This window comes from Thunnus thynnus, chromosome 12 (genome assembly GCF_963924715.1).
Source record: "Thunnus thynnus chromosome 12, fThuThy2.1, whole genome shotgun sequence".
In the NCBI taxonomy this organism is placed as follows: domain Eukaryota; kingdom Metazoa; phylum Chordata; class Actinopteri; order Scombriformes; family Scombridae; genus Thunnus; species Thunnus thynnus.
In genome coordinates, this window is record NC_089528.1 from 19,858,984 (window position 1) to 19,926,799 (window position 67,816).

The following is a 67,816-nucleotide window of genomic DNA, read 5'->3' on the forward strand; positions in this document are numbered from 1 at the left end:
GACTCTACACAGCGAATAAAGACTGGTCATTGTCATAACCAGGACAGCCACATGACAGCGCCGATGTCTGATGCATGACTGTCGTCCTGTCGCCCTACATCCTCACCCGAACTAATGATGACCTTTGATTCCCCAAAGTTGTCAGAGAATGAGAGAGAAAACGCAAACGCCCCCAATTAATTTAGGGTGAAGAGGACTGGAACGTGTGAGCACGTCATGCTGCTGGAGTGAATGGTGAGGGGCTCCAGGAAAGACAAAGCTCAGTGTAATTAGGATTCGGGAGGCCCTTTGTCAAAGATAATTAAAGCTGACAGCCGCTGCGGAGTAGAGAGGGAGAGAGCAGAAAACCCCTTCAAACTGCTTCACTTTAACACTCTCTCTACATGGTCTTTCAATCTCTCTGCCTTACACACACACACACACACATACACACACACATAACCTGCAGTAGGCCTACCATCCATCATCCCAACTTGCTTTGAAACTGCAGACTAGGCAATAAAATTAATGACAGATTAATAGAGACAAAGTAGTTGATAAACTATGTACAGTCATTTGAGCCTGAAATCAAGCTGTACAACATCATTATTAGAGGTGGCAATTTCAGTAGATACAGCTGGCCTTGTCACAGATATACATGTGATCTGGGGAGCGACCTCACTCTGAAATCATATTACTTCGCTAATTATCAGGAGTTCAGCCTCTCTACAAGTTGATACTGTGGCCTCAAGTGGCAATTACAGGACGTCACATTGAATTTCCTTCATTTTCCAAGATTCTCTTCATTCATTTGCTTTAAAGGTGCAGTGTGCAGAATTTAGTGGCATCTAGTGGAACAGACTTGGCAGAATAAATGGAATATAATATATAATATTCATAAGTGTGTTTTAATTCATCTGTAATCACCTGAAACCAAGAATCATTGGGTCTTCGTTACCTCAGAATGACCCCTTTATATCTACATAGGGAACAGGTCCTCTTCCACGGAGCCCGCCATGTTGCACCAACATGTTTCTACAGTAGCCCAGAATGGACAAACCAAACACTGGCTCTAGAGAGGGCCTTTTGCATTTTCAACATGTTTCGCAGTAGGTTCTCCTTCATGCTTGACAGAGGGGTGAGGGGAAGGGGTATTCAGTTGGTTGCAATTTGCAGCCTCACTGCTAGATGCCACTAATCCTACACACTGGTCCTTTAAAGCTGCACTAATCAATACTTTTTATATTAACAATAGATTAAATGACTATATGTAAGGTGAAGGGGGTTGCTTGTAGTGACAAAGATAATTACCACAAATATCTGTAGTTCCCCTGGGCTGTACAGAGTTGTATAACCCGGTGAACTTGGTTGAACTTTTGGCTTTCTGGCCTGCAAACCAGAATTCACCAATGCTGGTCACAAAACCAAACACACTGTTAGCATAATACTTGCCCAGTGCTAAATTGCAAACAAACAAAATTAGCTGGCGAACATGGTTGAGCATTTAGCTGTGAAAAAAGCTAGATATTTCCCTCAGAAATTGGTAGAGAGCAAAACCAATCTAAAAGGAGAGTGGATGTTGAACCTAGATTCACCAGTTGGCCAAAAACATGACTCAAATGAATGCTAATGTTGCTCTGTGGGTGTGTAAATACAATTGTTTGCTAATTTGCCACAACTACTTCATAAGGTAATGTCAATGCAGAGTTTTATGCTGCCACAAAGTGGACAAACAAATTAATTATTGCATATTTTACGACATTTTTATTAGGCTAACAGGAAATGAAATAGGTCAAGCATGCGACAAACATGTGAAACATTAACTACTGGCTACAGGTGTTGTATGTTATTTACTTTTGTGATAAAACCATTGAATGTTTTCTCTGTGACAAGCTAAAAAGTAGTGTAACACTAGCACAAGTAGAGAAAAGTCACTGAAGTGACCTAGTGATATCTATCAAAACTTTGCTAACACTAGCTAACATTAGCCACCATAAACTGCTAGGCATATCAGACCAAATAAGACTGTAAAACCCCTGAGTGTACTGAATTGACCAATGGTGTGTTTTATTGCTTTCTTTTAAACATTACATAGTCTCAGTGTTTGCTACCTTTGATAAGTAATATTTTAAGAGTGAACATTGTCCTTCATGCTTAGTGTATAAACACACAGATTGAAACTGACTAACCACTGCAAGTCAATGTTTGACTTGGAATGAAAACTGAAGCAAAAAATGGTCAAAATATCCAATATAAACTAAATTTCTTTTCAAATATCCCTCCAAAAAAGAAAATAAGATTAATAATAAGAATACTTTACTACATTTATGACATTTGGTCTCATAACACCTTCACTCAACAGGCTCAGAGGAAGCATGCGGTATAAAGACCCACAGTGCCCTAACAGTCTTCCATAAATGTTCACAATCAAAGGAAAATTACCTATTTATCTTACTGTAAACTCTACAGACATATGAAAACTCAAAATAATAAGACATAATCTTTAGAATCACATTTATTTTGGTTTTACAAAACCATTTCTGAATCATACAAATGGGACTTTTCGGCATATTTTCCCTGTCAAGTAGGTAGGAATGGAATATTTCAACTATTTTATCACCATTTCAAGCAGCATTACCTTTTCTCCAGTTGAAGCCTATTTTTTTTTTTAGTTTGGCATACACACAGATGAGCTACCTCTCATTCTTAAAAATACACAGCTACAGTATAGAGTACATACATCCTTCAAAGCTGAAACAAGAAGATGAAGTCTTTGTCATAGCAAACTGACACATCTCTCAATTCATTTCTTCATCTCCAGTTTTGTTTTGTTTTCCAACACCAGTGACTTATATACAGTCCGTAAATGCCCAAATGAGAAAGTTGAGAAAAGGCTAAAGTGTGTCATCACAGAGACCACCAGAGCCGACCAGAGCCGAGTAGTGAAGGCACTTATTAGGTACAGATAAATTCTGATTTAGAGTTCTTTTTTTTTGGTGGTTGGTGGGATAACAGATGTGGAAATTTAGGAATATTGCTGAGTGAATTTCTGATGGAACTCCTTCACTTTGTTCAGCAGGATCTTCAGCTTGTCTGTCGGTGGCAAGATGGTCATTCTGGGTGTGTAGGGGAACAAAAGAAAGACAAAAATTAACTCTTATTTTTATGGACTTTGACGAATCACCTAAGAATCATTAAAAGGGGTAATTTAATAACTAGAGAGAGTGTGCCAGGAGAAAATGTGTTAAAAAAAGACGATCTCTCTCTTCCTTGAACCTCAGCACAAACTTTTTTCAAGCAGCCAGTTGAAAACACTTACAATTAATGCTCAAATTTAAATGTATTTTTCAAACAAAGGAGTAAATATAAAAGGAAGTTTTGGCCAAATTAGTTTGCTACCATTTTAATACTCAAGTTATCATTTAATATTTTCCAAGCAAATGTGACAAAAATTTGATGGCTTCAGCTTCTTAAATGTCAAAAAAAAAGCAAAGCAAATGGTTCTTTCCCTGTCTAACATTATAGTAAATTTAATATCTTTGGATTGTGGACTGTTGGTTTTCACTATTTTCTTTAGTTTCATAAAACAAACGATTAATTAATTGAGAAGATAATCGGCAGAATAATGAATAATCTAAAAAAATATTTAGTTGCAGTCCTGGAAGTGTTCAGTACCTGAAGTGGTAGCTTCCATCCCTCTGGCCAAAGCCGCTTCCAGGTACGAGGCAGATGCCAGTCTCCTCCAGCATCTTCATGCAGTAAAACATATCTGGTTGCTGACCTTTTTCCTATCAGAGAAGAAAATAAACATTACAATGTTGAAGCTTGATATTCTGGTAATATGGGACAATTTCAAGTATATTTGGAATTCAGCTGCTTCAGAATTTAGGACTGCACAACATCTCCGTTTAAAGTGCTAATGGTAATGTGTTGCTGAAGAAGCTCTGTCTTTTGACTGAGTGTGTGTATTGTGGTGTTTTTGCACAGCCCAAGACAAAGTAACACTGTGACTGTGTAATCACAATGGCAAGCAGAGTCACTGGGATTGATCAGGTGTCGTTAGGTCAGCTTTACTCTGACCTTATCCTCTGTAAGGCTAATCAGATTCTCTGTGGCTCGGCTCATCTACCCTCCCTGAAATTCCAACTGAGCAGTCAACCTTGGGACAGAATTGAAACACAAGCTATTGGAAATCATTTGTTCCCTTTAGCAAACAAGGTGGTGGATGCACAGTGCACTGAATCTGGATAAAGAGTTATTCAATCCAGTTTGGTGTAGTGTATTAGATGTTTCCATGAGTATTTAATTTATAACATGAGAGTTTGGGGGGAATAAGGGCTGTTAAGGCCATGAAAAGAAATAAAAGAGAAATAATCAGAGGACATAATGATTTGTGTGAGAGTCTTAAGAAAAACATCTTGTATACCTACATCATGTATTATTTTCCTCTCTTTTTTCTCTTGATCAATGTAATTTCCTTGAAAGGACAATACACTGAAACTTGAATCATTACAAAACATTTACAGGAATAGGTTAAGGACTGACCGTGGCCTCTTTGATGGCCTTTTCAGGGATGGTTATGCGAGGGAAGGAGTACATGGCGCCCTGCACAGGATTGCAGCTGATGCCAGGAACCGTATTTAGAACCTGCTCTGTAAGTGTGGCCTTCTCTGCTAAGGCACTTAGAGTGGCTGTGCGCTCCTGGATATGAGAGAGGAAGAGAAGAAAATACAGAATAGAGAGGGGCAGAGAAAAAAAAAAGTGAAGCAAAGAGAGATGTTACAAGAATCAGTAAATACTGGAAACATTTGTGACGCCAGCGATCTCAGGTGCTTTGACCATGACAGAGTAATTTGTCTCATGTTAGCAATTCCTTGTTTTGTCAAACTCAAGGAGGTCTGGAGAATAAACACTGAGATTTTTAGAAGTCTTGAGGTAAAGGTTTGAAAATGACCACTTCTGGAAATAGGAACTCTACTTAGTGTTGTGTTTCAATACAATTAAGTTGTCTCCTGCCTGATTTTATTAATTGGAAATGAAACAATGGCCCTCTTTGTTTCTGGCCTTTTCTAACAGGGTTTTCTGCTTGAATTTTTCCAGACTTCTGTGAGCGACATGAGGTGGATGAATGGCTGATTATATGAATTACATGGGGTAAACAAAGACTCTTTTTACACACAAGACAATGTCACACCTACAAGAGGTCATGATTCACTACTCATGAATGAAAAATGCTTTCAGTTTCAGACATTTATACACAATGAAGACAACAACAATACATTTTTCAAAAGTCTGAATTGTCAAAAAGCAAAACAGCTTCACGGTTTATACAATATGTTTCAAGACAAGGAAAGATAGTGACATATTAATTGAAATCATTTTCATCTGTTTAAAATAAGTTTTAAACTCAAATTAGCAAATTATAACATAAAACAAATTGCTAGCTAAAATCCGTTATCCACAGCAATTAACTATACACATATTGTAAGAGAAATTGTGATGATGTGGGTGTCAGTGTATTGAAAACATATGACAGGAGATCATGTTGCAATACATTACTGTATTGATTACTTGTCCCATCCTGCTGTGAATAATGAGGGTAGGAGAATGTGAACTGTGTACCTTGATGAAGTTGTTGTACGAGGGCTCGCCAGGCTGCGGAGGGTTGACCACCAGATCCATCAGAGCCTGTCCAGGAACAGGCGGACACAGGCGGACTGACACCAGCTTGGTCAGCTGGGCCTTCACCTCATCATCCATGTTGATAATCTCCATGTAGCCTCCACGGAAGCCGCACCTGAGACGGCAACGAAAATATTGACAGATGTTTTCTTTAGTGTTTGAGTTGAGATTTGCAAATCAAAAGCTTTGCCAATGAAGAGATCATTATAGAAAGCTACTTGAAAGATGAATTCTTCTTACAATGACTTATAAACAACTATGAAGAACTGATTTCCAACAACATTTTATCAAGATGTAACAGACTTATAAGATGACTCACTCTCCCATGTAACACTTTGAGGTGGAGTGGAAGGATGCCAGTTCCACTGTATCCGAGTACTCTGGCCCCATCTCAAACAGCACCTTCTTAAAAGAGTGGAACTGGCAACCTTCAGCATACACATTATCCTGGTACACCTGAAGAAAGATAGGGACAGAATCACAGATATAATTGGGGTACCGAATACAATAAAGCAGGTAGATGTTAAAAGAGATGCTGGGACATTACCTCATCAGCCATGAGGAAGAGACGTTCCTTTGCTGCAAATCGGATTACATCCTCGATGCACTGTCTGCTCTGAACCTGACCTGTGGAGGAGAAGGAGGCTCATTATGGGCAAAAGGTTTCAAATGGTTATGTCGTTTTGCTGCCATCTAGTGACTATTCTCTGAGCAGTGCATGAAATTTTTGGTTACACAACTACAACAAAGGGGAAGACAAAATAATGTATAGTCCTCATGCAGAAAGGATTTAATACCAAGTAACTTAATTTCATGGTATCTTGGTCAAAGTGCCTACTCCCCTTTAAAATATGCAAGTCTTGGGATAAACACAGAGTTCCAAAGAGGCCAAATCATCTGGGACAAAAATAACAAAAACAAGTTTCAAGGTTCACACCCACATTTTTTTCTGGGGATTTTCAACAACATCTTGCCGTCTTCCTCAGCAAATGGAGTTTGTTCAGTTGTCACGGAAAAAGTTCACATTGTTAGGTTGTGAGCTGTCTCCAACACCCCAGACAATTGAACAAACCTGACCACTGAGGAAAACCACGTGATGCAGCTGAAAACTACTGTTTTTAAGGTCAAGAATGAACTTTGAGACTCAAATGCTAAATTATTTGATACATCAATGGGAACAGTATCAAAAATCATTACAACATATTCCAAATATAAATTGGAATGACAAGAAGTCACATGCCCAAATGAACCATCAGGAAAATGAAGGATTCATATATGAAATATTGTAAACAGACCTAAAACCTAATTTGAGACCTTCAACCTTTTGGTCACATAAAAATGAAAATCCTTTTTTACACTCTTTTTGTCTATTCCCTATAAGTAACACTACTTGATTATCTAGAGTGCTGAAGGAAACTAATCTTTATTAAAAGGCAATTATTACTGTTGTAAAACATCACAGCAGTGTTAATTTTGACCAAGGGTGATTTACCGGTGGGGTTTCCAGGGTTGATGATGCACAGGGCTCGGGGGTTGCAGTGGCGTCGGGCCTCATCCAGAGCACGCTGCAGCTCGCTGATGTCCAGACTCCAGCACTTTTCCTCATTAAGGTAATAGTTGATCTGCACAGCACCCAGTTCAGCCAGCGCAGCCGAGTACAGGGGATACTGAGGTATGGAGATCATGACGCCGGAACGGGTTGCACCCTCGCCACACACCAGCAGCTTCAGCATGGTCTAAGAAGGCAGAGGGGAGGTCAAAAAAAGATATTTGAGATGAGAACAGTGACTTGAGAAAACAAGTGAATTCAGCAGTGTTACTAGCATGTATGGGATGACATTTTAGACTCATATATATAGAGTAGTTTTGCCCACACGCCAATTTATCTACATAGAAACATGAGTAAAAAATAGGAAAAGGAAATAGGTGCACCTTTCCTGCACTGAATTTCAGTCTGGTGCTCTGCCTTGCTACTTTGGCCTGAAGGCTTCATCAGAGCATACAGTGAGTTCTTTTTTAATTGCAACACTTTTCTTATCTTGAACACTGGTACATCTTGTTTTTTGCTCTCAAATGCATATTTGTTTTCCTTCTGGTTGCTGCTTGTATGATGAGTTCTTTAACAAGACTGACAGTCTACAGCAACGCTAGAGGCTCTGTGAGGCTGTATTAGACACAGTGGTGCTTTGAGCTAAATGCTAAAAATAGCATACCAACATAATCACAATGACAATGCTACCATTGTGGTGTTCAGCGGGTGTAATGTTTACCATATTCACTGAACACAAAGCACAGCTGAGTGTGATGGAAATGTCAGTTTTGTTGTTCATGCACCAAACTAGTGGACAAATTAAAAATTTGAACTGATGGTGGCCCTTGGTGAAAAGTTAGGGGATCACTAGAGTTAATATAATTTCATCCTGAGGAGGACATGAATATCTGTACAAAATTTCATGGAAATACATCGAATAGTTGTTGAGACATTTAGCTAAAAGCCACAAATGTGAACATTATGGTGACGCTGGAGGAAAAGTAAGGGAATCACCAAAGTCATTAGGATTCATCCCCTGGGCACTATGGATGTCTGTACAATATTTTCACGGCAAGACATCCAAGAGGTGTAGAGATATTTCCGTCTCAGCCAAACCGGTGGGTCAACAGACTGACATTGCCATCCCTGGAGCCATACTGCTAACATGGCTAAAAAGGGAGGTCACTGATGTCACAAATGCTCTGATGAAGGCGTCAGTTGAAAATACACCTGTTTTGTCAGTTCAATGTTGTAAAGAAATTTAGTTCAAACTGATCAAGACATACAACTGCAGTGTTTTGTGATTAGATTTTCTTTTGGGGAAAACAAACATAACTGACTAAAGGTACAACAGAGTCACAAAGTCAAAATCTGAGGTGTTTTGTACCACAATGCCATCGCTGGCCCCTGTTGTGAGGTAAATGTTGTCTGGGTCACAGGGCACACCTCCATCCCTTCGCTCAACGTAGCGGGCCACATCCTGACGCACAGAGTCTATGCCCTGACTGGCACTGTAGGCACCTGAGGGAGATTCATATTGAGACAATAGAAGTTGCTATGACAACTTGAGGCTTTAACACAGCAAAGCAACACCAGGAGTGTATAAAGAGACTAAAGGTGGTAATAAGCGCCTGCAGTTACATAAAGCTTATTGTGCTTGCACAGAAAACCAACACACCCATACTGTTCCCTCCACAGGACTGCAGAATGCGACGTGCTCTACTTTTAGCATCCTCTGGGAATGTGCTGTCATTCAGCAGCTCAGGGTAGGAGCAGAGGGCCAAGACCTTGAAACAAAGAGAGGTGTGAGTATAACGAATAGATGGGAGATGATGCAAAATCCTGCTCGGATTCTGGAGTAAGACTCAAAAAACTGATCAACACTGATTTATTTAAGGAGGAAGAAATCAGATTAATAGACACAGAAGTCAAAGGGGAAGTGATATATTTAGATGAGAGGTTGGGGGAAGGGTTTAGGAACAGACCTGTCTGAAGAAAGTGATTGGCTGCTGGCCCATAGCATGGGCGTCCCCAATATTGGCCTTTATGACCTCAGCAAAGGGCTTCTTCATTCCCTGCAGGGCATAAACACAACATAAAGGGGTGGTTATAGATCTAAAAAAAAAAGGAAATGAGTGTTAACAAAAGACACATTGCAAGAGCTGTTACATAATTGTGTGTTATGTTCCTATACCTTCAGCAAATAAATGGGGAAATGAAATAAAAAAAACATGATCACCAAAGAGAATGGGGTTGGCTGAGAACTGATACCACCCCACACTGCACCTAAACAACCTTGACACCGCAACTTCACACAGGCTTAAACACATACATAACTTTTCCATGAATATTTAAGTCACAAGAGGTTGAAAGCTCAGCAGCTGCACGGTGCACCGCGGGTTCAGTTGTTTATTCAAAACTGCTTGCAGGGATGGATTATATTGGCTGTTGGTTGTACTGAACTGACTTTCCTGCTGTGGGAACATGTATAGAAGTGGTGGAAATAGAAATATTCACCAGGCTACAATGCTCAGTCCACTACTTCCTATACTGTCCATCAAGTAGCTTGTGGCCTGTCCCAACTGTTCTGGATGAAAATTTGGACTAATAGGACTAAATGCTTCAAACAACGTGTCAGATGGACGGGTTTATCCACAGATTAAAATATCTTAGTAAATGTTTTATGAGGACGGAAATTCATTCAACACATTTATCAAAATTCATACATACAATGTGTTTTGGCAAGAAACAGAATTCTGATTGTTTATCAAAACAACTCCAAAGGGCACCTTTAATTTAGAGGTTTCTAATAAATAAGATCTTCTAGGTAACAACATGAACTCCAGAAGTGACTAAATTCTGTTTCAGCATTATTCAGGAAAGCCATGCAAGCTATCAGCTGTTCCCTCTATCAGCTACATTATTGTTTTTTTCTCTGTCACACACACTGCTGCTCACATTATAAAGTGCAGTACATTTCTTTACTGAAAGAAATGAGTGTTTAAAATTGTTTATTAGGGAGGTTACAATGCAGCACTGCACCAGACGCAGAAACCATTAGGTATTTGAAACGGCCTCGATGTATGTGCAGATAATATGTGCAAACATGGGAACAAAGTTTCAACCTATGCAAACTACCTTATCACAGTGATACCATTAACCCTCTGACACATAAACACTAAGACATACATTACACAGCAGCGTTTAACCTCGCCAGTGTACACGTGTAAGATCTGGCTTGAGGACAGCAAAGCAGCAATAAACTGAATGTCTAAAAATAATTAGGAGAATTTATTACCAAAATAAAAGGTATACTGTGTGTATATAGATATATATATATATAAACATATACTGTACATATATATATATATAATATACTACTATATTAATATACGTATATTACTGGTTTCCAGGCCAATAATATAAAGTTTGTGAAAGATAATCTCTTGCACAGCTGAGACCACAGAGGACAAAAAGGCACAAAGACACGTGCACAAAGACAAGCACGAGCACATACACGCTGTTAACACCAGATGTTTGGAACAGCGTGACATTGCAGAGACGCCACAAATGGAGTGTCACACCATCACCCTGTGGAAACCAAAACAGTGCAGAGAAGCCGCAAATGGAGCCTCACACCATCACCCTGCGGAATTCAACTGAGCCCGTTGTTTGATTTGTCCAATCCCACTCAGATTTTAGGAAACTGGAGTCTCCTGCTCTCTCATTGGTCACAGAGTAGAGGCGTCTCTCAGTCTGGGCCAATAAAAATACACAGGGCAAATAACACCCCTAGGTCAATGGGACCATCACGCCCATTTGTGATGGGACCTTTTAGAAACAAACTGACCTCTGCTCCTGAGAACCAAATCAAAGAGTCTGTGGTTTTTGTCCTTCGTCGCTGATAAAACAGTCCAGCAAATAATGCTGAAGTCCCAGCAGAACTTCTTTTCTTCTGCCAAGACTTTACAAAGGAAATATTTCATTAATGGTGTAATACACCAAACGCCCATGTAAAGCTGTATAAAGTATTAGGCTCAGATAATAAACTAAGATAAGAGAGTTCACTTTGCATAATTTGACTGCGTGTTACTCAAGTTTCATTGGTTTCTTAATTTCAGTTGTGCTCTGTTTACTTCTCAGATCAATGCATGTGAGATGCAAACTCATGGGAAACATTTCTGGAGGTTTGCATATTGCCTTTCTTTCTGGCAGAATACGTTTAAAGACTTTGACAAAAAAACTGCTTTGTATGTCTGTCCCCATAGCGACTGTTCGGGTTTTAGAAAACATTTCAAAAAGGTCCCCATTCACTATCAGCGAGCTGCTCATTAGGACAAAACAAAGACCACAATGTAATAACTGCATGTGCAGCTTTTATCTGTGCACTTGCTAACTGGTGCAGTAAGTTGGCTCAAAGTGTGTCTTGTTTCTATTCCCTGTTGCCTTCAACAACTAACACATCTTTAGTATTAGGGGGAAAAATGAGAACAAGGAAATAATTGTACCGTAAATGAAAAGCAAAGAGTTCAGTTCACAAAAACAAGGTGTGTAGGAAACAGGAGTAGGGGGATCACAGTGTGTATTCATGGTGTTTAATTCACTGAAAAAAGCAAGAATACCTCTGTGACCTGTTTCCCAAAGTAATCAAACACCATCCAAACCTTAAACCAAAGTTGGAAAAGGGAGTGCTAGTAAAATGAAGGGGAGTGTGTTTTGATAGTGCTCAGAGCAACAGTTGAAAGTCTTCAGAAGCACAGTTATGTTTTTCTAAAAACTATTGAGTAAGCTGGGAGGACTGCATTTGATTACTTGGGGTACATTTCTGCCTTCTGGCAGGCAGTTGTACTATTGAAAAGACTGGCAGTGGTACAGTATGCAGTTAGTGAACAAAGAAATCACAGCACTTCCCCTGTCCTGGATAGAACTGTTAATGAAGAGTTCATTAGTGATTGTATACGGTATGAAAATGCTCCCATCCCTCAATATCTTGCCTGAGCTGCAATTCCATCTGCTTTTTGAACATCTGGATATAGTTTCGATAACGCCTGATCAAACTATTGTACAGCTGAGAAGAAATTAAATATCCCTTGGAGTGAGGGGATCAGCTGCAGATAAGCATCGGTCAGAGCAAACAGAAGAGAAAATCTTTGGTTCCAGTGAGCCATCTGGTTAAAAGGTCACCACTTCATTATAGTCATTACAATCCCTGCTGGTCCATGTTGCTGTACCTTTCACCTGTGCAAGAACCTGTTCACATACTCATCCCTTCCTGAGCAAAGCACTCAAGAGAGGACAGTTTTCACACCAGACTGCACTCTGCACACTAACAGCTGGTTGCCACATCACCATAAAAAGTGTAAAAGGACGGGATGAACAGTGCTTTTAAGAAGCTAGAAACGAACAAATGGTCTGTATTCATAGTGCCAATAAGATAAAAAGGACATATAACATTGTGGATTAAAAACAAAAGAAATTTCTAGTATGGATTAAAAGTTAATATCTATTAAATAATATCTATTATTATATAATAGATATTCCTACTGATTACTAGACTTTTGAGACACTCATTAACTACAAAGATGCTTGTCTAAGCTGTTAAAATTAAATGGTGCAGTGGCGGTGAGATCAGCCAAGCTGGATATTTCTGACGGTGGGAACTGTCGGAGGTAAAGTGAGGTAACAGATATGTACATGACAAGTAGGTCACACGGTGAGACACATAAACAGGACAGAGAAAAACAAACTGTCTCTGGTTTAAACTGTGGACTTTCACCTTCCTCTTAGGATCTCTATAAGCAACTGTGGTTAAGAAGCAGACGGGGGGTGGGGGAGGTGAAACAGCAGAAAAAAAACGATGAGTGGCTTAAAAAACAGGAGTTAGAGATTAACATTGCAGAACAGAAACCAGTCGATGAAATTTGATGGTATGACACATTATCAGGATCATACCGGTCTACAAATTATCTGATAATTATCAGCCTCAGGAATTACTAATTAACTGATGGACTTTGTGTTATCACTTTCCAGGCTTCTTCCCTGCCCTGTTGGGATAATGTTTAGATGGTAATAATAAGTACATAACCAGGAAGCCAAAAACACAAGCATTTATCATACATGCACCTTGTCATAAAAAATTTCAAGACCAATTAAAATTTTAAGTTGCCAGAGAGTCAAATATATTATAGCAAGTTTGGACAGATATAAGTACCAATTCCCCAGTCTTTTATTTAAAACAGAACAGAAAAACAGAAAACTGCTGTTAAGTTTCATCTTGTTAGAGTACTAAATTGTAGTTTAGTCATTTTTTTTATTTAAAATTTGCTGAGTAAACTGAAAAATACAAAAAGTACAGCTTTTTTTCTGTCCATAGTCGCAGAGTCCCTGAAAAGAGAGAATGTGAACTACACAAAAATCATTTTTAAATGCGCAGATGAGAAGTGTGTCTATCACAGAGCAGATACACATTCCACAGAGGACAGAGAGATGGCACATAGTTTGTGATCAAATGGCCTGCGGTACAAACCTCTGAGAGCTCCCTCTCCAGCTCCACAGCCCGCTGCACGATGGGCCCCCGTACGGCATACTCCACCTTCTTCACCGTGGGGTTCATGGTGTCAATGGTCAACACCTTGGCCCGGGATGCCACTCCATTCTCGGACATTTTCTCTTTGGGGAGCCCACGTCGCGTTGCGCTCAGACTCGACAAGGCTCTGCCGGGAGAGGAGGAGGACAGAGGGGGAGAGGTCAGTGAGCGGACCCTGGGACCACCGGCCCGCTGCGCTCCACTGCTAACGGCTAACATCTCGTTTCGCCCTCGGCTTAAAAGCCGAATGTTTCTGGATGATAACAACTGCATCCGTGTGGCTGACATGTTACGCGGCCCTTTTTTTGGGGGAAGTTTAAAAGCCTCTGCGGTGCTCGGCGACCTGCACCAACGCCGGTTGCTTCACTCGAGAAGAGTGGAAGCTGAAAGTTGTGCAAGAGCAGCCACCGCACTCCTAAAAATGACTAAGCGATCGGACCTTTGGACTTTTCACAGGTGATAGTGCTCATGGGGCCTCGACAAAATAGATATAAAATCCCGGGATGCTTCCTAGGACCCTGAATGCATCCACACACACACATACACACACGCACACTGACTAAGCTTTTCACTCTGAAGTTTTGGGGTATGCACTCTGCACACATGGCAACACTACAGCCAGCCCCCTTTGTGTGGCTTCGTGTCCATCATTTATCCCACCCCCTCTCCTCCGTTACCCTACGCACCGTCAGGCTGTCAGTCAGGCTCGGCTCTCCGGTTACTGAGCCTACGGCGTTGCACTACAGACTCAGATGGATACAACCAGCGAACCAGGTGCGGCTTCCAACTTTGTCCCGATCTCACTGCACTGCCCCCTCACTTTACTCCTGCAGCACCAGTGAGTGCAGTTTTGGGAGGAGACTTTGGAAGCTACTTTTTGTGAACGAAATAATTATGAATGCTCCTCCTATTTGGACTTGGGTCCACTTAAGTTTCCTCCAGCTTCAGAGGAGGGGACAGGGAGGTTTAATGCAAATTACCTTGCAAAAAATGTGTGTTGACTGGTGCCATCAGAATAATTTGAAAGATACTATATCATACACAAAAATCTGCAGAGTGGTTTTGCTGAAAAATCATGATTACTGAAATATTCTTAAAGGCATATATAGTATTTCTATTGCTCTGGTGGTGGGGTCAGACTGGGGGAACAAGGTCAGGCCTACTGACACACTTCCCAGGTTATACTGGGATCGTACTGTGAGGAAATTTCAGCATACAAACTGTTCCCTGACTGACTTTCCTTGCATGGAGAGCAAAGTATCTGGTGATAAACTGTGATAATCTACTTACTGGCATGTCAATAGTCCTCAATGTGACTTTCAGTAAAACTTTGTGACTACACACTGAAATCTGAGAGAGCAAATACCTTTCTAGAGATTACCACTGCAATTATCATGACTTGAAGTATTCATTCAATAATGGCGTGTGTGTGTGTGTCAACAACTCTGCCAAGGACGGTCCCAAGCCCGTCTGAAAAGGAAGGAGGGCTGGACGAGTGGCCAGCAACCTCTCCCCGTAAAAAAAAGAACCCCTTGCTATAGAAATACGAACAACAGACTCAAGAGAAACTACGGACTTTCAGCTGGAGGACGTATGACACTGAGTAGTGAAAGTCAGATTCATTTGGAAGCTACTAGGCTAATGTAATTAAAACAGGCTGACCACAAAACACCTGGTGCCGTGACCTGGAGGCAGACATGAAGAGAACTGGCCATATATGGGGACAGCTGGAGAAATTGGCCCAGGACCGGGATGCCTGGAGAGCCTTTGTTGGCAGCCTGTGCCCAAAGTGGGGCTACAGGCTTTAAGTCAAAAATAATTTTGTCAATAGTCACTGCTGCATTAAATGATACGGAATACAGATAGTTGTGTTAATTCACAGAATGGTGAGGTGGTTTCTTGCACATTTGTAGGCAACCTCACATTCACTAATCAGGCTTGTGCTGCTGGGTTTTTCATTGCCTGAAACATGAACATATGAGATATAAGTAACCTACTGTATTGCAACTATTGTGTCCACTGTCTGTGTCGCACAGCAAGAAAATGAACAAGCATAATAAAACATATAACTTCTCATTACCAACTGTATTTATTTAATATTAAAATCTGTGGCAAGAAAAATGTGAAAAGTCTCTCAATTATAGAAAGACCTACAGAAAGTATGGAACTATAATTAGGATTGAAACTAAAGCAAAGTGTTTTTATATTTTTTGAAGGCACATGATTCAAAATGTCATAACAGTGAACAGCAGGCACATCTTCATCCCAGTGTAACATTTTCACATGACTATTTAGTACATTTTTTAGATTCAGTGCAATCTAGGTTGCCAGTGAAGTTAGACACAATTGTGCAACAGTGACTATCTTTCAAGCTCAAAGCAGTTTCACTTTTCATATTTTCATCAGCATTAAATTCTTGAACAGCAGTTTACTGAAATGCCTGATCAGACCATTAATAGTGGCATAATTTTCTGTTGTACACGTCTTCTCAGTAGTCTATAAGTCACTGTTTTTACAGAGATCGGACGGATGGAAGCTAATATTTCTGCTCCATGATCACTTTGTCAGCAATAACTGTGTGGTTGCAGTTATCAATAAAGATAGAATCAAAATGCCAGTGGTGAATACACATTACAGGTGACTGTAATTACATTACAGGGTACTATCATATTAAGTAAATAATTAAAGCACAGTGGCTGCAGTGATATCAGAGAGAGTCTGTGTAGCCACTGTACGCAGTGCGAACGTCGGCACTGACAGCGGGATGAGCAGGAAAAGCTGGTGTTGTGGTGTCTGCAGTCCGTAGCTTTTACACTCTTCTGTAACTAAATAGCATTGTAGTGGCTGGTGGGAGAATCCAAGGACAAAGTCCTCTGTGTTGCCTCTCTGAACCCTCTCCTCTGGGGACACACACAATGTCTCCTCCTGGCTGAAGTAGCGTGTAGTGCTGAAGATGTAGAAGAGCTTCAGTAGTTCCCAGCAGCGAGCCTTGGAGGGCAAAGGAGCGTCACCAAGCGGGTGAATAGTGGAAGTCCGCACACAGGACACTGAACGTCGTGTTTCACGGTTGATGAGGAGAAGTGCCAGCACATCAGGACGCAGGGATACAGATCCAGGTAAGCAGCGTTCTCCGACAGCCAAGCAGTCTCTCAAGGTCTCCACCAGAGGTGACCAGAAACGGCCCACCAGCCCACTCTCGGCTCTGTGCAGGGAAGGGCTTGGGCCGCACAGCACACACACATCTGCCCCTGGTAGCAGCTGGAAGCGGAGCAGGCGGTGAGCCACAGTGGGGCTGCCCTGAGGAAGGAAAACTGGGTAGTCGCAGGAAGCTGATCCAGAGGCTGAGAGGGACCGCATCAAAGCAGAGAGCAGCACAACTTCCTGCGGTGCCAGTCGCCACCACTTTTCAGTGGCCGCCGCTATCCGCCCGTGGACGATGAGGCAACCGAACTCGCTGTCTGCAGCTTGTGCGAAGCCCTCCACAGCCTCTTGAAGAAGAGCGGGGTTTGGAGGCAGCAGGGTGTCAGCACAGTGTGTCAGGTTACCCAGGATGCCCTCTTGCCTATCCTCCAACAGCTGATCAATGAGGCTGAAGCAGGAGCGCAAATCCCTCTTCAGCCGCTCCACATTCCTCACATTGGCCAACTCGTCCTGACCCAGCACCAGCACCATGCAGTTCCACACATTCTCCAACAGACGCTGTAAACGGATCTCCTCCTCTTTGCTGCTGCTGCTGCCTGCACCACCTTGTCCACTTCCTCCACTCACAGCAATGAGCATCACACTGTCTTGGAAAACTCTCCACACCACTTTCCCGCCGCCTTCAGTCTCACAGCAGGACAACACCACTCCCTGACCACCTCCAAACATGTGGACGCCGTTCAGGGAGCCGATGACCGAGAATGGGAGCTGTTTGGAGGCACCCCTTGTGAAAAGAGGGACCCCACTGCTGGCTGTGAGGCAAAGGAGTTGTAATGACCCATCCTGGAGCATCATCATGGGTTCGAGCTGGGTTCACTGTTGTACACACAGTCAACAGACTCACTCCTCAGCCGCGGCAGATTATTGAACCACTTCAGTTTTCATGGGGTTGATTATACAATGACAATCATTACATCGACAAACTGAACTCGAAAACTCAAGCTAACCAGCCAACTACTGTGACACAAACCAACGGGTTTACTTGTTTTTGCTAACGTTAACGGTATCTAACATGCTAATTTAAGGAAGCAAGTTACCGTCGTTTCCACAGCAACGCCGTCCCATGATTCATGCTTCAAACTGCAGGGGAGGAGAACGGTTTCATTCGGCTGGTCGAGCAGCAGTTCCGCGTTACGAGTCACTATTACGACCGCTGATAGAGCAGGATAAGCGGACAGACCTGGGTTCAGTCCCTGGATTTCATGGATGTGTCCATCATCAGCGTTGTTCACCGGTTTTTTGTTTTTTTTTCTTTGTTCTGATCGCCTTTTGCTCACTTCTCGCGAGAGTCGAACCAATCGATTTCGGCTGATGACGTCAGCGGGCGGCGCTGCGATATCGAGTGCTCAGTGTATTACAACACAATTATTTGATTACTAGTGTTTTATCATTATGTATGATTAGGTGCCTTATCTGAACTGCCAGTTACAAATGCCTTACTACACCACCAAACCTGTGATTAATATGTAAAGTAAAGGACAGCTTTCATAATTTCTTGTCATAAAACAACAGTCAGGTGCCCAAATGAACATTGAAATAGGTTTTTCTTGCCATAATCAGTCCTCTTGTTCATACTGGCCATTAGAAGATCCCTTTATAATGCACTTACAATGTAAGTGATGGGACCAAAATGGTCACAAGTTTCCTTCTGTGCAGGAATACATTAAAACATTTATCTAAAGCTAAGCTTCAGTCATCCACATCTGTCAAATCAAATAGATATATTTCAGCGTTAGTCTTTTTAGTGCCAAAGTCTCTTTTTGTTACTATACCTGTGTCTATATAGTTTATGTACACTCAAATTTATGTCTACATTGGTACTTATACTATTTATATTCTGCTTTTTTGCAGTTTTTATCATTTCAATATGCAAGCACATAGTACAGCCCCACTACACAGAAATGTAAATTACTGTCCCTTCTTACATTGTTTGTGATTGTTTTAATGTTCATGTTTATTGCTTTTTCTGTTGACATCTGGATGACATTGAATTCCTTACTTGCTACTTGGCAAAGAAATTATTTTGATTCTGATTCTTCCACCACAAAGCAACAGGGAAGCACTGTCGGAGGAAACAAAGAGGGAATTTGATGCTTTCCTTCTCTCGCTTCTCATTCACTCACGTCTTACTGCAGATGCCGTCCCATGAACAAAAATACAGCAAACTGTATCATCTTCTTTACCTTTTACCAGACCAGGAACCTAGAGTTAAGCAAAGAAGTCTTTCTGCTGCAATGAACACAAAACAAAGGAAATACTGTGTCTTTTAAGCTGTTTAAATGTTTCTATTTCATGATCTAAATATCAGCTGCTTCTGTTATCATCTTTGACTGCATGAAAATGCTTCTGACAGAGCTCCATCAGCTGGTTTTCACAAGCAGTTATATCTATCATGTCACTCTGTCAAATCGATGAGTTGCAGGAAACAGAAGGCCAATCAATAAAACATTTGAGTAATAAAGAATGTTTTTATTCATTAAATACAAAAAAGTCCAGAACAGTGATGACTAAAATAGAACAATAGAAAAGGCACAATAATTTACTTGAAAATCACACTGTGCCATGAAAAATAAAACTGTCTCCTTTCTTCTACTGTGGCTGAAAATAGATGGTCATCTTCCTGACATGATTCCAATGTGTTCTACACCCAAAGAGATCCCGTGGCAGTATAATGGCTTGGCATGAGGAGCAGTGTTGAGGTCAACTTTTCCCTGTAGCATCAAAATGAAGGCCTGCAGAGACAGAGATAGAAAATGGATTAGTACTGCCTGTGTTTCATTTTCACTGTACTGAGTCAAATGTATTTAACAGTCATACCAAGGCACCCTTGTGAAAACTTAGGTCTCAATTAAAATGCTACTCTTCAGACATTTCTGTAAAGCTTTTCAAAAAGGAAAAAAAAAAAAAATCACACCAATTAATTGTTCTGAATGTGTGTGTGTGTCTGAGTGGGTGGCGGACTCACCAATGAATGCAGTGGTTTCACAAGAAGGAGCAGACCTTCTGCGGCCTGAAAGGGTTGGTGCTGGAGGACACACCGGTGAGCAGAGGGTCTTGCAAGGCGTTTTGCATGCAGAACTGTTGAAGGTCTGCAGCTGCCTGGGAGACCTGGAGACAAAAGACCAGAAACTTAATCCATGACATGGGCGCCGAAGGGGCCTCTCAAACAGACATCCTAAAAAAATGTTTCCCTCAGTTACAACATGGAACAAGACCCATGAGAGAACATACGTGATCGTGATCTCTGGTGCTTCTGAATTGCAATGTGTTGCAGAAACTACTGTCATTATTGATAGGGATATTCTGGGCTATACATTTATTTTTCGAGTCAGTATGTTGTCAAAGATGTCTTTGCGTTAAAATGTTAGCATCTGTTGAAGATATGGAGAAAGGAAACAAATGTATATAAACAATGGGTATGTTAATTACCCACATCAGAAATGGGCCTGTGCCCTCTGGAAATGAATATGATTCACTGGGTTACATTTTCACAAGTTTTATTACTTTTAGGAGGTTACATTGGGTTACAAACCCGGTCATCTTTACTAAACGGCTACGTAGAGGTCTCTTCTTAATCTTTTCTTTCCCAGATGTTGAGTAATTAATCTCTAGAGTACCGTTATACCAGACTTGTTTAATACTTCCCCTTCTTTCCAAGCAACGCCCTGATATTGGTTTGCCTGTTGACTAGCGGCTAACACTGGCACAGCTAGCGCTGCTAGCAGACCAGGCTAACGGTCGAGATGAACCCCCGTTATTTAGTAGAAAAAACAATGAACCCATAAATTACCTTGACTCTGTTTATGCTCGCTTCGAAGCGGAGCTGCTGTACGACTTTTTTCATCGCTATAATATTGGAGGCACCCGACATTCTCGATGTGTATTTCTGAAAGATGAACGCTGGGCGGTGCGTGGGATCTTCGGCTCGATGTTGAGACAAAAGCAAAGATGATGACATCCGGATTCCGGAAGTGTTACGCCGTATTTGGTGACCCGTCAGATTCTGTGATCTGCAGTGATAGAAGTACTTAGATCGTTTACTCAAGTAAAAGTATCAATACCACAATGTAAAAATACTTCATTACTAGAAATAAATTGAATTTCAAATCCAACTTAAGAGTATTTAAGAAAAAGTACTAATTTCCTGCAAAATTAGTACTTTTACCTTAATACTTTAAGTAAACTTAGCTGGTAATACTTCAACACTTCTACTTCAGTAGCTTTTTAAATGCAGGATATTTACTTGTAATGAAGTATTTTTACATTGTGGTTTACTTAAGTAAAGGATCTGAGTACTTCTCCCCCACTGCAGGTCACATAATCTGATGGGTCACCAAATACGGCGTAACACCGGTATTCACACTGCAGCTCCTACTTCAGTACACTAGCGGGCGCCACGTAAAAGAGTAAAGAAAACGTTTCATTAAAAATATCTTTATTGTACTCTTACACCAGCAGAGAAGATAAGATTATTGTCAATCTAAGTAGTATATTCAACATGCTCCCAGTAAAATTATACTCATAATTTATATATCTAAGTTATGTAAACATTAGAGTTAATTTAAAATAAAACTTGAACCTTCAATATATAATCAACATGTAGAAATAATTTCAAAGTCCAATATATTGAAATCACTTCTTGGTACCCTCCTCTGACTGAATATAGCTTAATATCTCAAATGTCAGTGTTGATTTGTTTGCACAGAAAAGTAATGAACAATGGCAAAATCATTAAAGTGCTCTTTGTACGATCAGCTTTGGTGAATGATCTGTGTATGTCCATAGCAAAGCAACACAGCAATGTTGTTGCAAAAAAATGAAATGTTCATCAGTGCTGTTGGAAGTCAGTCATGGATTGATGCTGAAGTCGATCACGTAGTGGGGAAAAAAAAAAAAGGCACTGGAGGTTCTTCAAGTGAGGCTGTTCTCATCTTCACCCAAAGAGAAGATACTCAAGTCTCCACATCGAACTCTGTTTTTGGACTTGACCCGATTATCTCCGTCTTCAATGGTGCTAGACTCCTGCCAGCGTCCTCTATTTGAGTGTCTGGAGGAACTGAAGTAGGGGAAAAAAAAAAAAAAAAAAAGGATTAATGCATCTGACAATAATACACCCAAAACTGAATACTTAACACTAAAAATACTAAATACAAACAATAGTAATTACATAACTGAATATACCTGCTGTCTGGTATGAGGCGGAGTGTCCGGTAAAGTTCGGTTGTGGATGGCACAGCAGCACTTTGTGTGGGTTTAGGAGTGGAGAACGTAGCGTAAGTTGATGATTTGGCCAGCTGAGCTTTTGTGGAAGACATCCTCATCTCTGGCTCACTTCCTGAAATGCAAAGGAATAATCAAATTATTGGATCAAAGTTTATGATAATATAAGAATTATTAACATCCGATATTAATAAATAAATGAATTAAATATTTTTTCCTGTTTTTAATAGCTTGTATTCTTTATTCCTTAGGTTTTCATTCAACTATGCCATCTGATTTGGTGCAGTTTTTCATAAAAACCTTCTATTTTCCCCAAGCACCATGTATAAAATGAAAAAAGACTTGGAACATGGTCAGCCGCCTTAAAAAGTAATGTGTACTACAGAGTATGCACATTGTGAATGATCTGTTAATGATGACACTGACTTACTGATTGATAAGGCACTTTGACCATCAGATGAGGAACATCTCGTACGGTCTGTGAAAGGAGTCATGTTCAAAAACTGATTTTTTAGCCAAGAGGCACGGTCCTCCTCGAAGGCCTTTTTCTGTGGAGTACAAGAAAAAAAAGATTAAAAAGAAATGCAGTGCAATTACAACTCTCACAATAAAAGTTGAATAAAAATATGGCACAATATCAGAAGATACGAGTACCTCTCGCCCCAGGCGAATAGCAGCTTCTGTGAAGTTGTTTCTCTCCCTCTCAAAGTTTCTCTTTTGTTCCTCAAAGAGTTTCCATTCCTCTTTGAGTCGCTCTTTCTCCTCCAGAGTGTAGCAGTCATTAAGAAGAGCTGCAGTCTCATCATCAAATGATGTGTTAAGTTGTTGCTGCACAGACAGAAACAAACACACTTTGATTATATTTCAGTCATTAATACAAATAGATATTTAGAGTGTCAGACTAACACTCAATAATGTACAACAGACAGGAGTCATTTATCTACACTGTTATTACATATCTTAATTTGCACTTGTGAGAAGTATCCCAGTGTTTCCCCTGTATGATTTTAACAGCTGTGCCACTGCTAACCGATGAACGCCACCGCTGAAATTTCACATTGTACATAATAATCATGACAAATGCAAACCATGTGCACTCTCTCCACTTCAAGCAGCTGACTGGAGCTAGTGGTGAGCGAATGAGAATTGTTGTTATTGCTGCAGCCTTTCCTCTCTGCCCTCATTTGACTGAGGGCGAGGCTCAGCTCCTTCACACACACACACACACACACACACACAGCGGACAGCAGCAGAGAGGCCGCCGTGGACACAGTAAACCAGGTTAAGTGAAAGATAATGTTTTACTCAATTTGACAACTACGCTCGTTAATGTATGTGCAGTAAAACCTTCATGTGTATATTTTAAATCAAACCACCTGTTCAACAAGCATAATCATGTAGAAAAGCAATATTTTCCACTGCTTTGCCCGCAGTCCTTCATCCACCGCTGGCATGTTTTACATGACCACAGCATGCTGGTTAAGTTAATAGCAAATTACGAACTATCTAAAAAGGAAAGCTGTCTGTATGTAGCCTAACTGTTAAACTTAGTTTGCCACATATCTTAAAATTTGGCAAATTCTTGTAAACTTAGCTACTGGCTGAGATCCCAAACCAGCACAGAGGACAGGATGAATGACTGACGGTGACTGATTTCATATGTTCTTCATTCTTTCTAAACTTCAATTAGTATTTTCATGTCAGAAATATTATTTATTTTATTCACATGCTATTTTTGTTTCCAGTTAGATATTACCTAGTTTGTATAGTGACTTTGCTGTTGTAAACATTACTGTTGCTGCTCTGGAAACAATATTTAGTTATATTTAAAATATAAATTGATTCTAATCCTAAATAAAAAAAGGTCCAAAATGATGTGAAAATCCATAGTTTTTAGTCAAGTAACATCAAATATTCTTGGGGGAGAACCCTCAAACTCCTTGACTGTGTTGAGGCATTTAATTCTTTTACATTTATTATAACCAGAGCTATCTGGGCCATAAGAGTCCTTCTGGTGTCTAAAGCTCATATAAATTATCACACACATGGCTCGATGAACATGAATAAACCTATCTGCAACAATTCTAAAGTAATTTAGAAAGTACTAAGGTAAGTTATTTCACTGCTGGTGTGTGCGCAAATACAGGTCCTGGCAATGTGGGCCCTGTGTGCATATAACAGCACCACTGCTGGAAAAAAAATCCTAGGGGACATACTGTATCCTCTTGGGATTTGGTGCTGAATAGATCTACTGACCATTTTATGTCTTATGAACTGGCAGACAGGACTGACCTGGAGGAGCTGCTGCTGTGCATGAATGAACTCTTTGCACTGCTGCACTTCACGCCTCATCCTCTCCATCTCATCCTCATGGGTCTCCCTTGGTATCAGCTCTTTATTGGACTCCAGCTGACTGTGCACTTGAGATGCTTGGCAAACAAAAACATCACAGTTGATCATCTCAATAGCCTTTCAGGCATGTTGTATATCTGTAAATGCAACCTCACATGATGTTCGTCTAAAAAAAAATCCAAATGGCATGTCATATTTCAATGACTTGAGCTCTAAAACTGTAGAGAACTGCAGTCACTTTTTCAGCATTTTAGCATATGTGACAGTGCTATGTGTACCTTGGCTGTCTAATTTCTCCATGTGGTTTCTCAGCTTCCTCCACTGCTGGCGGATGCTGTTGGTGAGCTGCTCCCTGGCATGCTCACATGATTGGTCCAGCGTTTCCCTGCTAGAGTCACCCGCCTTCTCTTCTCCATCTGAATCAGCCTGAGCAAAACAGAACGAAGACATACACTTCTTTAGTCCAGCATCCTGGACATTACTCAATAGTCCTTCGTCCATTATCAAAGCTCAACTTCTCAAACCCATTTACCTGGTTGGTGTATTAGTATTAATATTATTATTATTATTACTACTACACATACCTGCTCTTGACTGTCATCAGCAGTGGCTCCTCTGTTGGAGGGTTGTCGTGGACTCAGGATATGTATCATCTCCCTTTTCATCTGCTGGAGGACTTTCTTAAGCTCAGCGTTCTCCAGCATCAGGGACCTATGACTCGCCTCATAGTCGCTGAGCAAGGACTTGTACATCTCACCCTCGTGGCTATAGAGAGCAGTGTACAAATAGAGTTAACCTGACTGATATTACAGTCTAAAAATATGGTCTACACATGACAAGATATATTTAAATCATACCTGGCTGTCGCTTTTGCAGTCTTCCAGTGGCTCCGTCTTCCATCTGAGCGTCCCAGGCAATTCAGCACATCAATAGCTAGTTGGGGGAAAAACAGGGAACAAAAAATGATGTTCTGAAATTTCCAGGTAAAAGCAAAAAAAAGCTTAACACAAGGTATTCATCCCAAATCTTACAGATATGTATGTATGTATTTATGCTGGAGACTTGCTTACCTAGTTTTTTATCCTTTCTGTCAACCAGCAGTTGGCCGAGGCGTTCCTTGAGCTTTGCAGATTCTCTTTCTTTCCTCTTAGCGTCATGAGTGTACTGGGAGGCACGGCTGGCAATGATACTCTGGAGCTTCTGAACCTGTTGAGGATGATTAAATCATGAGTTCATGCAAATACACATTAACATTTTGTGAAACTCAAAACGTGAGTGCTGCTGATTGTAACATAAAAAGGTAGTCTACCTCGTCTTTTTCTGTTTTCAGGCAGCTTTGCAAAGTCTTAATTTTGAGTTGTAGCTGCCTCTCTGTCTCATGTAGACCTGATTTCTCCCTTATGGACAGTTCCAACTGATCCTGGGAGGAAAAAAAACACAGTGCACAGTGAGATGGCAATCTTTTGTACAAGCAATCAATTCAGGGTTAAGAGTGGATTCTTCAGTAAAACCCAATCTTAAAGGACCAGTGTGTAGGATTTAGTGGCATCTAGCAGTGAGGTTGCAGATTGCAACCAACCTATGTACTGTAGATATAAAGGGCTCATTCTAAGGTAACGAAAACACAACGATTCTTAGTTTCAGGTGATTATAAACGAATGAAAACATAATTATGATTATTATATTCCATTTCTGCCAACAGAGCCCCCTAAATCCTACACACTGGTCCTTTAAAACATGTACGTACTCCACTCCACTCCTCTGCACATATCATTATGGCAAACATAACCTTGACTTCTTCCTTTGTAGGTTTAGATAGAAGAGGCATGTTTGGCCTAACAAGCAAAGACAACTTAGGAGATACAAGACGACCGTTGTGCTATTCAGAATGATAGGACATAGTAAGACTCTTGGTATGCAGGGCTACGAAAGCTTGTTTTGTCTCTGTAGTCTAGTAGTCATATACTTTTCTTTTCGGAAGAATGAGCATGGAGGAAATTTGCCGCTTGGTCAGAAGTCTATTACTGCAGCTTTACTCTAGCAAACATAAAGATTATTATGGTTTGAGGGTAAACAGAGTGGGAATGAAACTGGATTATGACAGAAGCAACCTGAGAGACCCCCCCTTGTCATACATGCCTTGAGTCTGGAATTGTTCATCTGAATGTGTTCCAAGGTGCTGGACTTCTTTAGCTGTTCTTTCTCAAGCTCCTCTAAAGTGCCCATGGTACGCCTGTGAATCTGCAACAGCTCATACATGGCATTCAGAGCTGGCACTGTGTTCAGGGCGGCTCCCCCTGGTGAGCTGGCCTCGATACTTGTGGAGGAGAGGCCCAGGGAGGCGAGTTCCTGTGAAAGAAAGAGGATTTATGTCACTGTTGTGGTGTTGTATTGAATTATCTCTATAGAAAGTAAAAAAGGTCAAGAACAAAATAATACACAGCCATAATGAGCATTTAAAAACGGGACAGATTTTTACAATCAAATATAATGTAAAGGCTGTGACTAGACAAATGCATTTTATTTTATACTAAACTAAACCAGAGCATTTTAGTACCTGATTGATGTATGAGATGCACTGAGGAATATTATCCTCTGTGCAAAAGGCACTTATCACATTGTAGGAGCTCTTGGAAAGGGGCAAAGAAGAGAGCATTGACACAAGGTTGTTCTGTCTCGAGGGGGACATTGTCACATGTGATATGCTGGAGATATCATAGTTTCCTAAAAACAGAAGACACAGAGAGAAGCAAATCATGGCAACTGCAGGCACGTTACATCTACTATACTTTCTCCCTCTCTCCCGAAGGTTGAACTAGGCTGCGGTGCTAAAATGGGAACACGAATATGGGTCACCTCTAGCAGGCCTTTCTATATTTGAAATATTCTGCCAGATATGCCACATTAGTAGAGAAACTTACCCATAGATGTCTCTATTGGCACTGTTGTCCACCACTCTCCCATATCACCGTCACATCAGGACACGAGGTCATGAGTTATCAACCGAGGGGGTGGATTAGCAGCCAGGCAGTGGATCAGAGGCTCCCGCTGGAACAGAGCCCTGTGACGGAGCATCAAGCCATGAGATAGACCAGCAATAGATAATCTGGGCCAAAGCTTCACCCGCACAGGATTAACTGCAGATGTGTGCCACTGCCAGTCAGGGTGAGATTGGGGTTTAAAAGGGCCTTCCCACTGGCTACTGGCAACTAAATTGCAGGGTAGTAAGATGATCTCAGCCACAAGCCAGAGATTTACAAAAATAAAAACGAGGGAGTCATCACATTACAGAGGGGCTAAATCTGAGAGAGCACATGTATTTTTGACTTTTGTGCCTTTGGGGAAATATTATGATCTTGACATGTTCTGGTGAAACAAGCTGAACCAGTTATCTCCACCTGCCACTCCCTCTTATTTACTATGTAAAACTTGTGTTCAGGCCAAGAGTGTAGAGCACATTATGGTGATCAACGAAGGGGAAAACATTGATGTCATGTCCAGCAATGCAACCATAAAGCCTTGAATGAACCACAACTACTAACAGAAGGCCTGTTCACTCTCTCCATTGAAAGTTCTTATCTAGTTAACCAGAAAACATGCTCTACTTTTATCTTCCACCAACTTGTCTCAACCGCAATAAACAAACCTGACTGAGGATGAGATAAAGCTAAAGTCAGCTATGCTTCGGCTTTATATTGTTGAGGGCGCTGACCTTCAAGTAAAATTATATCAAACAATACTAACTAGGTTAGATACACTACTGTTAGTGGCAACTTAGTTAGCTTACCTAGACTTACTGTTACGTTAACTAACGTTCGCTAACGTCGGCTAGCTTGCTAAACCTTTTAATTTCAGTGGTCACAGCCGTGTTTTCATCGTAAGACTATGGTGAAATAATTTACCACTTTAAGCGTCAAGTAGGTTAAACTAGACAGGTTAATTTAAGTCTCACATTCCTTGTTATAAAATTAATCTGGTGTTAACTAAGATATTTGAATTTAACGTGTTAAACTGACGCTAACTGCCGTTACGCTTGTAACGTTTCATACTCTGCGTGTTTAGATAACAGCTATGCTAAGTTTCTCACACACACACACTCACGCTTACCTGTAACTCCAACGGCGTGAAATGGGTCAACAAAAACGGGTCGTCAAAAGTAAGAAAATGCTCCTTCACGGAAAACGCCAACTGCCGACCCGTGCTGAGTTCAGCCGTCACCTTGTAAGCAGCAGATACGGGCACAAAGTCTCACCTATTTTAAAGTCAACGCATTCAATCAGACGACAGAAGGTAAGCAGGCTGCGGCGGCAGTGGCTGATTGTGTTTTTTTGAAGTCTATTCCTCAGCAAGCGTCAAATCAAACGTCATTGTTATTGGAGGCAGGGTTGTTAGGCAACCAGTATCTGATCCGCACATTGGATGTAAGCATGCGCAGTAGACGATTATGCAAATAAGAAAAGCTGTCAGGTGTCATAAAGCACTGCAATGGCATCCCAGTGGCAGCATGAGAAAAAGTCACCTGTAAAGCATAATGCTGCAAGCTCATACCTGAGGATTTTGTCTTAGAACACATGTTATTATTATTATTGTTATATATATTTCACATATACGATCTGCATGTTTTTCCTAATTTATGACTTTCTATATGAATATGAATGTATATGAATATATATATATATGAATGTCCCACTCATACTTTTCAGCAGTCACCTACAAGTAAAAGTCCTGCATTCAAAATCTTACTTACTTGTTAGCAAAATGTACTTAAAGTATCAAAAGAAAATGTACTCATTATGTAAAATGGGCGAATTTAGTTACACATTAATCATACTTGAACTGTATTTCTGTATCATCTTTTTAAAGGGAATTTTTATATATACAGTATATCTTTATCATTTCTGTTGTTGTTGCACTGCTGTGGGCTTGGAGGAAGAGCATTTCATTGATTTGTGTATGCAAATACATACGAAAATGACAATAAACTAAATCTTGAATCTTGAATATGTATTATTTGAATATTAAAACTGATTAATTGATGTGTACATGTTTTACGTATAAAATATTGATCTGAAAAGTAACTGATAACTACAGCTGTGACATAAATGCAGTGGAGTAAAAAGTACAATATTTCCCTCTGAAATGTGATGGAGTAGAAGTATAAACTATAGCACAAAATAGAAATACTCAAGTAAAGAACAATTACCTCAAAATTGTACTTGAGTGCAGCACTTGAATAAATCGACTTAGTTACATTCCACCACTGCTTTGAAGAGACTTTGATACACTTTATGATACATTTTCTTTTTTTCTTTTTTTTTTTTTTTTTTACTTTTGTCAGTGAAAATACTGTATGCGAGCCGAGTAAAAGACAGCATAATGGGTGGTCAGAATCAACCTTATTGTCCAAGTAGTTTAATACATATGTACAAGGCATTTTACTCCAGTTGTCAGTAACTTTCAGTTATCCAAAGAAGGAAAATCATTTGGTCACAGGTACAAAAAAAAACACACAGAGACTCAGTACAAAAATACACAAAGCAAAACAACAGACACACAGCATATACTGTAGTTTATATGTCCATACAGTGTCATACAGTGCTGAGAAAATGTATACTGCAACCAATTACCATTGATCGTACTGTAATTCAGTAGCTATTTCATATGAATGTACATTATATTATATTATATTATATTATATTATATATTATAAATCTACTCTCACTTACATAGTTTTTAAAAACAGTATTACACTCAACTGCATGTAGAAAGACAAGAACAGCCCACAATTATGCTGTTATGGTGCAGTCAGGATGACTTTTTTTAAAAAGCTACATAAATTAAAATGATCTGAATCTTGATATGTACACTTTTATAGCAACAAGTAGAGTTGTTTCACTTATGGATTCCCTTCGTCAGACTCTGTACTTTGTAGTCCAAGTTTAGATCTTTTTCCCTTCATGTGGTAATCTCTTTCTTGCAAAGGAAATTTGTGCACCACTTTTAAATGCATCACTGAAATGAGCAGGAATTGGTTGGTAGTGCATATTTATATTGAAATTATTACCATCAGGTTATTACATCGGCTCTGTCATGTTAACCGTTTAACTAACTGGTCCCCATGAGCAGTCTACAACAGAGAAGGTTTTGCATTTTGCATCTTTAGTTTTCAGCAAGTCAAGTAAACATCAAGTAACAGTACTTGAGTAATTATCACCCATTAACATAATCAAATGCTCCATGCAGACAGTCAGGAGTCTGTTTGGCTTTATTCAGCCTCATAATGCCTCTTTGCCAACACTTTGCAAAAGGTAGAACTTGAACTACATCTTCTCACTGCATCCAGGGAAGCAGCAAGAAGAGAGGCAACAAGAAGCTGGTTCCTCATCAGTCAGGTATCTTCCAGACTCAGGCTCATCCCTGCACTCTGCTATGAAGGCCTGAAGCTGGGACACCGGTGCTTTGTCTTGCTGGTGATGCTGGAAAAGTGTAGCACAATTAAACTTGCAGAAATAAATAACACAGACTCCTCAATTATCTGTGACCTATGAAACATCTCTTTACAGCAAAATCTAAGAATATTTCTCAGGAGGTGACTCAGTCTGACCTTGATGGTCTCGTAGGTGTCGGTAATGAGAGCGATGAACAGGCTGAGCACCATGTAGATGAAGAGAGAGATGAAGGAGTAGAGGTAGAGTCTGCTGAATAGCCACACCATGTAACCCTTGTATCTTATCTTCAGAAAGGTGCCGTACATGTCGTCCCCATTGATGAGCGAGAAGAGGCACTCTGTCACCTTGTCAAGTGTTCGGAACTGGAAAAAGAAAAGTTTGGATAATGAAGTTTTGATATTTCAGTGTCAGCAAATTGAAACATTGAAACAGCAATAATGTAATATGCAATGACTACAAAGATATGGATGTTCAGTGTGATTACAAACTTTGTCATGGTAAGGCCCAAGCACAATCCAACCACAGAAACAATACCCGAGGTAGATCATAGCCGCACAGCAGCAGAATCGGATCACATTTGGGAGTGCTGCCCTTAAGGTTAATATCAAGATCTGGAAGAAAATATGAGGTTCAGTTCCTCCACATATACATTTGCTGATCTTGACAGGTTGACTGATGCATCATGCAAAAAACTAAACAAAAAGGCAGCTTCATGGATGTTCTTACATTGTATTTCTTGAAGAAACCAAGGTATCGAATCACTCCGACCCAGACTAGCATCGTGGCTGTTCCCAGCAAAATACTGCAGACATCATAGTTTGTCAGGTACTGCAAGATAAAAGTACATCTCAATAAACACTTTACTAACTTTTCAAGCATCCTTATTTATGAGACCTGATCTTTTAACCATCAATCATGTAAAAGACTGTGAATAATATGCAAAAATATAGCCAATAATGCTCAATGAAAATTGAACCTTTGTTTGTATTCCAATTTTGAGTGCTGACCCAGCGATGGTCAGTGTGTCACTGACAATGATGAGGAAATACCACCCGTTCACAAACTCCATGCGGTCTGACCAGGTCACAATTTTATTATAGTAGGCATGAAAGAATATGTTGAACTCCTGCATGAGAGAAATACACACATTGTAAAACTCATAAGAAATAAATTAAATCAACTGCAGAGTGTCAGATTAGTAGAGAAAATGACACTTATTATGCTATTAATTTGATGCATAACCATGTATGAACCATGCATGTTCACCTAATGATAATAATCCATTTACTTGCTATTCCTCTTTACTTACAAACTGTAGTTGGATGCCATTGATGACAGATCGCGTGCAGAGGATGAGAGAGGTGAAGCAGGCGAGGATGACCACAGAATCAAGCAACAAGAGCAGGTAGTCGTTCTTCCCGGCTAGAAATCAAAAAATCAGGTTTTTGTTATTGCTCCATTAGATCATACAGGTGTCAGAGTTCACAGGATAATGTCAATGTGCCCCCTGTTGGTGCTTGAAGCAATGACAGATGTTAGTATTTTTTATAATACATGAGTGGTTGGTATGCACAAGTTCAGGTTCAGGTTTAGGAGTTCAGGTAAAAACTTACAGGTTCCTTCCACATTCCAGTCTCTGCACTCATAAATTACAACATCATTTTCAATATCCACTTTAATCTTTCCACTGTCCGCACGGTTGTCAAACATTATCTGTATAAAAACAAGGAAAGTTTTTGTGAGTGAGTGGCAGCTGACATTATTTATTAGCATGAAAAACTGCATGTTTTCATCAGCTAATATATTCTAAAAGCTGAAATGAGGGTGTGGCAGTTTTCAGACCATTATATGGAAGACATAACAGTCTGGTAGCTCATGGTGCCTCACAGTCTGCAGATTGATGGTTTTCAGAGTAAGGTAGATGTTCACTGATAGCAGCCTGGACACAGACACAAACATATATTAGCAGGCGGTAGGTACTCTTATCACCTAGCAGGAAACCAGTATTTTCAGTTTAGTCACCTTTTGAAATCTAATGAGAAGTTCACGCGTGTCGCCAAACCACTGTTGCGTAAGGACAGCTCAGGGTATATGGAAATGCAATCTGTGAGGAGGAAATGACAAGGCACAACGTTCACGAGCAGCTAGATTTCATATAGCTCAACCTTTGACTACACTGTGCTGCTGTGGACAGCATGAGCTTCCTCTTTTCATGGAGTCACAAGTAAATCCAATGTGATTATTTTCCATTTGTGACATGAATCAGTTTCTATAAATACCAAACAGCAGCTGTAGCTATTTAGAGCAATCTATCCATTAATACTTGATTAAATGAGTGTGAAGAATTGAATGTCTTTATATAGCAATAATGTGCTTGTACCTCTATCAATATGTGGATCTATGTCAAAGGTCTCATTGCCAGGATCGATGCTGCTGTTTCTGTAAAACTCTTGACAGACAGACAGAGGAGTGTACTCGCCATCAACCTTCTCATATGCAAGATTACCTACTGTCAGATTTTGGAGATTGATGTACTGGAAAAAATAAAATATGTAGAGAGGAATAAGACAGATTTTTACATGCATAATTAGAAAATGTGCTATTAAACTGTTGCCATTAATCAAAATGTTCGGTACCCTGTTGATAATGTAGTAGATGTGATCATAAACATCTGTTTTTGTGTACAGTGCGTAGCTTCCCAGCGGCTGATCTTTGTATCCTTTGAGAAACAGATGTCTAAATGTCATCAGATTTTCATCTTTGAAGGTGACCATCATTTCGTTGCTCAGTCCAAATGAGACTAACTTAGAGGGGGGGAAAAAAACATACATATGAAACAATTAGATGTTTATCCTCCGTACACTTTCATGTTTGATGACAAGAACAACCAAAGCATTCTGGACATTCTACCTGGGCTGTGATGATTACAATTTTTAATATTTGTAGCATCAGTTTCCATGGTTTGCGACCCCTGGCCTTGTATTTCTCACAGGGGCTCATGAAGAAGTACTTTAGCCTCCGTCTAAAATCCTCCACCACCTTCATCTGAGAGCTCCATCTGCAGTGGCCGTTGAGCCTCCTCTCCTCCGACCTAACAGCCAACAGAGGCTCCGGGTCCTCCATTATACTGACTGGCAGAACAGAATTGAACTTTGTTTTATTTTTGATGATTGTTTTGTTAATGTTTTCCCTTCATATTTGATTTATTAAATGTTCAATATTCATTACAAAAGTGCTGGAGAGAGAAGACAGTTTCAATCATTCCAGTCATTCTGATGTTTATCAAACTGGTTCCCCTGCTTGAGCTCATTGCTGTCATTCTCTCAACTCTCTTTAAGATATTACTCTGCAGTGCATACTAATTGTACTAAAATAAGCTGTAATGCTGTAGAAAATCACTAAAGTGTGTTTTTCAGCATCAGTAAGTGAATTTTAGTAGCTTAGCTTAGGTTAGTGTAGCAGAACTGCGAAAAAAAACAGCAAACATGAAAGACAGAAAGTATACAGACTTCAACTACTCATGGAACAAATTACTTATCGTATACTGTTCATTTTGAAATCTTTGCAAGAAAATCACCACAGCAAACAGTAATGAACAGAGGTTATATTGCAGATGTTATTATTATTGTAAAATTATTTGATATTTTTTACAGTACACCATTGCTGAGTATGTTACAGAGAGGCAAAGTACCAAATCTGGGGGAAAAAAAGCGACATATATATAAAATAATAACAAGTGAATTACCTGCTAACACCTGCTGTGCACCAGTGCGCTGCGGTGAGAGAACAACTACTCTGCACTCACGGCTTCTCAACTATCTATGAAGACCAGGCGGTGCAGTCACTACGCCAACCTTCACCACAATGACTGTCATTCCTCTGTGTCATTTTGAGCTTTTCCAGTTTTTCCAAAAACAAAAATAGAGCTCCCAGTTACAGCGTATCTATAGAGGCAGAGGCACTGATACTGTATGTACAGTCTGCCATCTGTCAGTAATTTCATTCTGAATTAGATTTAGTCAATTCATTTTGTATTGCAGAGACTCACATTTACAGTACATATTTTACAGACAGTATCACTAGAAAGCAAATATATCAAAAGGTTGTGGGATTCCTTGATGGTACCTTAAAAAAATCTCCTCACTACGCAGATTAAATTAGCTAAGAAATTTAACTTTTTTTTTCAAGAGCATGTCAAATCCCATTAAGAAAACCTCAACAACCACACAATCACTAATGAGGAAAAATATTTTTGAACAGATGATTGTACATGGCTCGTAGATTAAGTATTAAGCAGGACATAGTTTGCACTTCACAATATGTTTTGTGATTTAAGACTTCTGTAGTGATGAAAATGGATAACAAAGTATTGTTGACTTAATACGATGCCGCTCTGGCCAAAGGCAGCGTCTTAAAAGATCAAATTGGCTCAATTAACACATAAAGAGTGTGCTCAAGTAGTCATTCCAGTATATAAATCTCACTGCACCTAAACTGTAGCTGCCGTGTTTCCACATCATACAGTTAATCAGGAAATCACACCTTTGAGAAAGAATGAGTAGAAAAGGTTAAAAACGATGAGTCAGATTTTTTTCAGGTCATAGGGCTGGGTATCAAACCTCAATACTTTGATACCGACCGAAATGTGTGTGAAGCATAAGTATTGAAAACTATAAACTTTCAATTTTAACTGTATTTTATTTAGACAAAGGTTTGTGTACCACAGCTTGTGTTGAAAACAAATTTTGTTTGTTTGTTTTGTTTTGTTTTTAGTTTTGTTAAATAAAAAAAAAGGATTTTTACAGAAAAACGGGTTTATATTCTCAAAGTTAGGTATTGAAAAGGTATCGAAAAGTGGTTTCAGCATTGAAACTCAGGTATTATGTAGGCACTATAGGGAAAAATTCAAACAATACCCAGCCCCAGTGACAAATTATAAATATTTTCTCTAAAAAAGCTGATTGCTATAGTGAAAACATGTAGACTATATCTCATATATAGCATTTTATCACAACCTGCCTAATCAAAAGGCAGCAAACACACCAAACAGAGCATGAGATTAAGAACAATGAGAGAGTGTCTGAATATGAGCTCCAGTGGATGATGATTTTGTCCCTTTAAACTGCATGAGTACTGTCTTATGGAGATGTGAACCTAAAAGATGCTCCTGTGTGAGGTCGGAGTGAGAGAACGCGACCGGAGGGGTTGGAAGTTCGGGTCCCCTCCGCTGCTGGTGCACCCCGGCGTCGCAGCATCTATGTTGGAGGGCGGTTCGATCATTACTTCGTCTGGCAGCGGAGGAGCTCCTGGGTCACCAGGCCTGGGGAGGCTTGAGGAGGTTGTGGAGGAAGCGGCGGCGATGCTAACACTCGCCACAGAAGACAAGTCTCCACCTTTCTGTAATGATGGCAAGTTGAGAGAGCCCGCTACGTCTGAAGTGGAGGGGCTTCGTTCTCCGTCTGGGTGGAAGAGCATGGTGGAGTCGTTTGAAAATGTCCTGGAGAGGTCGCTGGTTGTGTTCAGAGTGCTGAGGTTACTGTCAGATGAGGAGCTGGAAGCCCCTGCTGCAGAGTAACAAAGATGTAGACGTCATTAATTGAGCATATAATACATTCAAAACACACACCAGATTTCATTATGACTTGACCCACTAACCTTTGAGAGCTTCGAGCTTCTCATTTTTGGCCTTTTGCACCTCATCTGTGATCTTGGTGATGATGAAATTTTGCGCCCGCATCTCCCGGATGGAATCGATCAGGGCATCGAGGCCGCGGGGGTTCTCAGCAAGGATGTCTAACAACATTGCCGTCCTCTTGGTCTGTGTGGTCCTGCAGCTGATTTCCTCCGCGTCATCCCGCGTCAGGATCCTGCGAGAGCGCAGGTAGTCGAGGTGGCGTTCAGCTCGGATCTTGTCGCAGAGGTAGTGCCGCAGTCTGGTCAGCACCTGGACATTGACAGCCATGTGGGAAAGGCAAAAAGAGAACAAATGAGCTGAACAGGAAGAGTGACTTTTTTCACAGGGTCAGGAAAGACTGACCCACTGAAACCAAAGACTATGTTGTTAATAATCACAAAAACTGTATCAGGTGGCCTAAAATCACTTGTAGCCTGGTCTGGTTCTGCTCTCAATGGCACATAGGTGTCTACTTAAGCTTCTGGTAATGCTTTTGACAAGACAGACTGTGTATTTACGGAAAAAGTGCACTCAACCTTAAGTTTGTATTATCAAATCTTATTATCAAGCTCATATCATTGATTGTTGATAAGGGCACGGAGGGTGTGGTGGGGTATTTCCTACTTTTACAGGCCATTTAACGCCAATAGGGTCAAATAAACGTGTAAACATGGCTACAAATCTGTTTATAGTTTCCACACACTTTACCTTATCAGAAAGATACGTTTTTTACGAGGCCAAATTCGGCAGAAGTATCATACTCACGTCTTTTTTAATCTCTGCCATTTCATCTTCAGTGAGGTGAGGAGCATCCATCCCTCTCACCCGCAAAAGTGAAGATCCAGGTGTTCCGGGTAACGAATAACGACTAAAACAATCTAATAAGCTACTTATAACGAAACTAACGACATTAATGAATGAATAGCATGTGTTAACAAATGTTAGTATTCATTATTTGGCGTTGAAAGGCTGAGTATCCAGTGTCCATTCAAGTTTTGTGTGTCATGAGCCGAAAAAAAAAGAGATCCCCGGACTTCCTGATTCTGTCGGTTTACGTCGACACGAGAAGAGAAGTAACAGTGGCTCATTAAAGAAGGTATACGTAAACGAAAAACGTATATATTTAAGATGAAACTTCTTTTACAATAGCATTACAGGATAAATCTTTTAAACTTTCCTCGCTCGCAGTGAGTCGTGGTGTTTGATTATAAGTGCTATTCAGTGTTTCTGACAGGTGAAGTGCTGTTCTGATCGATACCACTGAGTGGCGCTGTTGGACCTCCTTATACAGACCACACAGTTCATTTTACATACAGCTGTGATGTGCAAATACTGGTTCGTGGACCAAATAGTGGCCCCTAAACAAATTTTCCCCTTGCATCAAAGTTTTACATATTTTTTTGGGTAAAATTGCTGCACATTACAATATACATACAAGGCTCATGTACATCTCAATAGTTAAAATGACTTCATACGGTCTATTGATAATAATGCCCCCACATTGAAAGGAAGTGAGACAGGCTGTTTGAACACTGCCTTGTGCTGAAAAAAAGTCTCATAAATGTAGTTAATTAAAATCACTGAGAAAATAACCTAATCCCCTTAATATAAGAGCTTGTTTGACCAGAACAGATTTGTGTCAACACCAGTAATGTTTAGTCAACCACTGATGACGCAGAACAATGTTTATGTGAGGATAACCGTTTACATCTCTTGTCTAGCAGTGCCATGCAGATACATGTATACACTCAGAGAGCACTTTATTAGGAACACCTGTGCAATCAAATGAAATCCAAAACAACAGCTCTGCCATAAATTCTACTTTTGCCAAGCTTACGTTTCAATATAACACAATATAACAAACATAAAGTAAAATTATCACTTTTCTGACAATGTCAGCAAAAACTGAAAATGTATAAGCTTCGTGTATTTATATATTTTTTGTCAGATGAGTTTAAAGAAAAGCTGCTTCAACTCTGTTAGCCCTCACTTACTAACAGGAAACCAAAGTGTCTACCACACTACTACTGTCCTAAATCCTAAAATTTAAGCGTGCATCTGGACATATAGATGTCTTTTTAAAAATATATATGTTGCAGTTGGAGAAAATACAGTTTATATGTTCATAACAAAGTGTCAGCTTGGAAATGTACTCTCAGTAGCTATAGTCTACCCTCACTGATATGAATGAGATATTATAAACACCTCACAGTAACAACACCTTAAATAACAGCTTCTAAAATGACAGTAAAGTTGAATCAACACCTTTCAATTTCAACAAAGACTGAGCATTATAACCTTCATAGGATTATTGCAAGGCTGTTACTGCAGTCTTTTAGCTAAGTGTACCTATAGGCCTTTTTTAGCTGCTTCAGTTTCAGGATCTTGGTGTTTTGCATGCTCGCTCACTGCCACACTGTCTAGTCACACTTAACTAGACAGTCAACATCGCCGTCAGAGCCATCGTTAATGTTATTAGTAACCCCTATGCCTTTCTTAAAGTTTAAAAAGTTTATTAATTCTTGCACTATAGCCATTTTCAGAGTGTTATGTTATCAAATACAGTATATTATATCATTAGGTTAAAAATAAATGCAGTCTAACACAACAACTAGGGTTGCACCTACATACAAATATGTTATTCAGCAAAGCACAAATAGTGGGTTTTTTTTTTTTACAAATATTTGTTTCATACAAATAGTTTAAAATGATTTGTTTTCGGGAAGAAAAAAAACCCATGTCAAATACCAGCACACAGGTCGGTTACATCACTATCTCAATGACAGGAGTCACATCAACCTGCTCCATGACGCATATTTCCTAATTTGGACATCACTCCCAGAGTTAAGGGTGTTCCCCAGAGATAAAGCTGAGCTACTGACACCTGTGAAGTGCTCTCAAGGGACTTTCCATAAACTGTTGTTTCCCTTCTCCTTCCCACAAAGTTAGGTTGTAAAAAATAGACAATAACTGAAAAGTACAAAGTAAGAATCGCCTTCGAAGTTTTTCCCTACACATTACACGGTGTGCTGTCTCTGTGTTATGGGTGTATAAATAAATAGAGGTCGGTCTGCAACGATGGTGATGAGTAAAATTTTAGCTCAGTAGTCAGCGCAGTCGTCTATGATCTGGGAGACTCCAGTTTGAGACCCAATGTGGGGACCTCCTTCATAAGGTAGTTTATTCATTAACACTTATTGTAACACATTGTAATTTTGCTACCTCAATAAATATAAATACAAATACTGGGCCCTATTCACATCCTTAACAACAACCTTGCAAAACCATAATGAAGGTTATAATGTCCAGTTTTGTTGGAAGTGTTTTAAAGTGGTGATGATTAAACCTTAAGGTAATTTTGGTGATTCTAGTTTATTAAGTAATAATTATTACTAGTTAATAAAGTTGAATCAAACATGACTTTCAGCGTTTTTTTGCAGGACTGTTAGTTATCGTGCATTCATTTAATTTACCTGGTTATTGTTGGTACTTTGAATGCTGCGGTGACACAAATATTTTGATTAAAGACCCTACACCTGGTGTAAAGTACACTCACACAGGTGTTTTCAATTATTTTTGCCTGATTGGGTGTGGGCAGACAGTATGTGATTGACATCTCCCTTACTCTCTTTTGGCAACACTTAAAGTGGCACACCTTTAACATTCTTACTGGTACATTAAGTTTGTTGACCTCACGTAATAGACCCTTTTCACGTCAGACATTTTGACTTGTCAACGCAGGAAAAGCACAAGTGGAATGAACAACATTAGTAATGGCTGCATTCCATTTATGTGAGCTGGTTCCAGCGCTCTGTTACTGTGCATGCTCACACACTGATATGACTAATTAGGACGGTTTATTGAATGGAGCCATCGTTAATGTTGTTATTTACACCTTTTCCTTCTTTAACAAGTCAAAATATCTACCATGAAAATGGTCCATTGCCAGCCAAGCTTCAACCAGAGCAGAGGTGTAATCAGATAGAATAATTGAAAACATCTGTGTGAATGTGCAGGGTCTTCAAGCCGAAGTAATAATACCACTATGTAAAAGTACTCTTACAGGTAAAAGTCCTGTATTCAAAAACTTAGTTACAGTAAGTAAAAGTACAAAAATTATTATTATTAGCAACATTTTTATGAGTGATGTAGTATCAAAAGTGCTCATGTTGGCTGAATGCCCCTTTTGAGATTTTTATATTATTAACTACAGTATATGATATTATTTCATTATTATTATTGATGCATTCACATGTAAGCAGTGTTTTTATCCTGTAGCTTGTTGAGGTGGAGTTAATTTTTATCACTCTATACACTGTTGGGTTTTCTATTCAAGAACATTGCATCATATTTTATGAAAATCTGAAAAATAACTACTAACTATAACTGTGAAATACATGTTGTGGGGATAAAGTATTACTGTAAGTAGCTTTAAATGGAAATACTCAAGTAGTACCCAAGTATAGGGCTGGGGCGATATAGACAAAATCAAATATCACAGTATTTTTGACCAAATACCTCGATATTGGAATTGCAATAATATTGTAGAGATGACTATTGGTGCTTTCACAAAATATTTACACAGTGAAATTTTTGATAAATAATCATCAGTAATGTGGATATAATGACTAAGTGGGTAAAAGCAAATAATAGAACAGCTAGAACAGTCTGGTAAGTTCAGAAAATTACATCACTTTACTTTAATGCAGCCTTTAAAACCAGGAAAAGACACTTATGCCATATCACGATATTACGATATCCAAAATCTAAGATGATATATAGTCTCATATCATGATATCTTTATAATATTGATATATTGCCGCGCCCTACCCAAGTACAGTATTTAGAAAAAGGAACTTAGTTAGTTTCCACCAATGTTTGAGTGTCACATGAACAACAGGTTTTGGCCAGTTCTGCATATTTCAAAACATGCCCCTATTGAAAAAAAAGAGAGAGACAGGAGCAGTTATAAGTAGTAACTGTTTAAACTGTTTTTTTGTGGGATCAGCAGGAAAAGTGAGCACAGCAGAGAGGACAAGCTGTCTTTGTAACTGCACAGTGAACTGCAGTGCATGAAAAGGACCAAAGTAACACTCCAGTAAACATGAAATAAATTGCAAAATTGCATAAGATTTTCACTTCCCTCTAATCAAAATACGCCACAAACCCTCTGAGGACAGGTGCTCCCCTGAGGAGATTGTTGTCGGGCTTGTTTTGTCATGTTCCGTCAAACAGCGAAGTACAGCAGCCTGGAAATAATGCCGAATCAGCTGTGAGAGAGAGTTTCAGACGAACGCAGTGTACAGACTCGTGAGTGGTCCCTGCAGGGAATGAGACAGAAAGAAAGGGAAAACTAATACAAATGATGTAATGAACTGGATTTGCAATCATATCTGTGCGGCCCCTACAGACATTCCTGTCTGTCTTACAGTGTGTGACCTACTCTCACATAACAGCCAAAACAAGCTTGTCTCAGACCCATTGTGGTTTTACACTAAGCACCACTGGGGAGCTATGACTGCCTTTCCATTCTCTTCATGCTGCACAGATTTTGAAACTCATCTTTTGTTTATTTTCCGTGAATGTGTACAGTGTCACAAAATGACTTTCTTAGCTTTTTTTTCTGCTTTTCTCATCACCCATCCGCCCACACGGCTTTCCAGTATGACTGCTCTCCATGTGCCATTAAAAGTCACCCTCATGCACATGTAATAAGCTCACACTGAATGGATTGATTGAATTTTAGTTAGATAAAATTGGGTAATGAAGATTAAAGCCCCATTTCCTTATTATGATGATCACAAGAACCTCCCAAGATGAAGGTTCCAAATATGTTTCATAATGTAAACTGTATCATTACTATGGATGTTAGAAGAATGATTAGACAATTTGGGAAATACGCTTAATTGGTTTCTTTACCTAAAGTTATTGGATGAGAGGATTAATACTACTTTTATGCCTCTGTGTTAAAGGACTAGTTCAACATTTTGGCAAATGCTCTTTTTTGCTTTCTCGCCAAGACTCAGATGAGAAGATCGATATCACTCCTAGACATGAGAGTGGTATTGATCTTCTCATCTAACACTTGGCAAGACAGCAAATAAGTGTAACTCCTTAAATAACAAACTATTCCCATACAGAGCTGGAGCCAGGAGGCAATTAGCTTAGCTTAGCTTAGCTTAGCAGAAAGAAAGCAAAAATGGGAAACAACTAACTTGGCTCTGCACAAAGTTTAAAAAATGACACCTTTGAGGCTCACAAGTTGTTAAAACAACAATTAATTTAATTGGAGTTATGTGGTGTGACTATGCCTTATCAAACAGCAGCCAGGTGCAGTGACTTCCTTCCAGTCTTGTCATCACTATGAGTTTGCCAGAGAACACCGGCTAGCTTTCCCCCCTGCCTCCAGTCTTTATACTAACCTAAGTTAATTGCCTCCTGGCTTCAGCTCCGTACTGAACACAAACATGAGAGTGGTAGAAATCTTCTCATCTAACTCTCACATGCTGCTCTGTTGCAATGGGACATTTGTTGTTTTCAGGAACAAAAGGTCTGGTTGAGTGTAACACTGTCCAACAGGTCGGATTAACATGCCCTTTCCTATATGGTGCAACTGTAATCCTCTCCAAGTCTTCCATGTCTATTATACTGTATATCTAACGCTCCACTTACCTAACATGGTTCTGCAAATTCTTTATATTACAGCTTTGGGGGGGAAAGTTTCCACTCCAAACCACAACAGTCAGCGATTTCCAGACATCGGTGAATGCACCAAGCTCACGCTTGTTCGCTCTTCATCTGCCTGAGCTGGCACCGATTCAAAATGGCCCTTGTAACCTTAGTTAGATAAGAGAGGAGACTGTGCCAGTCTGCCTGGCTCAGCCTCTTGTTCTCACAGGTTATAATGAAAGGAAAGGCATTTTTCCCCCTGATAATTTTCATTGTTCTTTGATGTGGATAGAGGAGGATGCTTTTTATCCTGGCAGCCATTTCAAAGAAACCGGCAATGTTCATCCTGAGTGGAATGTTGCTTCAGGCATCGCTCAAGTTTTCTTTTTCTTCTCCTTTTTTTGGTGTGTTTCTCATTCTGGATGCTGTCGTTCAGACTGAACAAAGGAATCCAAGGGTTCAAACATTCCAGGAGGCTCTCGTCTCCTTTTTGAGATATTGAAGTCAAACAAACTCTAATCCATCCACACCCTAATAGGTGACTGATGGGAATTTCATCCATGACTTTTAACACTAGCAAGGTTAGAACATAGAGAACACAAACATTGATCACAGACAATATGCAACAGTCTAAACACACATTTCAGACTTCATCCGAGATAGAAATCCAGTTGGTCATAGAAATATGTAGCTTTTCTTCAATATTTATGTCAGAACTTGTGGTGCACTGATGTTAAATCCCTTATGGGGCTGCGCTCACATGCATGTGGCTGATGATGAAATATTTCAGATATAAGGTATAGATGTGCCTGTTTTTTTTGTTCTTTACATAACCGCATGCCATGTTACCAGTACTTTTTCCCTCTTTATTTAACCAGGTAAATCAAGAGAGATCTGGCTAAAAAGGCTATATAAATACAGTTACATATAATACAAGCAACAATCATAAGACAACTTTCACACACCTCAAGAGAAAATGAATATAATCCACTGAGGATGCACATGTATAACTTTTAAAACTATCCAAACAGATTAAAAGCAGTGGTGGAATTTAGCAAAACAGGAACAAAATTATGTATAAACATATCTAGACACAAACAATGTAATGCATTAATAATACACTGTCAGTTTCCAGTACATAACATGCAATTAAGACAGTGCCTACATCAATATTTTGTGTTTTGTTAGGAATAACTATTGCCAGGAAGCAATTTTCTTCATGGTAGGAGAGTTATTTCTATAAAAGAGATTTAAAAATGAAAATTGCATTGTTAAACTCAAAAGAAAGCCCTGAAAGAATGGGAGTTGGACAGAGTGGTTCTTGGCTCGCTGAGTGGGAGGAAAGGAGGGGGAAGTTCTTATGGGCTGATGGGAGGACGCGTGGTGAGGCATTCCTCTCATAGTTTTGGGACACCTCTTCAGCCCGCACATACGTCAGATCTGCTTGGAGGGTATAAAAGGAGATGGGGGACTCCAGAAGAGGGAGAGCAGGCATTCGACATTTCAGCAAGTTTATCTCGCTGCCGTGACTTGTTGTCTCATTGAAAGAAGATTATTTTGCTGAAGAGAGATTGCCTCAACTTCTGAAGATGTATGAAGTCTTTGCTGTTGTGATCCTCTGCATTTCAATGGTGAGGAAATCATCACTGTTCATTGATGAGTTGTCTGTTTAGCTGTTGTAAGATGACCACTTCTGGAAGCCAACGTTTGATTAGAAATGTTTGATGTTGTGTCTGATTTCAGGTGTCAGCCTCATGCCCTAAGGACTGCCAGTGCCCCCCTGAATTGCCCACATGTGCAGCAGGAATCAGTCTCGTGCTCGACAACTGTGGATGCTGTAAAGTTTGTGCGCGGCAGCTCTTTGAAGACTGCAGCAAGTCAGAGCCATGTGACCGCATGAAGGGACTGGAGTGCAACTTTGGAGGTGGATATGGTTCTGCAAGGGGAGTCTGTCGAGGTACATTGACTTCTGTTCTGCTCTCTTTGTTCTTTTTTTATGAATTTATTCCCTTCCTCACTTATGAATTTACTTACTTACTTTATTTACTTACTGCCCTGTTTGCACTTCTTCATTTCAAACTCTACTTCTTTCCCTTTTCTCTAAAACAGCCAAATCTGACGGAAGAACTTGTGAGTACAACAACAAGATTTACCAGAATGGGGAAACCTTCCGTCCAAATTGCAAGCACCAGTGCACTTGCATGGATGGTGCTGTTGGGTGTGTGTCCCTGTGCCCACGTGAACTCACGCTGCCCAATCTGGGTTGTACCAAGCCCAGGCTGGTCAAGGTACCGGGGCAGTGCTGTGAACAACTTGTCTGCTCAGGGGAAGCAAAGATGGAGAGCTCTGTGGTGAAGAAACATAGCAAAAAGCACCACAAAGACAGATCATCTGAAGATGACCTCACCAATAAGAATGAGTTGGCCCCTTTGTGGAGAGGAGAAGCCAAGTCTTTACCTGGTGAGCAGTTTTACTGGTAATCCGCTCTGGTCACATTGTTAAAGTGGGACTTAGAAGGGAAATATATAAAGATTTTTTTTCCAACTGCCAATTAATTAATGTCTCCACTTTTTACTAAACTCTTCTCTTTTTTTCTCTTCCAACAGCTTTCAGGAGTCACCCAGTGAGCCACATGTTGGCCAGAGGAGTCAAGTGTGTGTCTCAAACCACAGATTGGTCTCCCTGCTCCAAATCCTGCGGCACTGGAGTGTCCACTAGGGTGACCAACAGAAACTCACAGTGCAAACTGGTGAAAGAGACTCGAATCTGTGAAATCCGACCGTGCAACCAAATGACGAAGGTACACCCCAGATGTTTTATGTCCTGCTTTTAGGCTTGATTTACAAAGACAGAGTTTGATTATTTCATCACATTTTGGTCTGAACTCTAAGCAACTCACTGTGGAATACAATCTGATGCATGACTTGCATTTTGAGGACTCTCAGGTTACATTTAACACATGCTTTTGATCTCTTCTCTCTAACAGAATGGTCAGAAATGTAAACACATAGAAAAAGCAAGCCGTCCAGTTAAACTAACCCATGCAGGCTGTCGAAGCCTGAAAAAGTTCCAGCCCAGGTACTGCGGGTCCTGTTCTGATGGGTGGTGCTGCAGGCCTCAACGCACCCAGACGTTACCTGTCCGCTTCCGGTGCAAAAACGGGGAGACCTTCAGCAAGATGGTGATGATGATCCAGTCCTGCAAGTGTGACCTCGACTGCTCCGGCAGCAATCAAAAGCCGCCCGCTCTCTACAGACTTTTCAATGATATCCACAAACTGACAATGTAAAGGGAAGGCAAAGTTTTAAGGGGAAAAGAAGAAACATTAAGTGAAATTTGCACTGTGAGGTAGACATCTGTAGGATGAATTTAGTGAACTGTATTGTTCATGATTTTGCTTCATAACATTGGAGCTTTGTGTTTTTGCTTCTTTGTGAAGCCAGTATTTTACATTGTGAGAATTCTTATTTTTCTAGTTAAACTAAAATTTGTTCATATATGTATATATATACTTTACATATTTAACATTATCTTGACAAGACATGTCACATGGCAACATGGAAATGATGTAGAAATACACATGGCAGCTAATAAATACGCCATTACACAATATGTCGCCTTGTTACTGTTGGTTTGTTATACTTATTCTTTATTATTTATAAGAAATTATCTGTTTATGCATTGTTATATTTAACCATGGGGCATTGTACATAAACAATGGTTTGATATAGTTTCTCTACACTTTTTTTTTTATCTATGTAAAATGTTGGAATATGACTGAAAGCTGGACACATACTGCACTGTATGTAAATAGGCCAGTTAACTGCCACAGTGTCAATTTTATGTCTTAATTTTTCACAAATAAATACATAAAAAAATGCAATTGTCTAATTATTTAATTTTTTGGGAAAATAGCAAAAGTTTTAAAGCTTATGGCTTGCAATAATTGGAAAAAGTCTCTAGGGTCTATTGTAACTATTTTCAGTTGGAAGTGAACTATACTGTGTCTGCTGCATCTGGCTGACCCATTTCTGAGAGGACCTACATGTCAGTGAGTAGTTTGGGGAGTGACTGTAATGTAAACCTCGGAGTGGTTTTCCTGCTGTTGGACAGAAATGGGCACAAGCTGCAGAATTGTGTTTTGTTAAAAAGTTATGGGCTTACAAAGATAATCTAAACTTTCCACGGAGATATATTACATCAATTAAAACATTACAATCCTGAATCTGAAATACAGTCAGTATTGCAGATTGATGTCTTGTTGCTAAGTCTAACTAAAAGTAGACTTTATGTGAATGCAAATATGCAGGGTTTCACTGTCCACTGAAAGAAGTACATCAATTAGCCTCCAGTATGTGACCTAGAAAATGTTTTTAATATATGCAACAGTGAAAGCTCTGTTTGTTTTTGATAATAAGCAGAACAAGAATTTGCACAAAAAAAAAAGACAAATGGGTCATCTAACTCATTTGAGCCCAATAAGCATATAAGCTCACAGTGTGTCCACGATGGTACAGAATCCAGACACCAACCAAATTGCCTAAAGTCAGATGCAAGCTTATTTTCCAGCAAACAGCTGAAAAAAAACCCAGCAAATTCCCAAAGTATGATCAACAGAATTACGTAAACGGGCAAGACCAAGAGAGTGAGAACAAGAGCAAGGGAAAAACAGAGGTACTGACGCACACAGAGATGAAATGGTTCCATCCTCTGACCGAGAGCACAATAGAGCTTTGTCTTTGAGAACCTGAGAGGAGCAGTGCTCACTCGGGGGAATACGTCTGCTGCAAGAACACATCAGAGTCTTACTGAGGTCTGGACGCTTGGTAGTTTATTACAATAGATACAGTATGAGAGCACAACTCAAGCAACAACAGCAGGACAAGATCCAAGTACAGCAAAAGACAAACACGGTTTCCCAATTTTTAGGACATTCTGAACTTCTTCAACAAATAACAACACATCTTTTCGTGCCACAGTACCTGTTTTTTCATGTGTACCTAAGCCTTGGAAATATAAAAACGTCCATCTCAATAGCTTGAGAATGAGTCAGCAATAAGACTTTAAGTAGTCTGGAAATATCCCAGTGTTGCATGTATCTTGGTAATTATGTCTGCAGCCCTAAAGGCATGAGCTTCACACCTGACAGCTAAACAATTGATTTTCAGCACCATTCATCCCAGGCCAGCTGAGAATCAGAACATAAACACAGTCAGTATACATCACACATCTATTCTGCGATCACTATCAAAACACAAGCTTTCAGCATCAGCAGGGAAACAGTGCAATGAGCATTTCTGTATTGTAGAGCTCAAAAATTCCCATATTTGCAGAGATGTTGAAGTGGAGCACCATGAAAAAAAAAAGGTGGTTTATTGTACCACATGTTCACTTGACTGGAACAGATGCACCAACATATTGTTACTCGGTTTTCAAGCACCATTTGCATTGGTTAATAATTGATTTGATAACTAGGTGTGTGCATGGCTAAAAAAATGTGGATACAAAGCTAAAATATGTCAAGAAACAGGTTTGATCTAGAGCCAGTTGCACAAAGACAGATGTAGTCTTACAAACTCATTTTAAGTCAATAAAGACACTAAACTTTATCTGCTGCATCGAACTCGTCCAGTAGTGGCCGAGATAAAACTGACTGAAGACACAATGAACTGTAGGTAAAATAAAGACACTTGGCAGAAGAGAACAGCTAACAAAACAGTTCCACCTACTCGCACATCAGTTTTCTCCGGCTTACAACTCCGGTTTGATTGAAGATTAGTCAGTAATGCTTAGAGAAACACACTGATGTAAATAGACCCTACTATAATCAGTACAACAAAAGATGTTGAATAAATGTTTAAAAAGAGAAAGTGTGTCAATAAAGAAGTGCTGTTTTCGGTTTGGTTAACTCATAACTCAACACAGCTTACTGTAGTTGAGGTTAGCCAGTTTTAGCTGGAGGGTTTGTGGCTGCTTCTGATGACTCAAAATAAGACGCTCTTAATATTTATGTGACTGTCTTCAGACTAATCTAACTCAAGAATCTGAAACCAACATACATTACTCTTAAACTTCATTTATGCAACTGGCTCCTTGTCTTTTACAGCAATAAGACACACAATGTTTCTTGGGTAATGTACACAGGACGTATCACAACAACAGCAAAGTTCCCTGATATCTTTTTTTTCCTCCACAAAACACACACAAAAAAAAATGAGTGTCACCAGTTGTCAGCTAAATATGACAAATGTAGAAGTAGATATCCAAAGATTGTCCAAATCTATCAAAAGTAAACTTTTGCGTCCTCTAAAAGTGACATAAATTATTGCCTCCATTATTGTTTTTTTTTAAATAGTCCTCGTAAATATTACAGTACATGATAAAAACAAGCCAAAAAATTCAAAAAGGCAAACAGATTACAGCTTAGTCATTTCAGAAAATAAGAAGATCCAAGACTTGATGTTTGCAGTCCCTCATCAAACATGGTTTTGTAAGAGTTTTTGAGGAAATCGACGTAGTTCTGAATGCTTTGCTTATGGCTCTCTGACTGGTCCAGGCTGAGCTGCAGGTCTTTCAGACGCACCTCGAACTGTTTTTCTGCCTACAGATGGAGATTGACGTAGACACAAACACGCACACACGCACACAAACACAAACAGTGATTTAACTCTGAACATCCTATCTTGGTTTGCATCAAGGGCAAATTGAGTGCAAAGTGAACGTGCTGGCGAATCTATGAAACATTCATTTGGTTCATCTGTTCTTGAGTAGCACAACACTCACAGTCTGTTTGCTCTGGCGTAGAAGCCTCAGCTCGTTATCCCTTCTGCTCTTCTCTGCTTCCAGCTCCAGGATTTTGGTCTGAAGGGTTTGTTCTCGGGAAACAGCTTGGTCTTTTACCTTATTGACCTGCAGATGTGGAAAGAAGTGGAAAAAAATGGAAATTACCTAACAAAGTGAACCATGATACTTCCTGTTTTCCTGGAAAGACTTGCATATCAAAGACTGGATTTTATGAAAACACAGTACAGTAACAAAACGTAACAGATGTGTCTTTCTATGAATATGTCACAAATGATTACTCATAAATAAATAGCATTCAAGTTACCTGGTTAATAAATGATATTTTACAGTAATCCGGTCGACAGTCGCACATTAAAAAGAGCTGACGTCAAAGAAAAATACTACAGGCTTTGTAATATTTCTTGTTAGGTGGTGACAACATGTGTAAAGTCAAAGATTTTAGCTTTAACAACAACAACAACCATACCTGTTGTCTGACGTCTGATAAAGCTACTTCTAGCTGCCGGCTGAGGGCCTGGCACTCAGATGAACGCTGATCCAGCTGCCGATTACTGTAGCCAAAAGCTTCTTCCTGAGCCGCCAGCTTCCGTACGAGCTCTAGGTTCTCCTGATGCAGCTGGTCCATCTTCCTGCAAACACACACACACACGCACACACAGAGGTGAGGATCAAACAATGTCTATGTCTGAATCAAAGGAGATACAAACATTTCACATCTGGATAACAAACATGAGAGGATTTCTTACTTTTGAAGGGAATTCACTTTCTCTTGTAGTTGTAAATTGGCCTCATGAATGGAGTCTTTCATCTCCACAGATGACCTCAGCGATTTTGTTTGACTCTCCATCTGTATATGTCAAATTTGAAATTCAGATATGCTGTTTTGATAGCACCTGCACTGGGAACAGGTGAATGGACCAGAAATGAGGGTTTCACATCACATGCACTACTGGACCAAATAACAGCCCATTTAACACCATTTGCCACAATCTTGCAAACACAAAACAGGCTGTTTTCAAGATACCAATTCAACATTTTTGAATTGGTAACAGAACATGTGGGTGACTGAAAAGGACTCACAGCACAAAATACTCACAAATGGGTATGTGGGCACAGATGTTGCAACCTAACTGTGTCCACTGCAATCAGAGAAGTTTCACCACAACATCAAAACCAACTCAAAGCAGGACCAGAACACAAGCGGCATCCACAGACACATGGGGTTGTACTACCGCCTAGTGGTCAGATGTAGACAAATGACTGCATTTTACATCCTCCGACCGCCACAGCTTGTGTTGCACACCTTAACCTGCAGTTGCCTAATGGCTTCTGATTTTTCTGAGCACTTCCTCTCCGAGCGTTGCAAATTCTCCTGGCATTCGAAGAGACTCTGCTCAGCTGCGCTCAGTAACTCAGGGAAATCCTTCAGTTCCTCCATACGCCCCTGCAGCTCCTGCCTCACCTGGGCGCCAGAGGATGGCAGAAGGAGTGGAGTGTTGGGATAGACAAAATATTAGCCTAAAGATCCATCAAACCTAACTGTAAATATGTGTATAAAATATGCCGAGAATCATCCTTAGGCTGAGCTTTGTTCATTGTTAGTTGAAGTGTTGCCCCATGAGGAAGTTTAGTAGTTCGCTAAAACAAATGCAGGTCCCCGTGCAAGTGTGTTATGCTGCTAAGCAACAGAACATCTGGCGAAAAGCAGGTGAAACAGTGCTGCATACTGGAAAAAGAACAGCATTGCTGTTAGAATTTGTTATTGAAAATAGCAAGATAAAGAAATTTGCCACCTAAAATAAAAAAAATAGTGTTAAATATACCCGGTGGTAGTCATGAAGCTTGGCGCATATTAATAGAGCTTGCATTAAATATAATTTTAAAAAACTGTTATATGAAGATGTGGGACGTTACCTTCTCAACTTCTGTATCTTTTCCATCTCGAGTGTTCTCTGTCTCTCGTAAAAGACTTGCATATTTTATCCTCATAGTGTCTATCTGAGCTTGAAACTCTGCAACCTATAAAAAAAATACAGAGTATAATCAAATCTGCTGTGTTCTTGCCTAGAGTTGAAAACTATGAAGTACTATTAATCATAATAATCAAACACCCAACAGACCACATTCAAGCATATTCTAACTTCTTTAGGAAGAAGCACATACAAACAAAGGATCAAATAAAAACTAAAGCTAGAAAACAGTGTTAGAAAAGCAAAAAATGACTAATTTGTATCATCAAAAGGATTAGCAGTTGCCTGGCAATAAAGCATAATTGATGTCTGATTCTTTCTTAGCTACACTGTTTTCAATTTACTCAGAAGTTAGAATCTATGGTCACCAAAAAACACTAATAAGTCTTTGTTTACAACAGAGCTCGCCAGTCATTGCTGGACTGTTAAATTGTCCTACCTAGATTTGGAGCTCAAAGTTGTTAAGAAGAAAATGGGTTCCAAAAAGATAAAGAGTTCTTAAAAAAACAAACAACAACAATAAAATTAACGAGCATATGTCAACCTGGTATTGGCTCTGTTCAGCTTCATGTTTCCTCTTCTGAGACACAATCTTCTCTTCTACCAGGGCAGCCTCACAATCAGCAAGCTGCTGCTCCAACTGATCAACAGATGTCTGCAATTACATGAAGATCAAAATAATTTTTTGTGATAGAAAAGAAATCAGAGAGAGGAAAAATGGTGCTTTCCTCTTCCTTAAATATAATATTGGTGTGAAAACATACAGTAAGTGGATCCAACCAGAATAATCTGCATATGGAATACAACTCAACTAAATGGTTGAATGAATAATTACCGACAACATATTAATGCAGTGACTGTTTGGCAACTCGTACCTTGAGTGTTGCATTATTGACGCACAAGTCTCCATTTTCAGCGGCGAGTTTTTCAACCCGTTGCATCACAATTTCATTAGCTGCAGAGAGCTCGTCCTTCTCCTGCTGCAGCCTCGCTGTCAAGTCTGCAATTTGACTTCATTGGATGTTTAAAATTCATGAGTTAAAATTGGTGGTTGCAACATGTGTGTATCGATTTCTACTGTTCGCTAGAAGGGGCGTGCGTAACAGAAACGACCAACCTTTTCAATATCTCTATTTGAGTGACAAATTTCTCTTTCTCATCTGTCATCTGCTCCTTCTGCCGCCTCCTGGAGTCTCTTTCTAAGCGGGCATTGGCCAGCTGAACATCCTGTGCGTCAATCAAAGAAAAAGAATTGAATGTCAGACTGTGATACTCAACTATTTGGTTTCAACAGAAGAATAGACCATTTTAAAACCAAAAATCACAGCTATTTTGACTTCATACCTTTTCCTTCATTTGCGTGTAACATTTCTCAACAGCAGCTTCAAATCTTTCAGCTCTCAGTTTCTGTGCTCGAGTGGCTTTCTTGAGAGATTCTTTGTCCTGTGCTGCCTGCTCAGACAGAGATGTGATGGTCCCTTTAAGATCGTCAATTTCCATCTTCTGTTCAGTTATGGTTCTCTCAAAAGTCTGAAAAACCCAACAAGTATATTGTATATCATTACATGTTTCTCTAGACGCAGCTCATCTAGAGAAAAACTGGCTGATGAATTTTTACCCGTAGCTGTACAGTCAGACGATTGTTTTCAGCTTCCTTATTGCGTAGCTGCCCCTGCAGGTGAGCACGGGTCGCCTCCACAGACTTGGTCATGTGAACAGCACTCTTTATGTTCTCCTGTGATGATCAACGTAGACAGATACTTTCACATGCACTTATTTTGCAAGTTTACAAGATCATCCATATTAAAAACGTCCTCTATACTTACCTGCTCTTCTCTCCGTAGATCCATGAGTTCCTCAACTTTTCTTTCTGTCTTGCTCAAATTGTTTTTTAAATGCTTGAGAAGACAAACGACAGGAATCAGTATGTGAAACTTGCACTACTTTATAGTTATTATTCATTAAAAGTGGCTTAAATTTCATACAATAGATACCTTTATGCCACATCCTTTGGTTTTTGTATCTATTTAGTACCAAATGTGGCTGTGATGTGTTAATTTGTTCAGCTTTTACCATCTGACTTGTCCAAAGCGCTATTTAGTTTAAGGAATTAACCTCACATGAGCGGATTAACCCCTTGCACAGAATAAATCTTCCACCAGGATGGTGCCTTGATTTGCTTAATATAAAGCTCTCTCTCTTTTAACTAACTGTATTGTCGTAACACGACACAAAACAACATTCACCTCATTTTCATTTTCAGCCTGTGCGATCCTCTTTAGCAAACTGTCAATCTGTTTGTCTTCATCAATGCGATCAGCCTAAATGGAAAAGCACAAGTTTTTTTTAAGTTCAAGTAAACTGCCCTCTTTTCAAAGATTTCAACAAAGCATTAAAGTCAGTGTATTCATTTGCTGCTGGATATTTTTAAGATGTAATATAAAGTAAGTACTTCTGTGCACTATACTATACCCATGACATGATAATCCTGAGCATTATACAAGGTAGCAAGCATTGCAACCAACCTCTGTATCTCGCAGCTGTTTCAGTTTCTGTCTAACTGACTTATTTATTCGTCTGAAGTCCTCCAACTTCTCCAGCAAAAGTCCTCTTTGCCTCGTAATTTGGCGCTTGTCCGTTGCAGACTGTCTTGAATCCTTTAATAACAAGAAAAAGAGAAGTTAGACCTTAGGGCCATGAATGTCAAAACATACTGTATGTCTTAGAACATGCTGATACAGTACATAGATGGGAATTTTAACAAACGTACGGCAAATTCATCTTCCATGGCATCTTTAAAAGATACGAGTTGTATGGCTGCAGAGTTAGCAGCTGCTTCAGCATCCGCAAATATTTTAAGGAGAGGGCTCGTTCTTTCGACATAGTCTCCATGACTAAATAAAAGCAGGACAGCAACAAAAAAATGGTTTAATCAGTTGGACTGGAAGCCCTGTAGCTGCTGATGGGTGAATTTGTATTTTTTTTTCATGCATCATACTAGGGCCTCACCAACTAATGTCAACATCTGGGGTTCTTGTGAGGAGACTACTGCGAGTCCTGCTCCTTCTCCCCAGCTCAGGAGAGCTGTCTAGATCTCCACAACTCAGAGAGACATCCTCCCTGGTAGAGCTGAAACCAAGGAGGGGACTTTGGAGTTCATCCTCTGGGGACATACTTCTCATTGCTGGCAAAACAACACACAGTACAAGTTAGTGTAACCATAAAGAGGGGACAAGAATCACACTAAAATGACCTTTAAAATGAACGTACGTTCACAGCCTAGCATAGCTTGGACATTATCCTGAAGGGTGTAGACTAGGTTGCCAAGCAAGCTAACTAAGCTTAACGTTATTCCTTAGCAACAGAAAGTCGATAAGACAAGAAATCATTGTTTAGCGTATATTAAGGTAAGCAAGCATTCTGTGAATTCTACTCATCAAAGCCACTGACACCTTCATTATGTTTATTAGCTGCTGTCTGATAAACACATCCAAAACAATGCCACTAAAGACATAAATATTACTTACGCCTTCGCTTCGTTTCGGCTGCAGATACTCCAAACTGAAGAGCCCCCTTTTAAAAAGGTCGAAGATGATTGGTTAGTCTTGAGGCAACGTAATGACACTGTGTTATTTACTCGCTTTTGATTCGTTGTCTGATGGCAAAGTAGGCGGGACTTACCTGATTTATATTGCGTAGAGCCAATGAAAAGAGGAATCAAGAGACACTGGCTGAAACCATAGAAACGCAAAGGAAGTTTACTATCACGGTACAACATCCTCGGGCAACAATCAAGTCACGAAGATTGATGAATATTCTGAACGTTTCATTGCGTGACTGTGTCCAACAATCAGCATAGCATAATTCAGATATACAACCAACTGTTATTTAAGCTAACTTGCTCCGCTCGCCTGTACTTTGTCCGTTGAAGTTAGCTGGTCGGCTAATGCTCGACCTCCGTTGACTGGAAATGTTCAAAGCTAAAATACTATTTATTGGTCCCAATGAGGTAAGTAAACACACACCTCTTGTTGCAGCATATCCTATTTTTACTGTACGATGCTGATAGGTAACGTTTGAAAAATAATTTTAATACTGACACCGTAAGACAATGTGCTCCTTCCATGCTCAGCACTCTTTGCTTTGCTCACAAACTTCTGTTTTTTTCGGTGTCAAAACGGATAAAACATCAGGCAAAACATATTAGAAACACCAAAAGTGTTTGCTTGCACCAAATCAATCAAGTGTGATAGTTATATATATGTTTGTAACGTTATGTGTGTTTATGTTAAGTTAACTGAGGTGTGCATGGGGGGGGCGCGCAAAAATACAGTATTTCCATGTACTTCTACTCAACTGCATTTCTAAAGAAAATTTACTTTTTACTCAGCTACATTTATATGACAACTACTAGTTACTTTGTGGGTTAATATTTTACATAAAAACGTAAAATCAGCCTGTAAAATGCATTGTTACCCATGAGCTATAAAGTAGTGACCAGTTACAGCGTTAAAATGCTGCTTACACGTTAATACATCATTAATAATAATCTATATACTATATAATATCATAATACTGAAAGATGTCGTTCTTCCCGCATAATGAGTACTTTTACTTTTGATACTTTTAACATATTCAAGGCAAGACTTTCACTTGTAATGGAGTATTTTTTTTTTTTTTTTTACATTGTGGCATTGCTACTTTTATTAAGTAAAGGATGTTTAACAGCCTGACAGTCAGTAAGTAGTAGTAATAGGCCTTTCTTACTGTAGACATTTTGACTTGTTGCAACAGAAAAAGCACAGATGTGCACAGATTAATCTGGATGTGAAAAAGTAAACAGTAGAGAAGAATGGACCTTTTCCGAGTGTATATTTGTAGATGTACTGATTCTAAACTCTGTCTGTCTTTCAGAGTGGGAAAACGGTTCTTGCAAATTTTCTCTCAGACACAACGGAAAATGTGGGAGGCGAATACAGACCTACTCAAGGAGTCAGGTACAAAACCTGTGTCAACTTTACTGCTTCTCACCTGGTACAGACATCTGACCCAACTCATTAAAGCCTCGAGACGATGGAGATAACATCATCTAACAGAGTGCTTGCAGTTTCAATTTATCATAAAATCTTTCACTTAGCTGTTTTCTCTTGTTTCAAGGATACTAGAATTTGAATCACAACCCGAGGGCAGTGGTGACAACAAGACATGTGAGGTTGAACTTTGGGACTGTTCAGGGGATTTCAAGTAAGTTAAAAATCACCAACATATTTTGAAAGTTATCCTCTGTGATAAAAGAAGAAGTGTTTTCTATCTATCATTTATGTTTTATTTCTAGTGCTCGCTAATTCAGATAAAGCGCACTGTCTTTATACAGATTTGAATCATGCTGGCCTGCACTCATGAAGGACTCCAGCGGTGTGGTGATCATCTTTAATCCAGACGTTCCAAGTCACCTCAAAGAAATAGAAACCTGGCATTCAATGTTCATCTCCTCCCAGAGTTTGCAGGACAACCAGTGTCTGCTGATGGCTCATCACAAGCCCGGCAGCGCAGTAGAAGAAGGACGGCTGCCTTTAGGTAATCCCATTGCAAGTCACAAAGGTGTTGTATGACTTATGCTTATAATTTGTCGGCTAACAAGTTAATTCTTTTTGACGCAGCCTCGCATTTGAGCAGACTTCCACTTATTCACTCCAACCTGGAGGAGGAACCAGAGGACGTGAGGCAAGCTTTCTGCAGATACTTGGGAAAAGTTGTAAATACGCTTTCGGAAAGTCGAGAGCAAGAGGAGATGTCTATTATTACATAGAAAACATGCAGCCTAATGAGGAAGATGTTTGTTAGCATCTGCAATCTCTAAGTGACATTCATAAACACTTCTCATTTATAAGTTATTAATTATACAGCTTTCTGTCAGTCAGCTGAGCATAACATCTTCAAAAACTCAATATAGCAAATATTTCCCCACATTTACTTGTTTTTGTTCATTATTGTTGTCTTACATTTTGTAAATCTTTTGTGAATAAAATACAACCAAACTTGCTTATACTTTGTAAATAAATTCTCAAGAGACAAAATATACTTTTCAAATTATAGACATCTGTTTATTTATTGAAAATTTGGTGCAGGTTGTTGAGAATGTGGCGATTAGAAGTGCAAAAGGAAAAAAAAGAGCAGTCCCATATTTAGACGTTGTATCCAACAATTCCTCCTTTGCCAATGCACTCGCCAATGTAGAACCACATCAGCACCTCAGTGGTCACAAGTCCATTTCTTAAGGCATCCTAAAAAAGAAAAGAAAACATCTGATTTCACTCAAGAAAACTTTAGTCCCTAAAATTTGAGAAAGCGTTATTTTAGATTGCAAAATTAATCTCTTTGCATGCATACAATTATCATCCACAGTACACACACTCTGAATACACACACTAACTCATCTCATCATGCATCCAGGTCATTTTAATGCACTTCATCTCCTGCATTTGTGTAATTGTTAACTTCAGAAATCACCTGACATGTTTTCAAATCAATCTTTTTATGTCACTGTGGTGTTTTTCCACTAATTCTCCCCTGGACTAACTGAGATGGTAGTCCCCCCCCACCCCCAATCGGTTAGTTGAAGATTATGTACGATTTTAGTCAACCAAGACTTTCTTTGGTTGACTACAGCCCTACAAATGATCAAGTATCCGTTTATTTCTACTTCATCCAGGTTTACTTTCTGTAGAATTAAGCTAATCAACAGTCATGTAATAATGACTTTTAAACACAGGGACACACAGGACACTTAACAGTGAAAACCACACAATTCTCAGACTTATATGGACTCACCTTTACTGTGGTTTGTCCCATGCGCCCGGCCTTGAAGCTCTTGATGAGGCCTGATGCGGCCTCTATGGCTTTGGGGATCTCAGCAGGGGATGGAGGGACGAGCTCCACCCGGGCATAGTGCCAGAAGGTCGCTAGTCGGGGTTTGGAGTATGTGACAGCGGCTGCATGTAATAAAACACAAACTGTCTTAGGTACAGGGTGTCTACATGTTTGAAAAGTCTTAAAATGCATTGATTTAAGTTTCCTAAAAAAAGACCTTAGAAGGTATTTAAAAGTCTTCAATTTCATTCTCAAAGGTCTTGAATATTTTTTCTAGCCTGTCATAGGCAGTGATGTTAGTTATAAAATGTTTTTTTAATGTCATTTTTAGGGATGCACTGATCCAACTTTTTCAGTCCTGATACCGATGGGTATCGACTGATACAGAGAACTGATCTGATACCAGTGTTTAATTGATAAACTGTGTCTCACTGTGTGGAAGAGACTGGGATCTTTCTTTTATGTGTAAGGCAACACCAGGCTTGACGTAAACATTACTTTACCAGCTTTGTATAAGAAAAAGTAACAAATAAATACATAGATATAAATTTACTGAGTAGATATTTATTAAAATAATGGTAGCCAATACCTGACCAAGCTATTTGAGTCAGTATCAGACTGATATCCGACATCAGTATCGGTGCATCTCTAGTAATTTTTGGAAACTCTGGTTGGAAACTCCCCAATTCTATTGTTCCAGACCTCTGACCTTAAATTAATTAATTGTTTTTAATTGGTTAATCTATCCATCCATTGTTTTCTGCTTCTTAACCACGTCCAGGTCATGATTAATAGTTAGTTGTATTATTGGGAATGATTGTTATATACTGCCAGGAGGTAATGACAAAAATGTGAAATAAATTAAAATAAACTTACATTTATTTCGCATTGCACTTGATAAATAATTCTAGCCCTTATCATCCTTAATGGTTTTTATTGGTGTCTTTCACACTTTGACCGTTGAACTGCATTTGGTGATATAAAAATGTCTTTGAAAAGTCTAAATGATAAGTTGGTGAATCCTGCAGAAACACTGACAGTAGTTGAGAAGCAGACAAGTCAAAAGCCACTGAACCATGTCGATTAAAGAAAAGTTATCACAACTTTTTGAGCAAAACGTGTTGCAGAGGCTGAGAAGAGTAAAAGACACTTGAGGTTAGTTACCAGAGGTCACACTGCAGCTGTGCGGCTAACGTGACGTTACAGTTACTACAAGTAACAACATAGTAACACAGTTTTCTCTGCTAACGTTGCGTTACTTTATACTTGTTTTACAAAAATGAATAATCTTACCACCGACTAAAGAGGGCACTTTAGCGATCAGCTTCTGTGCTGCCTGCGCCATTATGAAGCGTTACCAGCAGGACACCGAAGAAGAAGAAATAGGAAAAGTAGCTTGAGGAAATTCCGGGTTGACACTTTCAAAATAATACATTTTAAGAGAAAATGCGAAGACGCGTGCACGTATTTTCAAAATAAAAGGGCATATAAGAAAAAAAAAGGTTGAAATAAACAAATAAATAAATAAAAATACAAATCTGTGTCATAATTGAGGCACAATTTATTTTTCTGTCATGTGAAAGTAGCGATACAGTACCTTCAAGACAAAATGGATCATTACGTTGTTTCATCAATATTAAAAGAGACAAAATTCAATTAAAATGAGTCAGTGCTGTCAGTGACAGTACAGTGCCTTGTATGTTTCTGACTTTAAACAATGAAAGCATACTGACTGCTTCAACGATTGTTATCTGCCGCTGGAAGAGCTAGACAAAACCAGATTTTTCTGAATGGCTATAAATGATAAGAGACACACATTGCCACTAATCACAAGGACTAATAATTACCAAGGGAAGTTTTACGAAGTTTGGTCTGATTTTTTGATGTATATAAAGGAAGGAACCTAACAGGATGCAAATATTCCTACAATCTGTTTTTTGGTTTTGTTTATTGTTTTTTTGTTGGTTTGTTTGTTTTTTGTTTTTGTTGTTGTTTTAAGGAAGATGTGCTACCCAAATTTTTGATCCATGGTGCCCCCTTACTTTTTATTTTTCACTTGTCTCCACAGTTTACAGTTTAATCTTCCTGTACTTGTAGCTAATTGTCTTTGCTCAGATTTATTTTACTTTGTCTTATTCTGTTTTATTTTGTTACTTAGTTTTCACTGATTTACTGCAATAAGTGGTCTTTTGTGTTTTGTATATATTGAAAACATTTATGAAAAAAACAACTTTAATTACAGAAAAGTATATTGGCATATTTAATTTTAAATTCATCAGTATGCTTTTCCCGTGATGAAAATAAATGAAATGTGTCACATGTAAAGACGCGTTTCCACATAACCATTAATTTCAGAGAATATAATATGAACAATCTACATTTACATTATGACATTTAAAGGTTTTCAGAAGATATAATTTGGTAAGATTGAGTACATGCACTAACATATCTCTATGTTGTGATATTTTGAATTAAAAACAGCCGTGGGGACTAAATTATATGCCATCTAATGATAAGAAGATCCAAAAATGACCTCACAAAGTGGGTTACCACAGCATCTGTATTTGTGTGTAATGTGTGTTAGACAAAGTGTGACTACGTTTAGTACGTGTAGCCTAAAGTATGATGTGTGTGTGTATGCGTGTAGTTTGTGTGTGTTACACGGATGACTCAGTTATTACTCATCGTTCTCTGACTCACCCTGCAGCCCACATAGAACAAACTGGTCCAGTAACAATTAACGAGAAAGACTGGAGGTTATACCTGCATTTCTCAGGGAAACACCCAACTTATGGTGCTATCTGTGTCATTTTCAGTTCTAAAGATATTCCTAATTTACTTTATACCTGCAGAGATATCTTCCACATGTGAGAAGACACTGTGATTAAAGCCATTTAACCTCCTAGGAACAAGAATATCTCAGTGTCCACTTAAATTGGACAACAGTTTGCAGACAGTAAGTGTATGAAGCAATTTCAGAAGTTCTATAAATACCCCAGAGATGTATCTCCTTATTCTGTAAATCTCTGCAAAATACAAGGCTAAAACAGGATTTAAAACAAATTACCAGCTGCCGTCTAAAAGGGTCATGTGGTGTAATTAGATCTTCCAGGGATAAATCACTAGAGGGTGCTCTCTAATAGGTTACATTTCCAGTTGGAGAGAGAACAATGTAAATGTGAGGAAGAGCAGATTTACTTAAAATTTAACCAATAAACTGAACTAACGTTCTGAAAAGGTACTAGTTGAACAGTACATGTGCAGCACTCTTTTTTTATTGGTTCACTCATGGAGTCCTTTTTCTTAAAGGGTCACATTTTTCAAGTTTGTCTTGAGACAAGACAGACTTGCATGCACATGCCCTTATGTATATTGAAAAAAAAGTTGCTTTGCAAAGTTGCTTGCTTTAATCATTCTTCCTGTTCATACTGACCATCAAAACATCCGTCCTAACATGCTTCCACTGGAAAAAATGGAGGAAAAAAATCCCATTGTCCTCGTTATGATTAGAGTTAATCAAATTAATGCGTGTAATGACATTCCCTCTTCAGACGGATAACACAACGAGGGAATTTCATACTAAAAAGAATGTAACTTTGGGAGAAGCCCACTTTTTTTGTCTAATATGGACGGCTGGAGCTACATGTTAATTTAAAATTAAATTTTGGAAAGCTTTTTTGCACAGAATGAGGACTGTGGATTTTGTCCCCAATCACTTACATTGGAAGTGTATTTAGGAAGAAATATTTAAATGTAACAGAGGGAACAGGAACAATTACAACAAGCAAAAACAGATTCACTGTACACATGGCCACTATTGTTTTACGACAGAATTGAAAAAATGCAACCCTATCCTTTAATCCCACAGATCCTTTGGTGGTTTTATCATTACAAACTCATGTTGCACAAACACTTTTAGAATCCAAAGACTTTTATTTTTGAGTTCAACTCAAATTTCCACAGTTCCAAAAATACCAAAAATGTCAGAATGAATTAATGTAAAATGTCAATAGAGAAAAGCATCGAGAATTTTCCATTTGAAGTAGCCATGAAAATGTCACCTTGGATTTTGGTCAGTTCCAGTGTGACAGCTCTTCGAAGCATTGTGTGGAGATTCAGAAACAACAGATACAAGTATGTGATATTGTCAGACATTGTTGGAAAATGTTTACTTGGAGGCTACACAGTCATTTTAAATTGAATATTTTGAGTTTTAAGATTAAGCACTAAAACAATACCAGTGATTTAGTTTAATGCAGAGAACAAATCACATCAGGTAACTGCCCTCTTTAAAAGAATCGTTTGACTATTGACCAAAGTTTTGGGAAATTCTCTTATTTGCTTCCTTGCTGAGAATAGATGTGAAGATTGATACCACTCTGTGTGCTAAGTATAGAGCCAGCAGACAGTTATCTTAGCTCAGCATAAAGACTGGAATCAGGAGGAAACAGCTAGTCTGGCTCTGCCAAAGGTAGAAAAAAAAATCACTGACCACTGCGCCTGGCCAAGATATAGTCCAGCACATTAAACGCCAGTAAAACCGCAACTTGTCATTCTTTCATGTTGGATTTTGTATGTGTTAATTAGCAAGTTTTAGAAGTGCTGGTAGGCACATTTTTTTTTAAAACCTTTGGACAGAGCCTCGCTAGCTTCCCCTGCTTCCTGCCTTTATGCTAAGCTAAGCTAATTGACTCCTGGCTCTAGCTCCTTAGTTAGCACATAATCATGAGAGTGGTATTAATCTTATTTAACTCTCAGGAAAAAAAAGGATTTCAAACTATCAAATTATAGTCAAACTATTTTGTTAAGGTTAGAGCAGAATACATGTAAGGACAAAACTGAAAATAGCAATGAATGACTAGTTTCTGGCTTTTAGCTGATACATTTATCCAGAGTACACAAGTGCATATTGAGACTGAACTTAATTTCTTACTAATGGAAAATGATAAGAAACCAAATTAAATGAGTGCACTTGAGATATTCCTGTGACCCTACAGCACAACCTTCATTCAATGGGATGTATTAGTTCCACACAGTGAGACAGAAAGGCTGTGTGAGTCATACAAACGGACTGAGACAGATAGAAGTATACATAGACAGACAGGAAGACAAAAACAGACAAGAAAGGAGGCTGTGGTGACTGAGTAAATCTTGCCTTTCATGGTCTAAAACTGCTAGTACATGCAGATGAGATTAAAACAAATGACATCACTGCCTAAGCCTTGGCAATCAACACAAACACACACATTTGGTGAAAGAACAGCAGTGCAGGCCAGTAATCAGTCTTATCCCTTCATAGGAAGACAGATAAGAATATCATCCAGTCCTGTGTGGACCTGTGGGGAAGTGTCACGTTGATTGCCAAGACTGAGGTGATGAAGTCATTTGTTTTAATCTAACATGGAGTTATTTCGGAATTTGAAACACCAAACAGAGTCTTTCATTGCATTCCTCTTTCTCTTCTTTCTAATTATCATCTTTATCCTAAGCTAGTCTTTTTCTCTTGTTTTTTTTCTCTCTCTGTGACTGTCTGTTTTCCCTCTATCTGGCCCTGTGCAGATCTAGTATCTTTGTATCCACACATGCAGACTGTGTAGATAATCCATCTGAAACAGCCTGCAGTTCACAACGTATAAAATCAATCTCAAATATGCTCTGATTAGATTTCGCTTCCCCGCTTGCAGCTTTTATCCGTGGGTTTCTGCGGTCATACAGCTGGAGAAGAGGATTATTGTGTGTGTTTGCACACTGGATAAAACTACAAAACCAGGAAACGTTGAAAACAAAGTTAGGTGTGGCAGAAAGAAGTGTGTTTGGCACATTTGTGATAAACATACATTTATTATGTATCCCAAAGTGGCCTAAGCTGTTTAGTGCAGATAGGGACACATTTCACTCTGTCACAAATGTGTAGAAACATACATCGGACATGTAGTTGAATGTGTCCGTGACCACCTCCCAATGTGTCCTGGGGTGCATTCACACCTGCAAGTGATCCAATTACCCAACACAGTAAGTGTGAACAGGGTCCCTGACCCTTCTCTTTGTGTCCCCATGTTTCAGCAAATTGTTTTGGTTTCACAGCCTGCAGCTTTACTTGCAGATTTGGTTCACTCTCATCAGCGTCGTCCAGCAGCAGAAAGCTGTTTTTAGTGACAAAGTCTTAAAACTGATTGTATGTTACCTGTCCAGCACCAAATTGCAGATAGACAAAGTTAGCAACTAGCTGGTGAACTAAGTGGAGCATATCGCAGCTAAAGAACCAGGAGTTGGTGGAGAAAAAACAGAAGGAGAGTGAATATTGGACTTACATTCATCATTCACCACAACTCAGAATGGATGCTAAAAATGCTCTGTCTGCTGTATTTTAAAACTGGTAGCTGTTAACCAACACACTGCTTGTTTCGCTGCATCCAAGTGGCCAAATAAATAAATAAATGCAAGTGTAATTATGCATATCTATACTAAATGTACACTCACTGGCCACTTTTTTAGGAACACCTGTGCAATCCAATGCAACAGCTCCTAATATTTTGCCCCCTCTTCATGTAGGTTAATGGAGTGGACACAATATAAGGAACACCAATCAATATAATGCACCCCAGTACACCACCACCACCACCCACTACAACCTCAATAATAAAAATAAAGTAGAATTATCACCTTTCTGACAATGTCAACAAAAACTGAAAATGTATAAGCTTCGTAAATGTAGAATTTATGGCAGAACTGGTGTATTGGATTGCATTAGATTGCACAGGTGTTCCTAATGAAGTGGCCGGGGAGTATATGTTTTAAGGAATATGTTTGATCTTTTGTTTATACAGTCATCTGTGAAATATTTCAAAATTGTGTTGGATCCATCACTCATGAATATATCCCCCGTCTAGAGCAGCTGCTCTCCTTCTCACCAGGGAGCCACCTGCTCTAAGAGAGAGGTGGAGGTGGTGATTTCATTCTGAATGTGTTACACACAGCTGCAAACTGCTCCAACACACATTGGTGATACTGTGTTATCCCTAAAGCACAGCATGATGTGCAAACAGCAGATTTGGTTTAATGTCAGCCAAACACTCTCTAAACCTAAACTAAACCTAAATCAGTCAATATCACAAGAATAACAGGGGACACAATTAATTCTTGTTAGAATCGAAGCAGTATTTAGGGGCCAATTATGGCAGAAATCACAGCAACTTGTTCTCTGTGGACAGTGATGTGTGATTTAATGAGTATTGTAAGGAAAGATTACATCCCCCATCGGTAAAGGGACCCTCCATGGAGACACATTGAAGGGACTGACGTAACTTGTGTTAGTGGCTATAAAATAGGTAGATGGCTCAGTGGAGGAGTGTGATTTATTACCGGCACAGTTACTGCTAGAAGGTAGAAACCAAGCATCACAATTCTTGAATTTCTGGTCACAACAGAAAGCGGCACAGTGAAGTTCAGCCGTGCGTCCTTGCAAAATGGATGGACTACTATAAATACTACAATACCCAAGAGCCTTGTCCACCGTTGCTGTGCTAGTCAGAGGCATGAATCAGAGTTGCAGCGAATTCAAAACGCTTTATTGTTGCAGTTGAAAACAAAATTCAACCAAAATTGACCAAACAGCCAAATCTTTAGTGTGTGTGACAGCTAAGCTTGGTGTTTGGATGTTTCTTGCCAGAATGCACCATGGGAGTTGTATTTAACTTTCACCTCAACGTTTTTTTTTATGTACACAGGCTTTTACCTGTAACTTTTTATCAAAAAACCAGATAAATTCTACTGCAGTTGTGAATCTTCTGGATTGCAGATTTAACCAGGGAGGTTTCATGCCAATCAAAGTGGTAGAAGTTCTCCAACTGTGAGTCACATAACATTGTCTATGGGAAAAAAAACATTTACTTCTGGAGCCACCCAAAATAGCTCTGGAGCCAAATTAGCAAGCCAGTTTGCCAGGTCCCTAATGGGATAATAAGTTAACACAGTTTATTCAAGAGACATAATTTGTAGCTACCAACTGTCTGAAAACCATGCCTCTCTATTCCGGTAGAGCAGGGTTACATAAAAGAAGATGGTGCAGTACAACTATGGCAGCTTCATATAGAGCGAGTCAAGATGGTGTTGATCCATTATAAATGAATGCAGTAAAAACCTGCAACATATATCAAATGCAACCATTGCAATAAGTTGGCTAATTTTAAGATGTCAATGTACGCTCCATCTCCAATTTTGTTCTACCTTGCTGCTGCTACACTCTTCACCTAAAAATTCTGCTGTAACTGCTTCTATCACTCGCTGCTACCAGTGTTACTGTTTGTATAGCAGTTCAAAACCTTGTTCGCATGCCAACAGTCCAACGGTGTGGCTCAGCATGGCTTTGTGGAGGAATAATTGTGTTTGAACGGCACTCCCTATTGCTGGCCTTCGGTCACATTAGCTGCAGACCACAAATATACATTTGAGGCTTCAAACCCACACTTGAAGCTTCAGATGCATGTTTGCAGCACAGAAGAGTTTTTTCTGTCCTGCTGTCGGACGACACTTCAAATGAAGGCACTTCTTTAAAGGCTATTCTCTGGTGATCCCTGCTTTAAACTAAAGTAAGTGTTTGCTTACTTTAGTTTAAACACACATTGCTTATTGGCTCTGTTCAGTCAGTATCTGTGTCTTTGGTAATACCAGTAAATTACAAGGTTGCCAATCCTGCTGTCTGTTTCTGTTTTATTGCTCTCTCGCTGATTTGCTTATCCATGATGTCATGGAGTCTGTCTGCCTGCTAATTTATGCTCTTACACTGCCGTCATCAACTTATGTGCAGTATGTTGGTATCCATTATAAATC

The 67,816-nt window shown here is 39.5% G+C and overlaps 10 protein-coding genes across 13 annotated transcripts; 2 read left to right on the top strand and 8 right to left on the bottom strand.

Annotated features, from left to right (window-relative positions):
- Positions 1-2,479: 2,479 nt before the first annotated feature.
- gpt (glutamic--pyruvic transaminase) lies at positions 2,480-18,231 on the bottom strand. 3 transcript variants are annotated; one of them, XM_067606200.1, is made up of 12 exons: positions 18,017-18,231; positions 13,719-13,905; positions 9,178-9,267; positions 8,871-8,979; positions 8,580-8,713; positions 7,154-7,397; positions 6,209-6,288; positions 5,981-6,117; positions 5,602-5,776; positions 4,525-4,680; positions 3,655-3,767; positions 2,480-3,095 (listed from the first exon to the last, which is right to left on the bottom strand). In XM_067606200.1, exons 1-12 carry the CDS (start codon positions 18,049-18,051, stop codon positions 3,005-3,007), a joined length of 1,551 nt encoding a protein of 516 aa, XP_067462301.1. In that variant the 5' UTR covers positions 18,052-18,231; the 3' UTR covers positions 2,480-3,004. The 3 variants fall into 3 exon arrangements, with proteins under 3 accessions (XP_067462301.1, XP_067462302.1, XP_067462300.1); XM_067606201.1 differs by lacking the exon at positions 18,017-18,231 and adding an exon at positions 14,465-14,613; XM_067606199.1 differs by lacking the exon at positions 18,017-18,231 and having other exon boundaries at positions 13,719-14,387.
- Positions 15,845-18,010, bottom strand: fuz (fuzzy planar cell polarity protein). The gene has a single exon (XM_067606202.1). The coding sequence runs from the start codon at positions 17,775-17,777 to the stop codon at positions 16,461-16,463; it is 1,317 nt and encodes a 438-aa protein (XP_067462303.1). The 5' UTR covers positions 17,778-18,010; the 3' UTR covers positions 15,845-16,460.
- Positions 18,232-19,427: 1,196 nt separating the features above from the next.
- On the bottom strand, positions 19,428-20,935 carry LOC137194355 (guanine nucleotide-binding protein G(I)/G(S)/G(O) subunit gamma-5-like). The gene is made up of 3 exons (XM_067606204.1): positions 20,770-20,935; positions 19,945-20,087; positions 19,428-19,711 (listed from the first exon to the last, which is right to left on the bottom strand). Exons 1-2 carry the CDS (start codon positions 20,848-20,850, stop codon positions 19,962-19,964), a joined length of 207 nt encoding a protein of 68 aa, XP_067462305.1. The 5' UTR covers positions 20,851-20,935; the 3' UTR covers positions 19,428-19,711; positions 19,945-19,961.
- Positions 20,936-21,397: 462 nt separating this feature from the next.
- On the bottom strand, positions 21,398-28,929 carry ssx2ipa (synovial sarcoma, X breakpoint 2 interacting protein a). Its single transcript, XM_067606198.1, has 14 exons — positions 28,659-28,929; positions 27,473-27,612; positions 27,109-27,275; positions 26,691-26,900; positions 25,861-25,971; positions 25,622-25,757; positions 25,409-25,484; positions 25,136-25,316; positions 24,830-24,977; positions 24,492-24,628; positions 22,854-23,027; positions 22,630-22,747; positions 22,161-22,314; positions 21,398-22,035 (listed from the first exon to the last, which is right to left on the bottom strand). The coding sequence occupies exons 2-14, from the start codon at positions 27,513-27,515 to the stop codon at positions 21,891-21,893; spliced, it is 1,800 nt and encodes a 599-aa protein (XP_067462299.1). The 5' UTR covers positions 27,516-27,612; positions 28,659-28,929; the 3' UTR covers positions 21,398-21,890.
- Positions 28,930-29,928: 999 nt separating this feature from the next.
- Positions 29,929-34,434, bottom strand: LOC137194357 (mucolipin-3-like). The gene is made up of 12 exons (XM_067606205.1): positions 33,911-34,434; positions 33,637-33,804; positions 33,381-33,534; positions 33,023-33,104; positions 32,843-32,939; positions 32,614-32,713; positions 32,310-32,422; positions 31,977-32,126; positions 31,657-31,828; positions 31,489-31,616; positions 31,156-31,362; positions 29,929-31,027 (listed from the first exon to the last, which is right to left on the bottom strand). The coding sequence occupies exons 1-12, from the start codon at positions 34,121-34,123 to the stop codon at positions 30,872-30,874; spliced, it is 1,740 nt and encodes a 579-aa protein (XP_067462306.1). The 5' UTR covers positions 34,124-34,434; the 3' UTR covers positions 29,929-30,871.
- Positions 34,435-34,584: 150 nt separating this feature from the next.
- Positions 34,585-37,908, bottom strand: bcl10 (BCL10 immune signaling adaptor). Its single transcript, XM_067606203.1, has 3 exons — positions 37,440-37,908; positions 36,656-36,944; positions 34,585-36,564 (listed from the first exon to the last, which is right to left on the bottom strand). Exons 1-3 carry the CDS (start codon positions 37,488-37,490, stop codon positions 36,155-36,157), a joined length of 750 nt encoding a protein of 249 aa, XP_067462304.1. The 5' UTR covers positions 37,491-37,908; the 3' UTR covers positions 34,585-36,154.
- A 6,353-nt stretch (positions 37,909-44,261) lies between these two features.
- On the top strand, positions 44,262-47,188 carry LOC137194358 (CCN family member 1-like). Its single transcript, XM_067606206.1, has 5 exons — positions 44,262-44,974; positions 45,087-45,300; positions 45,453-45,803; positions 45,950-46,143; positions 46,330-47,188. The coding sequence occupies exons 1-5, from the start codon at positions 44,933-44,935 to the stop codon at positions 46,630-46,632; spliced, it is 1,104 nt and encodes a 367-aa protein (XP_067462307.1). The 5' UTR covers positions 44,262-44,932; the 3' UTR covers positions 46,633-47,188.
- Positions 47,189-48,152: 964 nt separating this feature from the next.
- Positions 48,153-55,723, bottom strand: LOC137194359 (outer dense fiber protein 2-like). Of its 2 annotated transcripts, XM_067606207.1 has the most exons (17): positions 55,645-55,723; positions 55,127-55,301; positions 54,888-55,011; positions 54,643-54,774; positions 54,364-54,438; positions 53,944-54,015; positions 53,736-53,852; positions 53,462-53,647; positions 53,235-53,344; positions 52,993-53,128; positions 52,662-52,772; positions 52,062-52,166; positions 51,451-51,609; positions 50,894-50,994; positions 50,614-50,776; positions 50,127-50,252; positions 48,153-49,944 (listed from the first exon to the last, which is right to left on the bottom strand). In XM_067606207.1, the coding sequence occupies exons 2-17, from the start codon at positions 55,297-55,299 to the stop codon at positions 49,771-49,773; spliced, it is 2,064 nt and encodes a 687-aa protein (XP_067462308.1). In that variant the 5' UTR covers positions 55,300-55,301; positions 55,645-55,723; the 3' UTR covers positions 48,153-49,770. The 2 variants fall into 2 exon arrangements, with proteins under 2 accessions (XP_067462308.1, XP_067462310.1); XM_067606209.1 differs by lacking the exon at positions 51,451-51,609.
- Positions 55,724-55,827: 104 nt separating this feature from the next.
- On the top strand, positions 55,828-58,163 carry ift22 (intraflagellar transport 22 homolog (Chlamydomonas)). The gene is made up of 5 exons (XM_067606210.1): positions 55,828-56,126; positions 57,032-57,114; positions 57,275-57,361; positions 57,492-57,694; positions 57,778-58,163. Exons 1-5 carry the CDS (start codon positions 56,088-56,090, stop codon positions 57,924-57,926), a joined length of 561 nt encoding a protein of 186 aa, XP_067462311.1. The 5' UTR covers positions 55,828-56,087; the 3' UTR covers positions 57,927-58,163.
- A 33-nt stretch (positions 58,164-58,196) lies between these two features.
- On the bottom strand, positions 58,197-60,418 carry LOC137194361 (ATP synthase subunit g, mitochondrial-like). The gene is made up of 3 exons (XM_067606211.1): positions 60,281-60,418; positions 58,949-59,109; positions 58,197-58,401 (listed from the first exon to the last, which is right to left on the bottom strand). The coding sequence occupies exons 1-3, from the start codon at positions 60,330-60,332 to the stop codon at positions 58,303-58,305; spliced, it is 312 nt and encodes a 103-aa protein (XP_067462312.1). The 5' UTR covers positions 60,333-60,418; the 3' UTR covers positions 58,197-58,302.
- Between the last annotated feature and the right edge of the window lie 7,398 nt (positions 60,419-67,816).

What these genes read in the sequence shown, in the direction of transcription:
- ssx2ipa (XM_067606198.1), bottom strand. Translation starts at nt 27,515, where the DNA reads ATGGGAGAGTGGTGGACAACAGTGCCAATAGAGACATCTATGG. An exon ending in CTGATGACAGTCAAGAGCAG is followed by an intron (nt 24,978 to 25,135) that starts GTATGTGTAGTA and finishes TGTTTTGCTCAG; the next exon opens with GCTGATTCAGATGGAGAAGA. An exon ending in TCAAAGTGCCTTATCAATCA is followed by an intron (nt 22,315 to 22,629) that starts GTAAGTCAGTGT and finishes TTTGCATTTCAG; the next exon opens with GAAGTGAGCCAGAGATGAGG.
- LOC137194357 (XM_067606205.1), bottom strand. Translation starts at nt 34,123, where the DNA reads ATGGAGGACCCGGAGCCTCTGTTGGCTGTTAGGTCGGAGGAGAGGAGG. An exon ending in CTGGAATGTGGAAGGAACCT is followed by an intron (nt 32,423 to 32,613) that starts GTAAGTTTTTAC and finishes TTTGATTTCTAG; the next exon opens with CCGGGAAGAACGACTACCTG. An exon ending in ATGGCATCCAACTACAGTTT is followed by an intron (nt 32,127 to 32,309) that starts GTAAGTAAAGAG and finishes TCTCTCATGCAG; the next exon opens with GAGTTCAACATATTCTTTCA.
- LOC137194358 (XM_067606206.1), top strand. Translation starts at nt 44,933, where the DNA reads ATGTATGAAGTCTTTGCTGTTGTGATCCTCTGCATTTCAATG. An exon ending in TGCAAGGGGAGTCTGTCGAG is followed by an intron (nt 45,301 to 45,452) that starts GTACATTGACTT and finishes TCTCTAAAACAG; the next exon opens with CCAAATCTGACGGAAGAACT. An exon ending in CGTGCAACCAAATGACGAAG is followed by an intron (nt 46,144 to 46,329) that starts GTACACCCCAGA and finishes TCTCTCTAACAG; the next exon opens with AATGGTCAGAAATGTAAACA.
- fuz (XM_067606202.1), bottom strand. Translation starts at nt 17,777, where the DNA reads ATGATGATGCTCCAGGATGGGTCATTACAACTCCTTTGCCTCACAGCC.
- LOC137194359 (XM_067606207.1), bottom strand. Translation starts at nt 55,299, where the DNA reads ATGAGAAGTATGTCCCCAGAGGATGAACTCCAAAGTCCCCTCCTTGGT. An exon ending in AAAGTGAATTCCCTTCAAAA is followed by an intron (nt 50,777 to 50,893) that starts GTAAGAAATCCT and finishes GTGTGTTTGCAG; the next exon opens with GAAGATGGACCAGCTGCATC. An exon ending in TATCAGACGTCAGACAACAG is followed by an intron (nt 50,253 to 50,613) that starts GTATGGTTGTTG and finishes CCACATCTGCAG; the next exon opens with GTCAATAAGGTAAAAGACCA.
- LOC137194361 (XM_067606211.1), bottom strand. Translation starts at nt 60,332, where the DNA reads ATGGCGCAGGCAGCACAGAAGCTGATCGCTAAAGTGCCCTCTTTAGTC. An exon ending in AGTGCCCTCTTTAGTCGGTG is followed by an intron (nt 59,110 to 60,280) that starts GTAAGATTATTC and finishes TATTACATGCAG; the next exon opens with CCGCTGTCACATACTCCAAA. An exon ending in TGGGACAAACCACAGTAAAG is followed by an intron (nt 58,402 to 58,948) that starts GTGAGTCCATAT and finishes TTTCTTTTTTAG; the next exon opens with GATGCCTTAAGAAATGGACT.
- LOC137194355 (XM_067606204.1), bottom strand. Translation starts at nt 20,850, where the DNA reads ATGTCGGGTGCCTCCAATATTATAGCGATGAAAAAAGTCGTACAGCAG. An exon ending in CGAGCATAAACAGAGTCAAG is followed by an intron (nt 20,088 to 20,769) that starts GTAATTTATGGG and finishes TTTTGTCTCCAG; the next exon opens with GTCTCCCAGGCAGCTGCAGA.
- ift22 (XM_067606210.1), top strand. Translation starts at nt 56,088, where the DNA reads ATGTTCAAAGCTAAAATACTATTTATTGGTCCCAATGAG. An exon ending in AGACCTACTCAAGGAGTCAG is followed by an intron (nt 57,115 to 57,274) that starts GTACAAAACCTG and finishes TCTTGTTTCAAG; the next exon opens with GATACTAGAATTTGAATCAC. An exon ending in AGAAGGACGGCTGCCTTTAG is followed by an intron (nt 57,695 to 57,777) that starts GTAATCCCATTG and finishes TTTTTGACGCAG; the next exon opens with CCTCGCATTTGAGCAGACTT.
- bcl10 (XM_067606203.1), bottom strand. Translation starts at nt 37,490, where the DNA reads ATGGATGCTCCTCACCTCACTGAAGATGAAATGGCAGAGATTAAAAAA. An exon ending in TGGCAGAGATTAAAAAAGAC is followed by an intron (nt 36,945 to 37,439) that starts GTGAGTATGATA and finishes GTCAATGTCCAG; the next exon opens with GTGCTGACCAGACTGCGGCA. An exon ending in GAAGCTCGAAGCTCTCAAAG is followed by an intron (nt 36,565 to 36,655) that starts GTTAGTGGGTCA and finishes GTTACTCTGCAG; the next exon opens with CAGGGGCTTCCAGCTCCTCA.
- gpt (XM_067606199.1), bottom strand. Translation starts at nt 14,066, where the DNA reads ATGTCAGCCACACGGATGCAGTTGTTATCATCCAGAAACATTCGGCTT. An exon ending in TGGAGAGGGAGCTCTCAGAG is followed by an intron (nt 9,268 to 13,718) that starts GTTTGTACCGCA and finishes TATGCCCTGCAG; the next exon opens with GGAATGAAGAAGCCCTTTGC. An exon ending in GATGGAAGCTACCACTTCAG is followed by an intron (nt 3,096 to 3,654) that starts GTACTGAACACT and finishes CTACACACCCAG; the next exon opens with AATGACCATCTTGCCACCGA.